We start from the raw sequence: 72,089 nt of genomic DNA on the forward strand, positions 1-72,089 counted from the left end.
ATTTATGTCACCTACAGTTTTTGTTTATATATGCAGCTTAAAGTATAACACCAGATTTTGAATTCTCAAAAAATACAAATAAAGCAATATTTTTGCTGTTATTTAACTCGGTATAATGAATTATAACTTTCGAGAGAGTAAATCTCAAAGAAAGAAAACATTGAACTGAATGCAAATTTAACAATAAAATTTAATTGCATTTATTATTAAACGCATTTTCGTGTTTAATAACTAACATAAAAATTTTAATTTTATTTCATTTGGTCACTATAATGGATTGTGACTAATTTATATTTTATATTTAGAATTTGGGTTTTTGAATTATTTTCAGTGTCAAATAGTGTTGAATATTCTACTGATTTGCTGATGATTTTGTTGCGATTACCATTTCCTCGGAGAATAAAGTTAACACAAAAGCGAAACTAACCAAAAGCGAACTAACCGCCAGCGAATACACATTAGCTTAAAGCTTCGTGTGAACGCTATTGAAGTCCTTTTCAACCGCCATCGAACCGGCGGCGAAAATCCCTCCCCTTTCTTTTGTGAATCTACGCTTAATCGTTTGGATTTTGAAATCCTGAAATACCCTCTTTTTTGTATAGTCCTTTTAGTCCATCTGTTTTGTTCTCCCAAGGATCAAAATGGACTTAGACTCCTTCCCATAAGACTTGTCAAAAACAGTACATCAGCAGTTGACAGTTCATTCTAATCCCTTCTTTTCCAGGAAACAATGAAGCTCGTGGATCAGTGAATTAAATGCGTTTCAAAAACAGAGAATTTTTTGGAAAAGTAACGTCCTTTTTCAAAAACTAGCTCTATCTATAAAGTATTAAAGAATAAAATACAAATTTGTCTCTTCCCATAAGACTAATAAAATAAAGACTGTTAAAAATAAAATACAATTTTACTTTTTGTATTTATTATTCAATTTTATATTCGCCCATTTTATATTAATCGATTATCAATTAACGATTCATAATAAATACCTTAATACCATAATAATTAATAATTCGATATTTATGTGAATAGGCATTTTTTTTTAAATCAATATTTTTAAATGATTTTTATTTGTGAAGATGGAATTTTAGAAATGAGTGGTAATTCATTTCTTAATGCATTAAAGTTGGAATTTAGTATATTTGTGTGCTTTAGTCAACATTTCAAAATTTTCTTAATTTAATAATCGTTCAATTACTTTGTAATTTTGTAATATCTAGCTATGAAGGCGATCAGGTAATGAATTTGAGAAAAATCTCTCCCCTTCCCCGAAAAAAAGGAGTTGGGACTTAAACAGATTCAAAGAATTTGAGAAATTTCAAAATGATTTAAGAAATTTATTCATAAAAAAGTATTAGTATTAGTAAAAAGTATTTAAGTCACATGATAAGCCATTTAGAAAAGTCAATCATTAATTTGACATAAAAGAGTAAAGGTCATTAACAGCATGGAGAGATACTGTGTTCCTAGATTTTATATTAATTCCTATAATATAATAAATTATTCCAAATATATTAGGAAAACATATATATTTTTTTATTATTTTTACATTCATTTCATTAAAAGAGTTTTTTTTTTTTTTTTTTTTTTTTTTTTTTAATGAATAGTCTTACAAAACTATTTAGTTTGCTTTTTGTAATTATATAAATTTAAAAAAAAAATTAATGTAAAAGACGTATATTAAAAAAGTATTTCTATTCTTTTATTTTACCTGCCATTATAAACAACATGAAATATGTCGAGGCGTCTTTTTTGTGTTTGATCTACATGAGTTGATCTTTTCGGTCATGATTGCATTATGCATTGCCCTAACCAGGATAATATATTTTTGTCGACTAAGTATACCACCTGAAATTACAATAAATTATTGAAATTACATTTATCTGAAACCTTTAATTAAAATTACAAATTTACTTTTTTTCACCCAGCTCACCTTCAAATTAAAGCTTGAAAATAAATATCTAGAATTATTTGCTCTTAATGTGCTTTGAAATGTTTCTATCAAAACATGCTTTAATTACGCCTGAAACATTCATATCAAAAATGTTAATTTTTTAATACTGTTTGAAATTATGCTCCAAGAAAACGAATTTCACTGAGCAAAACTGATAATGATTATAAAAAAATCTACAGACTATTAATTTTATTTGTTTTTGAGAGTAAACAGCAAGATAGAAAGGTCTCTTCATTCTCATTCATTCTATAAAAAATGGAACTCAGATGAAATTATGATATATTCTGTGAAAAAAAATGATTAATTTTCTAAAATAAAAAGTGTCAAAATTTAGTTCAATTAGAATTTTCAATTTTTTTTTTTTTTTTTTTTTTTTTTTTGCAGTAAGGATTCTAAATGAGGCTGAAAATTTTAAGATTTGAAAGGAAAATAGTGAAATATAGATTTTTATATTTGATAATTCTTAGGTTTTTAGTTTAAAATATTCATTATTCCGTATGCATATGGAACAATATCATCAATTTTTTTGTGATGTAAAAAATAGTACTTAAATCACTAATTAAATCATTGCGAAATAAAGAAAAGTTATCGATTTCATAAAAGCAAATTTATTTATTTGTTTTTATGTCCTCATATACATTGTTCGTTCCTTAGCCATGTATTTCTCAAAGCAGTTGTTATAAATTCGGAAGCATGAACCAATATGAATTGAATTTGTTATCATACAGGGTGAGAGATCAAAATATTAGGAACATATTTCTAAGCAGTACTTATCATTTCGAACCTCCTCAGTATTCAATGGTAGCAGACATTTAATGGTAGCAGATTTACAATGAATTAACAAGCTGATAAAACAGTCAGGGAGGATAATTATCCCATTCTAATAAGAGTTTTGATATTGAAGCCTTCGATGTGTATAAATACTTAGACTTTTCAGATGGTAGAATAAAAACCATCAGATATAACTGAAGATCTAACATATAAAAAATACAACACAAAGTAAAATATATGGAAATGTAGATATATTTAATTCCCCTTTCGTAACATTTCCCTTTTCTTATGGGATTTTTTAATGATCAGAGAGTTCATACCAAATGCATGCAAAAATCCTAAGAATTTCTTTTTTGTCAAGAAGCAAAAAATTATTATTAGAAGTTTAAATCATGCGACTTAATATTTATTGGTAGGTCCATTTAATTGAGAAATTGTAATAAGTATGGAACTAAAAACTTAATGATGTACATCAAAAAAGAGAAAAGCATTTATAGCTTGATGCAATTATGAAATTTCAAAGAATATGTAAGACGTAAAAGTACGTATGTCTGCTAAACATTCAATTAGTAAATTCAATTAAATAATTCAAAATGATTCAATTAGTAAAATCAAAGCCATCCTTTTAATGTCTGTAATACCCAAATCCTTTTTATTAATCCATTTATTAATATTGCATTTACTAAGTAAAAATTTATACTTTTGATATTTTAATGAAGATTAAAATCAAAATTCCAGTTAAAAAAATTCAAAATTTTAATAGATTTTCATTGCGTTCAAATTTACAAGTCATTTTCTAATAATATTGCAACTCTTAGTATCTGTCACGAATTTGGATCTGATTTCAAATGTTTTGACCATTCTTTTGATAAAAAGTTTTAAACGACTTTAGAAACAGCACGATAATTTTTATTAACTATACCATAGAAAAACTGAGTTATATGAATTAAACTTTCGTTGCTGTCGAATAGGACATTATTATCAGGTAAATTTGCCCTCTCATAGCTCAAAATATTTTCTAAATGATTTCTAAATTTTAATAAATTTATATTATTATATCTGTAACTGATACTTTTATAAAAAGCTTCTCTTAATTAAGATTATTGATATTTCATATTATTATATATCTATATTTTGAAGTAGCTAAATACAAAGTTTTTTTTCCAGAGTTTGATTGATATGTAGAGTTGGAGAATTTTGATTTTAATTAAGAATATTCGTTACATACTGTCAAGTCGTTTGATTGCTTTACAGTGATAATTTTGTCCCAGACAGTGATTCTGCAAAGAAAGATCTTCTATATTTACTATTTAAGAAAAAAACTTAAAAAAGAACTCTAATTAGACTAATTAACCTGTCAAGATTGAACATTAAATCTTAATATTTATGAAATACTAGAGCATATTAAAATCGGACAAAAAATTATGAAATGAAATTAATATTTATCAAAATATTTAAATAGGAATGGAATTTAGTTTTTTTTATATGAATCATTTAATAAGACACAAATACTTTCTTTGAAATCACTATCGATTTAGATATGGGCTGCCAGAACTAGATTGTCTGCATTAGACTTATGGAAAATCTTTTCAAATTTAAGAATTAATTTATAAGGAAATTATAGAAAATAACATACAAATTTTTATATGGAAATTCTAAATAATAACTTCATTTAAAGACGTCCATGGACAACATTTATTGCAAGTCCATGTGATTTTCTTTTCAGTATAACGCAATGTTATAATTTTTAACCATAATGTGCAGGTTTTTTTTTTTATATAATTATGGGACCCTATAAAAATCAAAGACTTTAAAAAGAGACGTATTGGAGATAAAGATGATTCAATTTTGCTACAAATTTGAGAGATTTATTTTTTAGAAATGAATTATCTCTTTTTGAAATTTGATTAAACTAGTCCCTTCACAATATTTTTCTTCACGAACGTGTTTATTATTATGTAAAAATAAATCATTCTAAAAGTATATGCAAAATAAAATGTATAATAAAATATTCAATTTTGTATCTTTCATTTACTTTTTAATTATTCTGAACTAATTACAAGTTCAAAAATATGAGTCTTTCTATAGTTCAAAGATTTTGGCAAGAATTTTAAGCAACAAGTTTAATATTAAATTTCAGCATTTAAGCCAAAAATTGCCTTAAATGATTACGAAAGTAAATGATTTATAATTACTATCATACGCATGAAGAGCGAAATCTTCTTTCTCAACTGAAACCCAACTTAATTCATGGGTTTCATCCGCTAGCGGATAAATAATATCAACAGGTACTTCTAAAAGTTTGTTATACAGCGCAAATCGATAAGTAGAAGGGATCGGTGAACAAATGCAGGGAGAATGTACTTGCGTTAGTTGAAATAGTCCCAAAAGATTGGTTTAACTTTCAAACAATTAGTGAAGCATTTAAAATGCCAAAGCCACACAGTTACAAAAGTGGTAAGCATAATTAATTTATCATAAGTACCAAAATCGAAAACAAATGAGGACTAGAAATACCACCAAGAGAAATCTGGGAAAAATATTGATTTAACGGATTCTCAGAATTTATACCTGCAGCTGCTTTCGAAAGCGCAGCTTCTCTCTCCCCCCCCCCTTTTCCCGGGAGCTGTTGATCACAAAATCGATAGCAACTAGTGTCACTGTGTCTCAGGCACGTGTCTGAGGGTACTGCCACGTGCTGAGATTACTGCCGTAGCCACGTGTCGAGATTATACTATATGGCAAAAACATTTTCGCGGATCAAATTAGCAGAATTTGCGTGAGAAGAGTTCTTAGCGAAGTATTTTTTTCTATGGTTTTTTTTATCTGAATTGATTTCAATTTAATTTCTATCCCTTCTCTGTTCTAAATCCCCCCCCCCCCCACGTTCTCTTGAAATCAACCAAAGAGAGCAACTGAAAATCTCTAGCCCTAGCGGCCTCCGCATCTAAAAATATGTTTTGATCTCCGTTGGCCAGCCAATCAGAAACGAGGAGCAACCCGTCCCACGCTTTCCTGGAAATGATAGAGGAGGAAGAATCAAAGCAAATCCGCCATTTCAAATCGTTTTCGAAATAATATATTTCAGTATTAGAATAAGAAATGTCGCCATTTTGAATAATTTTCCAAGTAATATATTTCAATATTAGAATTTATTATAAAAATGTAATTTATAGCTAATGGACCATAACTTAAAAAGACATTTTTGTAAAAATATCAACTATTACTGAAAATCATTCCGTCTTAATATACAATTGAGATAGTGTTTTGATCTAATAAAAGAACTATAAAATAGTATTCAAAATTTATTCTTCAAAGAATATCAGGATGTTTTGAAATGAGAAAAATATTGATATTCTACAATTCCTGAAAATCCCCCAGATGACGATTTTAAACCTATCTTTTGTAAAACCTGACTCTTCGGAGATTCTTTTAATTAATTAAACCTTTCATTAATGCTGTATCTCAACAACAATCATTGTAAGGAAAGAGAGCCATTTGAATGCCTTTACCGACAATAATTGATACATGAAAGAATGTAATGGAAACTATTGGATTTTATGAAATTTAACTATCAGCAATTCTAATTTTGTTACTTTTTATTGATTTATATTAATTTACTAAAGTTTTATTATTTGCTATAATAATGACAATGGTAATATAAGATTAAGAATTATCTCAAGAAATAGTTAATATATTATATATAAATTTGTTAGGTATCAATCCACTCAAAATAATGATAATTTTGATATTGATTATTTTTTTTTATTCCTTCATATATTAATAATCTACGACAATTTTTTTGATTAAAATTTTATAATTTTAGAAATTATCTTTCAATAACGCTCGTTTTTTTCTTTCTTAAGTTTAGAAATCGTCAATTTAGATATTTTTATCCTTAAATAGATATTATTTTTGCTCATGGATTAAATGTTTAAATCTGCATTTCAGAATCTAAAAAATTCTGACGAGGATACATAAATTTAAATTTCTGAAAAGCCTTTAATTTTTGGCTTCAGAAATTATTTTAATAAAGCAAAAGATCAAAACATTTCCTAAATAAATAGTTTTTCTCTATTTTTATTTTCATCTAATTAGTTTTATGCTCAAAGAATGTTTAATTTAAGCAATCCTTAATGTGTTAATGTGATTCCGTAGTCGCCTTCATCTATGTGGATTTATTAATTTTTAAAATTAAAACCAAATAATATCTCAAATATTTCCAATAAAAAATATATAGCAGCAAATAATTTGTTTATTTGTTAGCAAATTCACTCTTGCCATTTCTGGCATTTTCACTTGGATCCAACAGCTTTTATTTTTAAGAATTATTCCACAAATCTAAAAACAAGCTTAATATATTAAACTTGTCGAAAATATATTAAGGTTAAATTAATTGCAAGTGAAATCTAGATTATTCTTATTCATTTTAATACTTAATTTTGCAATTAGATTGCTCTGAACTTGAAAGAAACATTTTAATAAAAAAAAATCATTACGATATAATTAAGCAAATATGCGGCATAATCGTTTTTCTTCAAATAATTTTTATTCCTCTAAGAATATTTTAGACACAAAAATGTAACATTATTTACTAATTATATTTCGTTTCCGAATCGACTAGCTGATATGAATTCTTGTAATATAAATTTACTATATTCGATAACTAATGAAACTGATAATTATAAATGAATAATGTGTTGTGTCATAATGAAAGAAAGAACCCCACAAAACTAAAATTTTTATTTTAAAAGTTTTATTGCACAAAATATAAAATGTTGGAATTTAAAATCTTAATTCTTACAAAATTTAGCGATTAATTTTTAAAGCATTTGAAGATTATTCTGTAGTCTTTAATTGGGTGTAATGATGCAACCCATTTTTCAAATTAATGAAAGTAAAACACATTGCAAACACTGCTTTAAAAAGTAAGAGTGAAAGTAGGCAGTATTCAAATCTTTGAAAATCCCCTCTAAGACAAATAATCAAAAATGATACACAATATTCGATGGAAAATGTATTATGAAATTTAAAAACAGAGGATAATGCACATTTTTAGTAGCGAATTAAATTTGCATCAACTGTTACCTTTTAAATTTTCAATATATTAAATATTTTTTTTTAATTAAACGACAAAATCAAACAAGACCAAAAGAATAAAAGAACAAGGAAAGAGGCAGAAAAAAGGTAGAAAAGAAAAATAAATAACAAAGAAGTCATAAGAAACGATAAACAAAGATTTTGAATAATGTTTAATAAAGAACGATTCATATTTGTTCTTTATAATAAAAACAAATTATACTAATGGATTAGAAAACGTTTAATCCAAGAATATTCTAGAATGAAATATCTCAAATAATGAGATATAGAATATAAACGATGGTTATAGTCTATTAAGCTGTGAAAGGTTTGCAAATAATATTAGTGTTTCATATATGTTTTCTGCAGAATTGAACCCAGTTTCGGATATCCAGAAACATTATGTGGAATAATTAATTGAAATGAAGCCTCTGAAGGCAATCAGAATACTTTCATCTTCTTTCTGTATCCCAAGGTCAATCAACCACATTTTTTATCCGAGATGATTCTTTATCCAAATCTATTTTGATTTGTCCAAATAAATTTAATTCCAAGATTATTAAATATAACAGGTGTTGATTTAGACTAATGAAGATGAGATTTTGAGTGCTTAAGCATATTTTCTGTAACACTTTACTATTTTTTGATGTTTCGCACCATAAGAATTCGTATTCATTTTAAAGATCATTTTTTGGATGGAAGACAGAGGAAATTTTATATAATTTGAAATGTTTTATTCTAGGAGTGGATAATCTTTTAACTTTAAGCCAGTAATTCTGGTATTTAGAATATAAATTCATTTATTTCGTGTATCTTGGAAACGGCTCTAACTATTGGGATCAAACTTTACATTTCGATAAGGTTTGGCTTTTATCTATATTGGTGTCTTTCCTGGAAAAAAAAAAAAAAAAACAAGATTTTACACACACACACACACACACACACAAACCCATTTTTTTTCATAGCTAACTGTTAGAGCCTTTTTCTATCTCCTCTCATGCTGACAATGTCTCTCGAACCCATTATTATTTTTTTACTTATGTATTCGTATTTACTATTTTTTCTTTTTAAGTTTATCCATACAGGATTCCTCAAAAAGCGCGATTTTGTACAAAAAAAAAAAAAAACAAAAAAAAAAACCCCCCTTTTTTTTTTATAACTGACTATTAGAGCATTTTCCTATTTAATCTCATGTTGATAATGTCATAAAGCGCCATCTCGGAGCCGATTTCATTATTATTTATTCATTATTAATTTTATCATTATTTCATTATTATTCCTTATTACTTATGTATTCGTATTTAATATTTTTTTTCTTTTTAAGTTTATATATATAGGTGTCTTTCCTCAAGAAACACGATTTTGTACAAAAAAAAAAGTAATTATAGCTTACTATTAGAGCATTTCCCTACCTGCTCTCATAATGACAATGTCAAATAGCGCCATCTCGGAGCCGATTTCACCATTATTTATTATTCTACTTATGTATTTATATTTAATATTTTTACTTTTTAAGTTTATCTATATAGGTTCCTTCCTGAAAAAACGCGGTTTTACACACACACCCAAACATAAAATACTTTTTTATAACTAACTATTAGAGCCTTTTTCTATCTGCTCTTATACTGACAATGTCATCTCTGACCCGATTTCACCATTGTAAAACTGAGTATAAGTTCAAAAATATAAAGAAAGATAAATTGTCAAATGAATACTGTAATAAAGCAGACTGTTTCAAATAACATGTTAAACTAAGTGCATTCATGACTTTTTTTATTCATATGATCAGTTCATATGTAGGGAAGTTTGAAAAATATTGATATGTAATCAGTATGTGATTCGTATTTAAATATTTTCTGCGAAGAAACACAATTAAAAAAAAGCTTCCAAGGGAAGTTTGGTCTTTCAGATATTTCTCTAATAATATCAGATACAGTCAATAACTTCTAAATGCAGTGTGACTAAAAACAGTTTGTTTATCCTTTAGAGATTCAAGAAGTACTTTTCCCCGTGTTAATTAATTTTGTCGTAAGCAGTCTTGTGTGATTAAGAAATGGAAGCTAAATGATTTTGTGCAATAAAAAAATAATAAAATAATGTAAATTGTAAATTATACTACTAAAAATTAACTAACTTTGCACTCGGAAAGGTAATCCAATGCATAAATATTCACCTAGTACAAAGACTTGTTTAATGCTCTTATATATATATATAGTTGAATCTCGCCGAAAAACTAATCTATCTCTTCTTATTGTAGGTATTTTTAACAATCAAAATTAAATAATAATAATAAATAAATGAATAAAGCATCAAAATTATGCATCGCCTCGAATGGTGCTTGAAAGGAGACATCCGAGTGCAAAGATTTAAAATAATGTAAATTATTCCGTTAAAAATAATTAAAATAATTCTTGATAATGGTAGTAAAAAATCTTCAACGATCGAGATTTCACTGAATGCTTCGAAAATATTAAGGATTAGATACTTTAAATTAAAATTATATAGATAGAAAAGAATTAAAAACTATATAGATAGAAAAGAATTAAAAACTATATAGATAGAAAAATTGTCTATTAATGAAACTGTTTGATCATTCGAAAGTCTTTAGTCAAGCAAATTTAAAGGTTAGATCTTGCATAAAGAGGCTTTCGCAATAGAGTATATGGTGTGAGGGGCAAAGATCAATAGGAAAGGGATTTATTTGCAAATGAATGAAAGAAATGGATATATCTGATAATTTGGGCAACACCTTTATAAGAGCTTTTGAATCACCTGTAGATTTTATGTTTGATATATGCAGTATTTATTGTTATTTTATGAAGATTTTATGGAAAGGAATACGTTGATTTACAACATATTTATCTTAGCATACATCCTTACAACATATTTATCCATAGTTTTAAAAAAGAAGGATGGAAAAGAAAAGAGAGAACCTACATCCCATGGTTATTATCAAGGAGGATCCACAAACACCACGCACCTAAACTCCTTCCGAACACTATTTCTTCGTAAAATATGATCCATAACTAATAAATTTCACACTATTTTAAATTTAAAAAAAAATGCATTTTTCAAGAAAAAATAAAAGCATCGAGTTTAAATGCTGGGACATTTTTTTCATCCACACCATCGTATCTCACAAGTTTGGACTAATCTACCATTACTTTTTTTTTTTTTTTTTAGAATTCTGTTTTATTTTAATACATATGCTTTCTCCTGTTTTTCATTTGTTTCAAAGTAGTGCTTTAGTAATGTCTAAAAGCAGATAAATGCTAATTGCTTGGGCTTAGGTAAGAAAAGCAGAGGTTCATCGATAGAAAATGATGATAAGGTAGCCAGTGTAGTCTTTTTTTACATCATCATAAGTCATTTAGTCTAATTTACATCATCATAAAATTAAAAATGTTTCATTTTCAACGATACTAATTTCATTTTTGTGCAATTTTTTTTTCATTTGTTATTAATTCTGCCAAAAAATAAATGCAGACGATTTTGAAACAAGGAAATTTGTAATTATGGGCATCCTTAAGACAATTCAATTACTCCACCACTATTTTTTAATTTTTATTTTATTTCAATAAATACGATTTGAAAAAAGGCTTCGCATATTAAAATATTGTTTGTTGTTTGTTTCTTATGGCACTTGCCACTGACAAGTCCGCTGTTACGAAGACAGCGATTTAAGCCTGAGGGGGACGTCTCTTATTTTTTATAGCAGCGCCAACTAGGGCCAAGAGTACGACTTTGCCACTCACGCATCATTCATTCGCTTGCACAACCCCTTTTTACAGGAGGGCACATTCACACATCTCACAGATAGAACAACAGAAGAACAACCATGCCCAAACCGGGACTCGAACCCGGGACGCCCAGATCACGGGGAAGACGCGCTACCCCTATGCTAGGACGCCGGCATATTAAAATATTTTATACCAAAGTGGTTCTTGCGTTAAAAATGCATGAGTGAAGGGGTTTTAATCTCAAAAATCAACAGGTATATCAAATTAATTCTGCTTAGACACTTCATACCTAATTATTTAGTACTGTGTTAGGTACTCCTTACTTTTCATTTCAATTTATTTCACATCAATTCCAATTGATCAATTCGAGTTTTTAGATTACTGATTGCATTTTTTGCTGACTAATAACAATTTTTGAAGAATAAATGCATTAAATTCTTGATGATCTGGCATGATTAAGAAATGATTTTTCATACTAAGATGGAGATAAATTTATTGCCTATTACAATTAAATAAATTTATAACTTTTCTCTCTTTCATGTCAGATCAGCATTTGCTCTTTAGAGTCATTATTTATTAATTAAAAGTAAAATAAATGTAAAGGACTTTTGAAAGAATTAAGCTTATGTTTTGCATAATTTTTTTAAAAATTTATTTTGAAGGTTATACATTTTTACTTTACAGTTTTCATGATTTTATGTTTCCTGTAATTATATTGGACAGTATAAGATTTATCTTAAAGTGTGAACAATAATTTTATACTTGGACTCTTGTGATTCATTATTTTTTCATAAGTTGTGTTTCTAAGCTGTGCATCAACTATAGTTTGTAATATTCATAACTATATTTTCAAAAAAAAAAAAAAAACGGTTGTGATTCTGAGTTGTACTGTTAACTTACTTTAAAAACTATTTTTTTTTCAGAGCTAAATATCATAGTTTTATAGAGAAATGTTATAAGGTAAAATACCTACTTGTGCTATTGTTAGAAATCGAAAAGTAAAATAATTTATCTTCACATATTTCCGAAAGATAATGATATCGGAAAATTTTAATGATCGGAAAATTTGGATTTGTAAAAGCAAAAGAAAGATTTCGACATTGTAGAAACTCAAATTTTTACTCAAAATTATACCGAGTGCGATTATAATCGTGAGTTAAAATCTACATTTCTTATTTATTCTTCAAAAAATTAGCGCTGTGATAAAAAAAAAAACTTTAATTAAAATTAACACAACCTTAATAAACATGGAATATCATATTATGTAAAAATTAGCTACCTTTGGCGACCAACTTGTTCATCTAGATTGCTGACTTTTTAATCTGTAATAGAATTTATTTAAAAAAAATTCATATTGTTATTTGATACGAACTGAAAAACATGAATTCATTTGAATTAATTAAAAATAAAAAGTGTATATATTAGGAAATAAAAGCGAAAGTCAAAATTCTATTACGGAGTTAATGATTGATAAAATCGCGCGATTGAATGTCTTGATGCACGAGTTTGAATACCAACATAACATTTGAAAACCATGATCAAATTGAATTAAACAATATTGTTAAAATTAAGAGATAATAATTATACTATTTAATGAAATCGATTTCATTTCCGTAATTTTTTTAATCTTAAAATGATACAAAGACAATTTTTGTGAGACAAATGTTTTGGAAGTTATTAATGTCACTTTCCATAAGGAAGTCAGCGATCTGGTGACGGTTAAGCCTACTTTTGAGCTCTGTTTGAAACTTATTTCTTGACTACTTTCATCTAACTAAACTGGCTATTTTGTTGATACGCTTCCTTTCCAAAACATTTAATAATATTTTGCAGTTCCACCAGCGAAGTGCTCGATTTAATGCAGCTGTAAATATATTCAACGAAGCAGTCTAAAATTCATACAAAATTTTGTTTACATTTGACCGTTGCCACTCTATAATAAGTAATAAGGATGATTTCTGCGCCACGTAGGTTTGTGTTAATATACATATATTCTGTTTATATTTGCGATTGTGTGCCAGAAAGTACACCTTAAGGGAATGACATATGTATGTATTATACAAGAAGGTGAAAAATTACTTTTCCTCTTTAAAATTTAGAGGCATTTGGCCACAACTAGAGTCAGAATTTTTGGTTGCATAAAATTTCAATTGAAACTGATGTAGGTAACTTAGTCTTAATGTCTTCCTCAACAAGGTATTTTTAAATTTGAAATTTTAATAAAGATACAACTCTTAATATTTTAGAACCCTTATAGTATGCTTATTGTACTGAACGCATCCCTTGTTTTTTTATAATCTAAATTAAAATATGATTATTAATTTTGGTAAGGACTTTATTAAATGTCATCCATTCCAGTAACCTGTTTACTAGGTCAAAACGCATTCGTAAAATATATAAAAACAGGAAGAAAAATAATTTAGTATTGAAGTTTTGAGTGCATTAGGAAAAAATTCAGAGATTCTGTTTTTATACAATCTTACTATCCTATCATACTTTGTAAAATACTACCAGTTTAAGCAGAAAAACCCTCCTTCTTCTGGAATCGAAATTAACCATATTAGGAAATCTAATATTTCATTATATTAGAGCAATAAATGCCCCGGTTGGGAAACTGATCCCATTTTATGTATGATTATCCTTAGAAAAACCATTAAAATGGCCTAAAATCGAAACTGGGATATTCATAGCTTCATAACTCGAACAGTCTTGATTGTAAAAGAAATCAACCCTTTTTTTAAATACTCATTAATCAAAAATATTTTAATAAACATGACTAATATTGCAGGATGATTGTAGAGCAATTTCGATTTTGTAATTTTTTAGTATTGTAGTATTCAGTATAATTGAGCAACAGTAAATATAGTTTTTAGTTTTTACGTCATTTAAAGCATTTTCCAATTAGAACTATAAATTTAGAAATTAGCCATTAGGCCACAATTAGAGGGTTATCCTATAACATTAAATTATCATAGTTATTCTTTAAAAGTATAAAAAAAATTCATTCATCTACAGCAACATAAATAAATGAGTGTATTATATTCATTCATCTTGAGCAGCATAAATAAATGAGTGTATTATATTCATTCATCTTGACCAACATAAATAAATGAGTGTATTATATTAATTCATCTTGAGCAACATAAATAAATGAGTGTATCACATTCATTCATCTTGAGCAATATAAATAAATGAGTATATTATAAGATATGAGAAATTTAAATCAGTCAATAATTTTTTTGCCATAGTTTATTATGTATGAAAAATTGTATTTGAAATAAAAGAGACAAAAACTATAAAAATTGAGTTTATATTTACAGGAAAGTGTTCTATTTGGATGTTTAATTAGGTATCTACAGTAAATGTGTAAAAATTGCAGCTTTCTCTTCTTTTTGTTAAAGAATTTAAAAAAATTGTTTTTACATTAATAGCTAGTATCAATATAATATATCGTCGACCCTCTGTTATTGCAATTACTAATCAATATTAAATTAAATAACTTATGCATCTTAGAAATATCATTTTTTCTTTAATAATTATATGGAAAGGTGAGCTTGAAGGCAAATTAAATACTGATATTATAATCATGACCATAACGTCGAAATCGTTGAAAATTTTGTTAGTATCGAAAAATCAATTTATCTGTTAGATTTATATTTAGAGATATTTTCAAATATCTATTCAGCAATAGAAATTCTTACAATTTCATTAAACCGGAACTCAGTTTTACAGGTTGATCCCTATTTAGAATTTTTTTTCAAATACAATTTCTGGTTTTCCTCGAATTTTTTTATATTGTTTATTTTATTAATTCTTTTATGTCCTTTTAGTTTCAGCGATTTTTTTTAAATTTTTAATGCATTTTTTGGAAGTGCATTGCATTAAAACTAATTTAATAGATTTTTAATATTACCAAAAATGTAAATAACAACTTGTCTTTAACATTAAATAATTTAGTACGAGCAATTATTTTGTAGACCTGTTAGACGAAACCCTATATCTGAATCCTGCTTCTGAAAAATAATTTTGGTTTTTATTCATTTCAAATTATTATACCATTTGGAGTTTTTGTACTGTCAATTTGTCCAAAATTAATTTACTAAAATCTAGGATGACTCATTTTTGTCTTATTTTTTAAATAAAAGCAATGTGTTTTCTAGGTTCCGTTTAAGCACGTGTTATTGCAACTTTTAATATTTGTAGTTCATGTATTTTTCTTTAAATATTTAAGTACTTTCTAAGTTTGTATTCTTACGCGCTTTTTATGGCTTATATACAATTTTTTGATTTATGCATTTTGTTTTTTCAAGTACACAGAGCGGAGTTCTTCAGAAAATATAGTGATATATTCAAAGCGGAACTTGTCTTGAAATAAAGAATCTAATAATAACGAACAGAGAAGTGAAAAAATAAATAAATAGAGAGAGAGAGAGTCACTTAATAGTTCTGGTTTAATCTAATCTTTTTTTTTTTTTTTGCAAAATATGATTGCTTAAAAAGACATGGAAAGCTGCAAAGAAACCTTATGTAATAGATACATTTCTTAGCTGAGGTATATCTGTTTCTTGGGATGTAAAATGATTGGGGGTTAGAATGAAAAAAAAAATTAATAAACCAAAATTAAGAGCCCTTAACGCTTATAGAAATTATTAATATGACTTAAAGAAAAAAAAAAAACTGAAGTTTAAGGATTATCAGTTAATTCAAACGATGGGAAACGCATTAATATTAAAATCCCTAAATGACTTTACTGATAAAATAATGGTGGAAAAGTGGTGCTTTTTTATTATTCATTAAAAGAACTAAAATTTCTCTTTCATTTATAAATTTTTAAAGGTTTCCACAATATTTTATGAATTACTTCTGCTTGATTACCTTTTTATACATAAATAATATAAAAATTAGAACGCGTTCATTAAAAAAGTTTTAATTTTATGATGGTTTAAGAAATATAAATTTTTAAAAATTTGAAAAAAATAGGATTATTTTTTTTAATTCAGAGAATTTGTATTTTTATAAATCTTTAAATCAAGATAATTTACTTCGTTGCTATTATTTTTTATTTTCCTTTCTTAGTAAATAACAATGTATAAATCAAATAGCTTTAATGATTCTTACTGATATTGCATAAAAAATTCATATTGGCATTATATAAGATTTTATCAAGATTCTTGATAAAATAAATGTACGTTTTTTTTTTACTTTTTCACTTTTCTTTAGTTAGCGAAATTTTTTGACCAAGTTTTGAGAGCAGATTTGTGAATTGTGATTTTGTATTTTGTGTTTTTGTATTTTGATGTTTCCATTATGAGTATGGCATTTTTGTTTTAGAAACAATTCTAGCATTTTTATACCTTTTAATGTTGTCTTATCATCTTTTATATCAGAAATTCTGACAAGATTTTGAACGGAGTTATTTGTTTTATGGTGAGCCATGTAACTGATGTTAAATATTATGTGATTTTATCAGTCAATTTGAGAAAAATAGTGAGATTATAATTATTCTTTTGATTCCCTGAATTTTGTAATTTCATAGCCACTTCAACTATATTGAAAGGTTTTGTTCTGCTGCATTGACGCCCCATTTCGAAGTTGCATCAGGACAATTTCGGGGCATAGCTTGAAATTTTGAACCAAGTTGAACGAGAAAGAAATGTAATCTGACATCCTCTTTCAAATCTTCTGGGAAACACCCTTCGAAAGTCTTTTGTCCTATAACATTAAGATTAATGAACTCCAGACTCACATATATGGTGATTTTCTCGTGAAATCTGGTCTCAAACCCACAATCTTCAGGGTTCAAAGTCGAAACTCTGTCTCGAAGTCACCGTGGTCCCGAATAATTGCAAAAATAGAAGTCATATTTAACAGATCATTTGCAATTATAGATTAATTTATAAAAATCAAATCCATTTTTGTAAAATATTAATGTAAATTCGGACAAAATGAAAATCTCATTTCCAAATTTTAAAAAAGGGAAATAAACGAAAAAATGTATTTAATTTTATAAACTTCAAACCCACCTTCCTAAAAGTGAACAGTGAATTTATTTTTTATAATAGAGTAGAATGTAAAACCAATACAAGTATTGGTGTATATATATAAATTTGCGTGTATATATATAAATTTGCTTGACTCCTTAAATAAATGTCAAGGAAATGGAAAATTTCGAAATAAGGAAATTAACATTTAATACCACACATAAGATTTAATATTGCAATCTTTCCCATATTCATCTTTTTATTCTTACTCTAGCTCAGGAAAAAGGGATTAGCAATTATTTGTTAGATAGAAGTTACTTCAACCTAATACAATTACAGATTTCCTTTAATGAAATGATCTACTTAAGAATAAATACTTGAATACTGTTTCAGCAAATTTAGCATTTTAATGAATTCATATTTTGATACAGCAAATAAATTTAGGCACAAAATGCGAAGTTTCAATGAAAATTTTCTTTTATATCTTGCTTTTCTTGTGTAATCTAATGGCTGATGCATGATGTAAATATTATATTGTTTCACAGACAAGAAGAATTGAAATAATAGAAAAATCTTATGAAGTATTTTAATTTGAAAACTTATTCCGAAAACTGTATACAATAATGAGAAGACAGAATGAAAATTAAATAATGAATGAGCTTCTTCGGTGTCTTGTGGCTAAAAACCATGTAATGAGAGTCTAAAAATGAATGAGATATCAGACAGTTATAGAAACTTTATTTAGAACATCAATACATTTTCGATATTTCACAAGAGTTAATTTACTACATTTTCTTTTCTTTTCTAATTCTAATATTTAATTTCAATTGTGTTTTTTAATCCATATTATGTTTTGAAAAACAATTATTGAAAAGGCTTCGTTAAGAAAGAGGACTATATGCTAGATGCTGGATGCTAGATGCTAGATGCTTTTCTACTAATGAGGAATAAGAATAAGAAATGTCTCTTCAGCATACATTTCTAAGTGGGTTTTTCATCTTCCATCCCATCGATTTTACGCTGTATTTTTCGTATCCACCTGAAATTAGAAAAAAATATGTATTAAAAAATTGCGAATTTGCATATTTTTTACAGAGCTCCTTTTCAATTAAAATTTGAAAATTGTTACCCACAGTTAGGGGAGACCGGGGTTGTTGTTACACTTTTTTTAAAAGGATTTCGTTTAAAAAATCTATTACAAATGATTTTAGAAAACACTCTCTTAAACTAATTATTAAAGATCATTAATATGTTTTTTAAAAATAGTTAGAAAGGAATAATTCTGAAGTATTAATAATTTTATATCCATATGTATATCATAATAACTTGCTCTACCGTGAGACATTTTGTTACACTATATGAGGCTATTTGTTACTTATACGTTGATAGTTATAAAAACGAAAATAATTTCCTTATGATTCATTATTTTTAAGTTTATAGAGCAACTATTGGTCTGTGACCTCTATTCAAAATGCATTTTTTTCAATAGTTATTATGATGAATGACCGTTATGATTAATTACAGTTTTTACAAATACGCAATTTGTGAAATTAGCTCTATGGTCATTAGCCCATTCCATTCCATTAAAGCTAATCTATATTTCAGAATAGATCATAAAAGTCTAATCAATGACAGCGGTCTTATACATCCAAAGATGGCCGTTAAAGAACCCTTTTACTAGGGGATGGGTTTATTTGTCTAGATTGGTGCTGTTTTTCTTTCAGCTCTTGTTAGTTTTCTCTTTTATAGTTTGTCATTTTGGAACTTCGGTTTGCAAAACATTTTTTTACCGACGAATGCTTTAAAGTAATTACTGTTGAGAAAAAATTGATATCTCTTGGCTCATCTCAATGACTCATCTTAATAATGATTGATATTGATTTTAATTTAACAAATCAATTAAATTTGTCTTTTCTAAATATATCAAATGCTACTGAAAGTGACTATATGATTCATTGCAATTGAAAGGATGGATTAACTTTAAGGTGAGAGTGTTGAGTAGGCTATCAACGAAGATAAGTGAGCAGTAACTAGAAACTTTGGATAAATAGGATTTTGAAAAGCACTAGGATCATAGTTCAGTACAAGGATTGTTTTCTTTTTTTTAAATTCAGCTATAACTAAATGATTTTATAATGTGTTTTTATATATATAAAAATATATACAAATATATATATAAATAAAAGATATCATTTACTATCTTAATATAAACCTGAAATTTATTGTATTAAAACGTATCTCTTACTTGTTAATGTTGAGAATTGTATATGGAAATCCATTGTGTGGACAGATGGGTGTTAGTAATCCATCGGATAGACTTCCAGGACAATCTTGTATAGCACTTCTGTCAGAAATATCAACTACATCCTGTCTTTCTCCGGTGTCAAGAATGTGATCTGGAAATCCAGTGGATTGACAGATGGGTGTTGGTGATCCACCGGATAGACCTCGAGGACAATCTTGCATAACACTTCTATCAGAAATATCAACTACATCCTGTTTTTTTCGGATCTCAAGAATGTGATTTGGAAATCCAGTGGATGGACAGATGGGTGTTGGTGATCCACCGAATAGACCTCGAGGACAATCTTGTATAACACTTCTGTCAGAAATATCTCGACTTTTTTTAATATGCATTTCCTCCAAGGGGGAAGAGGAAACCCGTTTTAACGGCACTCGTGCTGGAAAGAAATCGATTGCATTTTACATAATAAATAGAATATTTCATAATATACATAATAAGAATATTACATAATAAATAGAATATGCTGAATATGAGATCATTTCGATTTATCTTCATTGAAATTTGGAGTTTATACCGTGAAAAAAATAACAAATCATTCTGACAAAATTCAAAGGACAAAAAAATTAACTTTTTGGTGGATAATTTAAGGCCCTTCAAAGAAGAATATCTATGCATGAATGCTTTGGTATTTTTATTTCAACAAATTGGATTTTAGAACTAAGAAATCTAATTTATGAAAAAATTTCTAATTTAAAAATTAAATTAAGAAAGGATGGCATTAAGAAGTACACAACTTCTGAATAAATGACTGACTTCGACTTCATGTTTAATTTCTACTTCTTTTCTTACGTCATAGTTTTGAAACTTTATTTTTTGCATTTCTTCGAACAGACTCTTATATTTTGTTGCATTTAATTTAAATATGTATTAAACAATATTCAAATTAGCTGAACTATTTTTTAAATAATTTTCAATACCTTCATCATTCTGCATGAAACTAGATGTTATCCCAGTGCTTGTAGAAGCACCATATTGGAAAATAGTAATCCCACCTGTGTATTCCAACATCCTTGATCCTGGTGGTGGTGACGTGCATATAGCTTTATGCCTGTAATTTTTTTATAAAGAATAAGACAGAACAATAGACAATTGAAAATATATTACACTATACACAATAAAAAATTTATTATACAATAGACAATAGAAATACAATAGAAAATATATTACACAATTTTCTAAAACTTTCTTAGAAATATATGAATTCATAACGCTTCTAAATCTCACTTTTTTTTCTTATTTAAAAGATACCTGGGTAAAAGATAAGTCAAAATAACTTCTGGCTCATCTATTCCAACGGAAAACTGAGAAGTTTTGTTTTTGGACTCCAAGAGTAACAAAGAATGTAATAATGCATGATGGTGCAAACAGCATTTAGTAAATGAAGGGTGAGAAAATACTTATACAAGCTGCTGTCGAATGCTGAATGCTTACGATGTCAAACATAAAAGCACCCATGAAGCAAAGAAAGTGCTGCGAACAATTTTAGGTAGCACCATTGTCCGGGTATATGCAAACGGCAAATTAAATAAAAAAATTCTATTTTCACGATTTGAAGCTTATTTTAGTATATTCAGGCAGAATGCAATGTAAATTTAATTCAGCAAATACCCCAATGATTATATCTGTAAAAGTACCAGAACCATATTACCTTTAAAATGTCCATTGACAACATGTGGAGATGAACCATTCTAACTAGAAATGCATTTTAATGAGAACTTATGTAGCTCACGTATGCCTAAAATGGAATATGCAGCTCTACAAATGCCTGATAATTCCCGGTTTAATATGCTAGAGCAGTTCGACATAAAATTGGTGTTACGTATATGTCTTTGAATAATGTTCTGAAGATAACTATCTTTCCCAACATCACATATACTATTTTCAATTAGTTACCATGGTTTGTATTTTGATGAGGTAAAAGGCACATTTGTAGTCGAGGAAAAATCTTCACAAAATTGTCCCCTGGATTTCACAGAAAATTTACAATAACAGTAGGTAGGCTGGATTTTTTTGTAATTATTTCTGGCTCTCATATTTATTGTTCGAAGCTTTATTGGAGTTACTTACCTTGTTTCTCTGCAGTACTTCCTTCTGGAATTGCCGCAGATGTATCGTCCACAGATAAACAAACCGTGTGTGCGTTTATACATCATGAAGTTCCAGGCCATTTTTCTCATGACATGCACAATACAAAGCTCATGCACAAACAAAAAGCAAACAAACAAAAGAAAAAAAAATAATTAAAAATAACTAAATGTTACAAACGCCTAAAACTCAAAAAGAATAATTTTGGAATAAAAATTACACCCGCCTTAATCACTAACAAGTTCTACAGCAATCAAAATCAGAAATAAAAATTCATCATAAATAATAAAATCTTAAGTAATAAATTCTTAGTTGTCCTGAAGCAGAAGCATGCAATGCAAATCCTGCCACAGGTTTAATTGTCATTTGCAATTAAAAAAATGTACTGTTGTTGTACCAATCTTTTTAAATTTGCCAGAAACTTTATTTAATTGATTGGGAATCATTACGATTCTGGGGCCAATTAAAGCTGTTTTTTTAGGTGATATTCAATTGTGTGAACACAATAAAAATTGTGACGATCTATTTTCCTGTTTGAGTTATAAATGCATAAGACACGAAAATTTTTTAAACGATACAAATGCGAATAGAAAAATACATATTAGATATAACGCTATAAACTAATGCTATAAACATTTTTCAACATTTTGTATTGATATGGCTGCTAAATGATAGCGGATTTTGTCGATAAAGGATTTAGAATCTTTTTTCGTTTCGTCAACATATTTAAAACCTCTAACCTATTGTGTTTTCTATCATTTGGATCTCCTTTTATTAGTAAAAAATTGTATGTGTTATCTATCAAGTTTCTTTTTTATTCCGATTTAAAAATGAATGACTAAAAACGCATTTCAAACATATTTTATTGTATTATTTCCGAAAAGGCAAGAACGCATCCCAAGCATACAAAGAAGTTATGTGCCATAAACGGGAATTAAGTCTTGAAGGCGGTGTCAAAATTGGTTTTACAAATTTCGTTCTGGTCGGTTTAGTTACTCAAAAATGCACAATGATCGAGCCGTTCCTTTAAAATTTATGAGGACCATATCAAGGCTATTATCGATTCAAATCGTCATAACACACAACACGTAAGATTGCAGAAAAGCTCAGTTGTTGCATACATGCATTTAAAAATTTAAACAATTGGCCATTTTGAGAAACTTGATTTTGGGGTCCCTCTTCAGTTTAAAGAATTTTATTTGACACAATTCATTAGAAGCAACAATTCGCTTCTGAATGAAACGAAATTTATCCACTTCAGAAACGACTAATTAGTGGCAACGAAAAATGAATAATTTATAACAATGATAAGCTAAAAAGTTTTGTGTGAAACAGGATGGACTAGCCCAGACAGCATCAAAAGCTGAGATTCATCAAAAAAAGATTATGCTGCCAGTTCGGGAGAATTATGAAGGAATTTTGCACTTTGAACTTAAATTAAACGATTCATTCAAACGATTACGTTTCACAACTCACCAAACTGTGTGATGCAGTTCAAGAAAAGTGTTCAGTATTAGCAGACATTTAGGGTATTGTTTTCCAACAAGTCTCAGTCATTTTTGAATTTCCGCCAAAAATTATTGGATCTAAGCTAGAGATGTATTGTCCCAGCTACCATATAGCCCTGATCTTGAGCCTTCAGATTTCCACTTTTTTGTTTCATACAGAACTCTCCAAATGGTAACATTTTTAAATACATTTATGATTTAAAATCTCATTTAAGTCAGCGGACAATATTTTTTCTTCTCGCATTTATTTGCTATTATGATTTTGCACGCGTTTTTTCTTCCATTGCCTTTCTTAGTGCAAGTTTTGCTTGGAAACATTTAGCTCTCAAATCGCAGTTGATGATGATTTATTAGTAAACAATTGAGAAGGAAATAGCTCTGTACTGAAATTTATCGGCATATTTGTCCCTATATATACATTTCAGCAGCTCAATTTTGCGACAAATAAATATTTTTAAAAAAATTGAGCAAAAGAAATTAACAATACTTACAGTCCAAAGTAATCCTTTGGACTTGGTTGTCTAGCCCTTTTCACACCACGGCGACCATCCTAAAAGAAAAAAACGTTAAAGAAATACATGCTCAAACTCAAGAGGCAGGAAAAATGAGAAGTTATTTGTTTATAAAAAGTTTAAGGACTTCTGAGTTGGAAGAAAAAAATGAATGCGCCATCAGATATAACTTGAAATATTTTAAACTTTTCCTGTTTAGAATTTCTCACCTTTTTTCCCTCCTAAAATATTTATGTTTCATGTATTTGATCTCGTACAAATTTTCTACCATTGCATATTAATTTTTCAATATTCATCTTTTATATTTTTTTCCTTCTTGTATCAAGCAATAACGAAAACATCAAGGTGCGTATATCTTTTTAAGTACAAGGTGCTATTCGAATTCACGTGCTTGTTTAGTTTTTAAAGCAATCATTACATTTATAAAAAAAATGCACTATACGGTGTAGTACTAAAAATGTTTAATTTCTTTTTAATTTCATGATCTTGAAATTTTGGCTTCGACAGAAATAGCAGCAATAAATTCAAAAAACAAACAAAAAAAAAAACGCTAATAAAGAATCGAATAGGCATAAATGCCTCAAATATATTGTACATATATTAACAGATGCTGCAATAGATCAAAAGGAAATTTTTCCAAACTACTTTTTTGTTATAAAAATGTCTGACAACTCTAAAAATAATAATCATTGGTTACTCATAACGCTTAGACTTTTTTGTGACATATTTGTCAGTAGTAAAAATGTCTTAAGCGGCGTTCCTAGCAGAAAAGGCACACTTTCCCCTCTTTCCCCTTTCTTGTGGTTTTCCTGGGTTCTTAGATGTGTATTCCAGTTTACAGACAATTTGTCTGTCCGCTGCAGACGGACAGTTCATAAGAATGCATCTTAAGTCGGACTAAGATAAGACAAATCACGTATAGAGGAGGCGACTACATCATCCACAAAAGCTGGATTCAGAAATCGGGAATCATAGTATGAATATAAATGTAGAATATAATTTCTTCAAATATGACAAATAGTGTATCAGATTCGAATGAAAAATGATCATTAATAAACTTAAGAATCATTAAATAGCGCTATTTGCAATAACTGTGCTTCTTTAAAAGATTTACAGAAAACCAAAAATATAATAATTATAATTAATGTAGTCAACATTAAATGAGAGTTAATTTTGTAATCAAATATTCGTTTGGGAACAGATTGATGTATCGACAAGCTTAAAACTAGAAATAAGTTAAATGTTCCAATACATTGAAGTTGAACATACAGGTTTCATACAATTCAATTCTTCAATAAAGTAGTAAGTAGTTCAATAAAGTAGAAAGCCAAAATGAATTTTCAAAAACTCGTAGAAAAATTTAACAACAAATCAGTCAAATCACAGGACATGCATTTCTTTTCAAGAAGAAAATGTTAAATATCATTTAAATCCCTTCAATCTAAAAATTATTGTCTCTTTTAATAATGTAATTTGAAACTAAGCATACGATGATAATTTCAAACTAGATATTACCTCAGGCATATCCATTTCAGCACATCTATCAGATGTGCAGCCATCAGATGTGTAGAATGCTGCACAGGGTTTAGATGTGCAGACATCTTCTACACAGGGTTCAGGTTTGCATGTGTCTGCTGTACAGGGTTCTGGTTTGCATGCTTCTGCTATACAGGGTTCAGATGTGCAGCCCTCTGCGAAGCTCGGCCCAACTGCGCCATTCTCCTCTTCTACTTCCATAGGGTCACTCTCGTACATCATATAACAAGATGGATACAACCTTTCGAAAATAAATTAAATATTTCAATTCCAGAAAATCTCAATATTTAATAAGAATAAATAGAAAAGCATATAAGATTAATTATTTTCTAATTTTTATCATGTTAACGCAAAGAATCAGTTCCATTTATTAAATTTTATTAAAAACTATTTTTACAGATTTTTACCCGTATAAGTATAAAAGAAAATTGATACAAATACTCAACAAACTTTGAGAGTTATAATATTATATTTAAAATAATATAGTTATAATATAGTTAATTATATTTTAAAACTTTTTAAGAGAATCTAACAAAGGCAGATACTTATTTATTCTAAAAGGTTTAAAATAAAACATTAGACATCCATTTTTTATAATTGATGTAATTTTGGAATTATTTTCTATGAATTCATAAAAGTTGCAATGAATTCTTCCGAAATTATAGGTTTCAATGAAATGCACACCAAGAAAGTAAATTAATATCTTCATAATTATTTCATTTGTATAAAAGAAATCTTTTATGTTTCCCTCGTTAGTCACTGGTTTAGTGAACATTTATATCTTTCTAATCGGATCATTTTTCCTGACAGTATTCCCAAGAACGTGAGGAATATAGTTCCGATTATAATTTATTTTTGGTAAGTGAAAGATGAAATTAACTTTCCTGTTTTTTTTCATTTAAATAGATAAACTTATTTTAACTAATTAACAATTCTTTTTCTTTTTCCTGGAATTTGCTTCCTTATCTAAGGAAGAAAAATAAAATTAAAACGCTGGTGATAAATTAATTCGATAGGTTTTAATTTTAAAACCTTTTATTCTTTTTCACAACGGCGCTTTTACTATCCCACACTTGTCAAATAATAAAAAAATGCCATTCATTTTGTACTTCATAGACTTTCAAATAATAAATCTAATGTACAGAAATTTCAGCCATAAACAACCAAGAAACATACCAAAAGTCAATTACTGATACATGCAATCACGCGCGCGAAAATCTTATAACTGCCTAAGTCATCTTAACTAATCAAACGGTAACTTTCCTGAACTGGTGAAAGATAACATCAGCAACTCCTGCTAGCAAGTTGCTTTATTGTGGTAGCAACAGGTATTCCGGAAGATTACCTGTTGCTAGAGATAGTCCCGAAGAAGTTCCCCTTCACAACAGATCAATGAAGAAGGATCGATCAGAATAATAATATGGGACGGGGGAAACTGAGGAATGTTTTCAACGGACCCGCGAGTGAAGAGTTTTCAATCATTCAAAAAGTATGGGATTAGAAATGGATCAGATAAAATTTACATATCAAAATCGGACTAAATGAAGGAAATGAAATCAGGAGCATACTTACTAAGTTGTATGTCCAAAGAATGTCCCAAATGATTCTGGATGTTTTCTGATTTCACAGCAGTTTCGTAAGAACAACAACCCTCTCTTCCCATTGGTCCAAAAAATCAATAGTATCTGATGTATCAGAAGTGCTGTTCATTCCCACGCATTTTCTCCAAGTGACCAATCAGAGACAAGGAACGTCCCATCTTCATGAACACGAATAATATGCAGCGTTTTTTCTTATACGCTAAAGATGGCTGTCAATCTAAGAAAATACAATATATTTTTTAAAGAGATGTATTTTAATACTAGAATTTATTATTAAATTTAATTAGCAGCTAATGGATTTCATCTACTAAAACTCGATTAATTGAAAAGATAGATCTCTTAAAAAACAGATTTGTTGACACTCACTCCATACTATTTAAATTTAATATTAAGTACATAAATAACAAAAGGTCTAGAGAAGAATTTAAAAAAAATATAGAAAATCAAGAATTGCTGAGGGAGTAAGCTACAATTCGCGATTCTATCTCTATCGCTTCCTGGGTTAGATTAAACTTTGTAAAGGTCCTCACCTAGGGGTCTCGATTTACTCCTCTATTCAAAATAAACTAATTTTTATGGATTTAATTTAATCTCTAAATAAGCAGCTTTAGGTAGCAAATTTTCTCAAAACAAAATTAAAAAGTTATTATATATTAAAAAATGATATAATTATATATTAAAAAATTATATAATAGATGATCATTTTTATGATAGTTAATTTCGAGATTTCAGGTACATAATAACAATAATAATAATTCGAAAATCAAGTTTAAAAGCAATATTAAATTAAACTGTCTTAAGAAAAGTATAAACACTAATCATTGATAGCATTAGACATTTTATAAATTATAAAGCATTTTCTTTCTTATAACTGTAAAACAGTGTAATAAAAAATTTGCGATAGGTAATTAATTATAATGTTACATGAATAATGTTTTACAATTAAAAAAAATATCCTTGATTTTAGGTTGAAAGAACTGGAATGCACAGCTTTTGTAATTTAATAAACGGAAAAATTTAAATTTCCTTGAAAATATTTTTTTTTTTTAAATGGAGACTCGAGGACCTCGAAAATTGGAGAGTCCCTAAGCAATAGCTTACTTTGCGTATTTGTCAATCAGACCTAGATCCCTTATGAAACCTCAACTCCGAGAATTATGCAGCTGTTTGATTAAACTATCTGTAAATGTTGTTTTACAACAATGGACATATTATTCAAAGGAAGCCTCTTGCATGTGTGACGCAAATTAGCATATCGATAAAACAACGGAAATTATTGGATATTCTGAAATGTAACGTCTAGTTTCTAATGTTTCTTAGTTTTACTAATTAAATTATTCGTTTATATTATTCGTATTATTTCGCATACATAATTCGCTATTTATCAAGCGATGATGGCAGCTTAAAATATTTGCATAATTGCATGAAAAAAATTGATAATGAAATATTAATATTTTTATCATGACAGTTGTTGAATCATTTCATTTTTATCGCACTTACGGGCCATACAGATAACACTACAAAATAAAGTTGCCCGCAAAATTAATAATATGCCATTATTTATTTTAAAAAAGCGATATACAAAGGTAAGCGTAGATTCCCATAAAAATATCACAAAGATAATACTTTGAAAAAATCGGGCAATAACGAAATAAAACTCTTAAGGAAATTATGATACCAATTATATGAAGAACATAATAGGGCCCAGAATATTTATTGTTGATTAGCTCTCTCATGGCCAGGTGCTACGCCGTACTAACAAGACAGAACAAAAACAATGAAAATCAATGAAAGAAAAAAAAATCAAAACATTAAAATAATTTTATTTATTTTTATTTTATTATCTTTTTCTTTCTACATATGCATTAATTCAAGCTTTGCCAAATTTTATGATGGATTTAAAGAGTAAAATAATCTTCTAAGTAACTCTAGGGGTCGATGTCCGGGAGTGCAGAATCATTGAGTTCAAGCATTTCAGTAACCACTGCTAACAGTGAAACATAAGATTGTAAATTATATGAAGACACACACACACACACACACACACACACACACACACACACACACACACACACACACACACACACACACACACACACACACACACACACACACACACACACACACACACACACACACACAATTGAATGTCTGTTTGAATTTCATGCAATTCCTCTTCCCTCAGAAAAATTGAAAAAAATTTAGAACATATATTCCTTAGTACCTATATGAACTAAATGTGCTATTAAAAATTTCCATGGGAAGTTCTAAACAGTGCTGAAGAAATTATTCAATAGGCCATAGAAGCGGGGTAGAATGATTTTTTTTTTTTTTTTTTGTTTTTCTGCTCTAACTTTGAAATATATTATTACACAAAAAATATTTTCCCGCAATATATGATTTTAAAAATTAGCTTTTTATTGACATAGGTTTCATTTTAATTTTGAAATTGATTTTTTTCCTGCATTAGTAAAGATATGTTACACTTTTTAATTAAAATTTTATCATTTAACGAATGCTTTTTAAGTATATTTTGCTCTTTTATTTCTTAAGCTCAGAAATCATCAGTTTAGAAATTTTGATCAATAAATATAGATTGTCTTTGATCATTGTTTAAATATTCAAGTCTGCTTTAATATATAAACACAAAAACTGTGATAAAAATATGCGATTTTAAAATAATGCAAAGTATTTTCTTCTAGACTTCATCAGTTATTCTATTGGAGTATCGTGCTAGAAAAATACCTTATAGAGATAATTTTCGTTAGTTTTATTTTCAACTGATTATATTTATACTCAAAGTGTGTTTAATTCAAGAAATCCTTTATGGGTAAATGCATGCTATTTTGAATTTGGATTTCTACTGTGCATTATTCATTTCTAAAATTAAAACTAAATAAATACTGCAAACATTTGATAGGAAAAATTATATATGAAAAACAAATTATTTCTTTACGAAAAAATTCACACTTGTCTGTGCTAGTTTTTCTTCCTGAATAATAATATATCCAGGCACTTTTATTCTCTTTGAATACAGATTCATGCAGATACATGCATAATGACTGATGTTTAAATTCAGTTGCAATCCACTTCAAGATTATTCCTATTCATTTAAACATTTGATTTTTGATTAATGTTGCTTAATACAAGTCAGGGAAATTTTGAGAAAAATTCTAAATAATAATAAAATTTCACAAAAATGCAACATATTTGCTCCCTAAAATCATTTTTTTTTATCCTTAAGAGTGGTTTAGGGTTATTAACTCAGTACTATTGGATTTCTTTCTGGAGTACTGGAGTGATTTTTGTTCCAGGAACATGTACTTATTATAGTCGGTTCTTGTTGTTGTTTCTTATGGCACTTGCCACGGACAAGCTCGCTGTTCGAAGACAGCCGATTTAAGCCTAAGGGGGAGCGCCTCTTGTTTTTATCGTAGAGCCAACTAGGGCCAAGAGTACGATTTAACTACGCACACGTCACAACCCTTTTTACGGGGCGGACTTCATTCACTCATCCACAGATCGTAATTTAAACCTGAATCAGAGAACGATCACCCCTGATCCAGTGCCCCCAGTTGTAATACTCTCGACATGGAGGACTTTGTGGCCACGACAGATTTATACGCGCATCAGCCACCAAACGCGCGGGGGTCTTTGGCCGGTATTATAGTCGGTAATAAGTAAAATAGATAAGAATCTGAAATCTATGAACGATATCATGACCAGAGAACTAACTCATAATGTCATAAGGAGAAAAATAATTCTATCAAAATATTAATTTTCCTTCTACATGAAAATATTTATTACATAGAATATAAAATTCTGGCATTTAAAACTTAATTCCATCCAAATACTGCAATTAATTTAAAAAGATTTTAAAGTTTATTCTGTAATCTTTAACTAGGAGTAGTTATATATTGTGTTCTTCAAAATGATCTAAGAAACGAAATTATATTATACGATTTAAAAAAGAAAAATAATAATAAGCTATATAGCAATCTGTCGAAATTACCTTTAAGGTGAATAGCCAAAATGATGTTCACTATGTGATGGAAAATGCTTTACGGCATTTAAATAAGAGAATATCTCATTGTCATAATGACAACTTAAATGAACATCAAATGTTACCTTTTAAATTTCCAATAAATTAAAGATTATTTTAATTGTCAAAAGCAAATAAGACAAAAAGTAAAAAGAAACAGCAGAACAGAAAAAAAGAGAAAAATGAAAAATAAATTACAAGCAGATCATACGAAATTATAAACAAAGACATTGAATGAATTTTCAGGTTAGCTTATTCTTCTGAAGGCCGTCTTACTTAGTTAATATCTAAAACCATAATTTTTAGGTATTTGGAAATTATTTCTTAAAAAAAGTGTCTTTCTGCTATTGAAAATTATTCTTGATAGAAATATTTCCTCCAAAAGGCACTAATTACTCTTTTGTGGATGAGTTATTGAATTTGGTTTATGGAAATTGTTAATTCTTAGACAGCATTTAGAGAGCGGGAATTTTGGCTCAAATTCTATTTACCAATTAAAAACCATATCAATATAAATCGCCTGTATATAAAATTGTGTAATGGGTGAATCATAAACCCTTAGAGGAGCTCGAAAAGTAAATCAGGTGCATCTAGAAACAACTCATTTTTATTTCGATAGAATCACAAACGGGATGAGCAATTTCTACAGGGTTCCTTGTGCCTGCAGTCAATTAAATAATAAAAATTAATTAATTAATTAATTTACTTAATTAAAATTTGATTTAATTAATTTAAAAAATCAATGCCAATTAATTATTAAAAAGTATAAACTAGATAAAGGGAATATAATATCAATTGACAATAGCACATATACGTGTGTATAAACCACGTATGGTTTCGAATGACAAGTCCTTTAAACTTTATCGAAACTGCTCCAAAAGTTTATTGATGATACTGCGTTCTACTTGTAAATCTGTCTTACTGCGTATGATAAGTGTTATTGCCATTTATGCAAGAAAGTTTTTGTGCTTTTGTGAATTTGTATTCCAAGAAAACTTTATTTGATATATCATTATATTTTACTTAGTTCACTGACAAACAGTCCTTTAAAGCGGTCGACCTTTGAGTTTGGGAAAATATTTTATTCTGAAAAAATATCCGTAATTTCAAAAAATAAACAAAGAAAGAAAAAGAAGACCAAGAAAGGCTTGTAAAGAATGTGGAAAGATAGTTGGGTAGCTGTTAATAGGACTAACCACAGTTTTTGCCAATGCTGTCATGACATTCCGGTCATTCAATTTTAACCGCGTATTTCAGAACGCATCGGAGTAGTCGATTGTGGTTACTTGGAGACCAGCATAACTGGAAGAAAAGAGACCATAAACCAAGACTTAGAGCATTTAAATAATAGATACGATTCAGTTACGCGAACAACTGAAAATCTATCATTTAATTCAAGAAACGGAAACGTACATTCACTAAATATCATAAACAGTGGTAATTATAAAATAGTCTCTTTTTTTCACAACGCAATAAAGAAAGTTTAATCAATTTCCTTTCTCAAATTTAGGAGACTTCTTACAGTAGCTTATAATTTATTTTTACTTGATTTTTGACTTTCATACAGTAATGAGGAACTGAGCATTTGAATTTTGTTCTAAATATTCTTCTATTTTTAAGCTTATGTAAATAAAATAAATTTCTAAAAATAAGAAAAAAAAGTTTAGAAAAAAAAAGACATTCTAGAAATAATACCTAGAACATCTTTTCTTCAATTTAAATAATTGCAAGTTTCCTAATCAAGGAATCTTATTTTTTCTTATTCATATGCTTCTTATTCCCTTTTTCTTGTTATGAATACATAAATCTAATAACTTCCATAAATGGTATTGAATTTAAGTGCATCCTTAAAATACTTATCAAAATTCTTGAGAGAATTCATTTGTTTTCACTTTTATAACTTTTTCTTTGACTTATGGAAACTGCTCTCCGAACTCTGTTTTCTACTGTTTGCTACTTATATCTGTTTCTTACTTTACTACTCAATTTTAAAAGTTTTGGTTTACGAAGGGTAATTCTATTTTATTCATCTATTTGCAGTTGTCACTTTTTTGTCTTCTGAAAAATGTTGGAGCTTTAATACTGCATAATATCCTTCCTTTGTGTTTTAAGTTACACCCTAGCTAGTTTATCGATGCAATTGATGCTTTTCTGTTACCTTCAGTAATGATATATTTAAGATTTTGCATTTTTGCCTGTCTGTGGGAGGGAAAACATCGAAGCGCCGAAGATCCTTTAGATTATAAGAATTTTATAATTTCCTTTATTACTTTGATTTCAATGAAATTTTTTTAGTACAATTAGTACAATTGAAATATTATAACGCTACATCAAGGTTATTTAGGGACAGGGCCATTAGTTTTGACTCGCTTTTAGATAATGAGGAGAATATCTGAGTTCCTCTTTCTCCCAAATCCCTCTTCAGTAGAAAGTCGCTCAATCGAAAGCCGTTTGTATATGTGGCGGATGTTGTGAGGAATTGGTTTCGTATTCTTGTAAGAATGTTGATATTTTTGTCCGGATGCTACCACGCCCCGTGCTTCATAAGAAGAGGGGTGTGGTTAATGTCTCTAAACGAGAGCTTTCATTGGCTCATTAGATATAATTATGACCAATGCAACAAAATGGCTGTGGACATAATTATGAGTAATACGATAAAAAGAATGCATGGGTGGTGTATTCAGGTATTTTCATATAAAGAAACTTGTGGTAGAGCAATGTTGACTGGAAGTATATGTGTCTTACTTTGGATTCCTTAATTAATATTTTCATCACTTTGAACAATTGAGAAATCAGTCATTTCATTTTGAGAATTTTCAGTTCATGAATTTAATAAAGAGCTAGTAATGATATTGTGAAAACCAGAAAAAATGTGGACTTCTTTTTATTTTAGGCAAGATAATTACACTGGTTTTTTTTTTCTTTTAAAAATACTAATTAATACTTTAAAATTTTTTTTTAAAGTTACTTATAGGCGGGGTACAAATTTTCAAGGTGACAAGGTTATAATGAATTTTCTAAAGGATGCTAGTATAATTATATATATTGAATCCTCCTGAATTGAAATTAAATTAATAAAACAAGCAAGACTATAATCACCGTGAAATTAAAAACCCTTTTCTGCTAAAAGAAAACATCTTCAATTTCCACTGCGAAGCATCACGGTTTATCTCAGAAACATCAGAATTCTCTAAATTCTTTCCACTTATTCTTATTTCAGAAATTCTTACATTTCATTCTATGTTAAATTGTTTGTTGCATTGCAATTCTATATGCTATCCTATACGCAACAAAATAATTTATCTTGCTAATTTTCAGCGAAAAGTAATGTACTCTTTTAAAATTTCGATACCCGATGATGTTTCCTTTCCGATTAAATTAAGAACGGTTAAACGTTAAATACAGCGAAAATTAGTCTTCTCCCAACACTGCAATAGAGGTAAAGTTATTTTTATTTATCCCCGAGGTTCGTGCAGAAGTTACCTTTGTCGGGTCAGACTGATAACTCAGTAAAAATCGACATCAACCCCACCTGTTCGCTGTTCCCTCTCTATGTCTGGTGGGTCTTCTGAATAAAAGAACCCCATTTGAATAACTTTCCCTCTATAGCCCCTTTTCAACTCTCGTCACTTTTTTTTCATATTGGTTGTAGTATATAGGTTGTAGCGACAGCGTCAATCATTATTTTTACTAGAGTTTTTATCTTACCTCAAGGTCAAATAAAGTTTGTTGGGATTTTTGAAGCTGATTTTTTTAGGAGCTTTCTAAAATCATCTCTACATTTCGACTTGTCAGCTGCTACATATTACAATACTATAATTTTGTTTTATGTTAATTGTTATAATTATCTTTTTACAAACAATAATTGTTATTTTAGTTAGTTTTCAAAGAGCTTAAATAATTATCGTTGATAATTTAGATGCTTTGGATTAAAAAGTTTTATTTTTATATTCTAAAGACATTTGTATAAGAAAAAATGAAAAAAAGCTAAGGATTTCGAAAGAAATTATCTTATAGCGCTGATTTTTTTAGAGGCTTTCTAAAATCATCTTTACATTCCGACTTGCCAGCAATTACATTTTACAGTACTATAATTTTGATTTATTTTAATTGTTATAATTATCATTTTACAAATAATAATTGCTATTTTAGTTAGTTTTTAAAACATTTAAATAATTATCGTTGATAATTAAGATGCTTTGAATTAAAAAGTTTCATTTTTATATTCTAAAGACATTTGTTTAAATATTAATGAAAAATGATGATTGATTAATTACTAATGATTTCGAAAGAAATTACTTTCGTAACTAAATAACTTGGGTCGCTTGAGATATTTTGTGCACCCATACCGAATTTTCCTTTAATCCACTCCTATTCTTCCCTCGTTTTGCTTCACCCTCTCAGTGTAGTGCCCCGGGGGTAAGAGGGATATAGAAACCTACCGTAGACCTTGGAGATAAAGTATTAGTGCTATTATGCCACTTTTTAAAATCATTTATGACAAAAGAGAAAAAAAGACTATGCCCCGGGAGTCCTTTCCTTGTTAAAGCAGCGGCGATGATTGGGAGCGAAATATCCATATTATTTCCCCAGCTCCGAGCACTCTTGCTATGTCTCTGCGCCCTCCAGACATGAAAAACTCCAAGCTCATCCTTTGTACATTTTTTTTAAATATATTTTTGCCTAAAAAAACATCTCAGATCTTAAAGTAATGAGATTATGTACTTTCCAACCACTTATTCAATTTATAAAACAAGATAAAATAAGTTAATCTCATATTTATAATTCGGTCCCAATATCTACTCTGAAGACTTTATCAGTCTTTTAGTTTAAGCATTTCGAGAGAGATTTGTATTGCGCAAGAATCTTGAACAATTTGAATCATTTTTTTAACAGTATATCTTATATTCAAACAACGTTAACAGACAGTTTCAATCGGATAACGCTGTTATGATTATGTGATATGTTAAAATATGTAATCATATAGATTAATATGTGAATCTTTAATCTTTTCATACCTTCCGTTATACTAAAACGATGAAATTCAAACACTATATCTTCTATTCAGAATCCGCATAAATCGATATTTTCAAACCACAAACTATTAATAAATTAAAAAAATATTCAATAATTATATGAACTTGATAACTTTTTATTTCCACCTTTAATGTAATCAATTTTTGAAACTTTTAACTTGAACAGTATACTTGGGGATATCCGTGGTTGTAACACCTAAAAAATTTAAATCATAGATAAAAAAAAAAAAAGGTATTTAAACACATTTTTTAGAACTGAAAAAAATCTAAAAGTTTCTAAGCACAGAAATTTACATTTTAGTAAATCAATTTGCATGTAAGCCCAATAAAGTAAATAAAAATTGTCTTAAATTCTTTCCATATTGATTTGTGTTTCCTTTCAGCTCTTTTGAAAATTAACAGCTGTATTAGCTTGTCTTAAAAGTTTTTATTTTTTGTAAAATTTTGAACTCCCAAACATTATTTATTTTTGCGACCATATTCCAATATCACTCGATGAATTACTTTGTGTATGGCTATTTACTCAAAAGGACTTTTAATCATTTATTATTACATGAACCACGTTGTTGTAAAAACTGGTAACATTATTACAATCATTAAAAATGTAAACTACAGAATATTGACTTAGTTTTAAAGGAAGCTAAACTCGCACAAATTTTCATGATGACTGAGTGTTATGTTATGTAAATGACATGTAGATTTAATTCATGTTACAACTATTCATGAGTGGACAAAGTCTTTGATGTGTGTAATTGATTTTGTTCTGTAATATTGGAGATTGAGGCATTCTGAATTTTTTTATCTTAATGCAACTTAAATTTTTTCTAACTGAACGTGAGATGGGATCTGAAAAAGTCACATTTTCTAAGATTTTTAAAAAAATATATTTACATTAGAATGGAGTAATTAATGAAGACCCATTTACAGTAGGTTTTTCGTGTATTCTCTTCCAATGTTTTATTGACAGAAAGGATTTTTGACATTCCTTTCGTGTATTTACTACAAATAACACATTTCAGTATGCTTAACACATTTTATTAAAAACATTAACCAAATACTTTACTTCTTCATAATATAAAATGATACAAATAATTTTATTTAGTGATAATTCTATTTAAGATGATACAAATAATTCTAAATTAGCTCCAAATTTCAAACAGCAGAATTTAACAAATAACATTGATATTTTCCAGTATTTTCTTCAGCAATTATGATTTTCTGAACTGAGGGGTAGCATTTATTTGATTTTAAGATTCAAGTAATAGTATTTTCACTTTGTTATATTTTGTTTAAAATACTGCATTACTTTGAAAGCTGGCGTTTTTCTCTTTATTTGATCGACTATTGAAGAAGTGCACATTTCAGATAATGTTGAGGAAAATTTTCATTGAAAATACCACATTCCACTTTTATTCACTATAAATATGTGTATTATATACCACATTCCACTTTTAAATACCACATTACACTTTTATTCAAATACCACATTCCACTTTTATTCACTATAAGTATGTGTATATCCATCACCAAACCTTAAACCCTTCATAAATAGGAATTTCCGTCATAAGCCCAACGTATTTCTGATAGTTATATATGGATAAGTAACGTGTTATATAATATACGATCACTATTATAATACTGATTTCTTTTTCGATCAAGAAGCGAATGTTCATCAGATGATACATTCATCGGGAATTATAAATGGAAATCGAAATTTTGTATGCTATGTTATCGTCATCAGTCGAATCCTCATCTGTATCTTCAGCCTTCTTCACAATTTGATCGCCTTTATTTGTCTCTTCATCTTTGTTTTCCTTTTTTTTCCTTTGTAATTTTCCTTTTTTCATTTTTCCTTTTTTATCAGTCGTGGAATCAATAATAGTGGTATCACTTTCCATTTCTTTACCGAAACCATTTTCGTGCTTCTGTGGTCTATTTACAGATTCTGACCTTCTGTTGTTCCTAATTATAAATGAGATAAAAAAATTATTACCCAATGAAACACTTTGATAAAAATTATACAACAACTTTGCACAAGTAAATAATTAAAAAAAATCATTAGCAACATATTATTATTAATGGACATTACTAACTGCATGGTTTCAATTATTATCTATACATACAGAAGTCATGTCCCATTCTGTCTACTTTAAATTCCAAAGTACATACGGGCAAACAGAAAATGGATTTATATTATAGAACTCAAACATGCAACTATAAAAAATGTTAGAAGCGATATAAAATATTTAAGAAAAATTCTATTATTTATATTAAATTAGTAAATAAGTTATCACTAGAGAAAGAGATCATAACATTTCATATATTTTTGAACTGAACAAGGAGACGATTTCAAGATGGAAAAAAGTATCAAAAAGAATCAAGTGTCTTCCAGAAGCCATTAATAGTAATGATTAGATGTTATTCATCATTAAAAGACAATGATGCATTTCAAGAACAAACTCGTAGATCAAGGATTGCATAAAGCCTACAATGAATATTTCTGATGTTCATCAAACTCAGTAGTATGTAACTAGCTTTTGAAAAAAAATGTCGTATTTTTATATTTTAAGTTTGTAATTATACATCATTATAAGTAATGAGATACATTAACTTACAATAAAGAGAAAAGACACTATGCCAACAACAAACCGAAGATATTTTAAGTTTTATTAAGGAAAATTTGTTTGAAGAATTTAAATCCTTGGAGGAAAAATTTACTTCATTTTCTTCAATCATCTTCATAGATATAGAATCAGTATCTAGTCATATACAGATGACAGATTCAAAGAAATTTGGAAAGGAAGGCAAAATTATGTGAAGTCGGGATGTCTGAATGTTACAAATAATTCCCAGACTAGTTTGAAAATACTGGTAAGTGAAAATACTTCTGTTTTTGAAATATCTCATAGGTATGAGCAATAATTTTCTCTTATAAAGAGGAATAACAGATAGATCTATAATTACTAAGCTTTGTTTAAATTTTGAAAGTAATCACTGTGAACTTATGTAGCAGAGAAGAGTTTGCTAGAAGTCAGGAAGAAATTATTAATTCTATCGTTGCATTTGTTCTTATTCATACTTTATAGTTTTTGAAATAAACTTATTGTTCACTATTTCTATAAAAAATTAACTTCTTTCGCAATTTACCTGAGTTTGGTTCATTTGCCTAACCATAATTCTGAGTTTAATACCCCTTGTATAAGATAATTAATGACAGTAATATTCAGAAGAGATTTATTTAAAAAAATGGTAAATTTTATTACAGTATTTTGGTATTTTGAATTTGAATCAGTTAAGAACTATGTAATGATGCTTTACATTCTATATTGCCTCGATTTATAATAAGTTATTAATCTTGATTCAATTTTAAAAATATTGCGAGATAAATTTGATTTACAAGCAAATATTAAATGCATGGAATTGTCTAATTCAAATATAATTCAGTTCAGTTTTCAATTAAATTCAACTTAATTTTTCTTTTATACATTTAAATAGATAAAAAATGAGATTTGAGCTAAACTGTTGTTCTTTAAGCTATTTAATGCAACACAAATGCTTTATATTCAGTCATGATATGTATTCAGTCATTATATTTAGTCATGCGTCAAATGAAGGAAAGCTATGGAAATTATTATTCATATATCGCAAGTCCATGTAAGAAAGTATATTTTATGATAACTTAATTTAGTGCTATTTTATATTTATTTTCATTTTAAAAAGTAAACTATTTTTGAAAAAAAAATATAAAAAACAATTTCGTTTGTTTGAAATAATTCATTAACTAAAACTTATATTATCTTTTTTATTATTATTATTTTAATATATTTATCAGTATACATGTTAAACAAACTGTAGTATAACAAGTCAGTTCCAGTTATGATTTTTTTTTTTTTCATTTTGAAAGCTACGAAAAATTTGAAAATGATGTCTTTTAACCTTTTGAAAGTCATAAGTAAAACTTTTATTTTTCACAGTAAATCTTAAAATACTTCTGTTGAAAGAAACGACAAGAATCCGATCATTAGTAGCCATTCGTGAGTCACATTCATTGGAGCTAAAGACGCGTGTTCTGCATTACACGCAGTACTAAAAGACTGGTGTTCTATAACGGCAACATACCCCATGCAATCAGCCCTCCTTCAAAAGGTTTTCATCCAAACGACCTGTTTACCCTGAAAGGCGATCATTAATGCAGTCTCCCCTCATGTATTGGGGTTAAATCATGCATTTAATTCTGATGATATCTAGTTATCCAGGATTCTTTTGACGACAAAAGATGCCATACTAATCTTTAGCGCGATTCTTGGAAGCGTGGGTTTGATTCAATATATCAAACGTCCATAAATCAAAGGTTTGGTGAAAGCAGGGGAATAGATAGATGATTAGTTGTACTTAATGAAGCTTTAGAAAAAAATTCGAATAGCGGAAGAAAAAAAAAAAACGAACTTAAGGGGGGAAAAAAGATGAATAAAAAAAAAAAAAGAATGAAACGAAAAAAAAAAAAAAAAAAAAGAAGGGGGAGGGGCTCTAGAAAAAGCCTGGACTTTTATTCGTATTTTAAATTTAGTTATTTATTAAAAATTATTATTTATGTAATTTGTTGCATTTAATTAAGCTTTATAAAAAATGTTGAAAGCGAAACAAAATATGAAGAAAATAAAAAAAATATTAATTAAAAAAAGAATGAAAAGGAAAAATAAGAGTCGTTGTATAGTAATAATACATGCATAAAAATTGAGTTTTTATCAAAAATTGATATTTTCAAAAATTTTCATTATATATATATATATATGTGTGTGTGTGTGTGTGTGTGTAAAGAATAATTAAATTGTTTCTAAAAATTTAATTCAGCAACGCAATGTAAATTATTTGCTCATCATGAATAGCAAATATTTTAAAATATGCATAAAAGATTTAGGTGGTTGTCATACATTAAACGGAAGGTTAAAATAATTAGTTTATATTAATATTTTAAAGGGAGCGTTACCAAGACAACTAATAACTATTTACTGAAACGTTGATTCTTTAATTGGCTGGTGAATTACTTGGGGTCTTCCCGAAACTTTCTCGCATTTCCTATAATTAATCTATTCATGTATTATTAACCGTATGCCATTGGCAAACATTGGCTAAGAAACAGCTTATTAGCTGACAAATTTCGGCAATTTTTTTAGTGATGAATCGATGCAATGCGTTTAATACGAAAGTACAAGATAATCACATGTATAATCTTTAAGCAATTAAAACCAACATTTGACGAAGTACTACAATTACAGTAATCGTGTTTACATACTTGTGAAGGTATAGACTAACAGCCGGTCAAGCCATTGAAGGATGTAATTTGAAATTTGATACGTATCTACAGATTAGAAATTAAATCTGTGTTCCAAATTTTATCCATCTAGCTCTCTTTTGTAGATATCGTGATAACTTATATTCGGACAGCCGGATAGATAGACTGGATGAATTTCATTTAAAATTTGAGAGAAATCTAACATTTTGGGGAGAATTAATAGAACATATACCAAGTTATCTCTATTATAGCTCGAGATATTTGTGAGTAATGGAGCTCACACACAGACAGACATAATTCCAAAATTGTGTTTTTTTGATTCTTGGAAATATGGAACATGGATATTAAACAAATTCTCAGAGTTCGAATAATTTGACAATTATAATGGTTTCTCTTTCTACATGAGAAAGTGAGAAAAAAAAAAAGGAATTTTAAAATATGATCGATAAAGTGTTAATCTTCTTTCATTCACTTGATACTGTTAAGCAATGGAAAATGAAGAAAATGAAGAGTTAAATATTTTACAGCCAATCACGGCCATTTCTTTAGAATTTTTTTTTTTTTTTCGAATTCCTCTAGAGTATTTGGTTTTTCTAACGTTATAGATTACTAATTTTATTTCTTTTTTTATTCAAAAGTAATAAAATTTCATATGCTTTAAATTTGTTAGTTATATGTTCAATATAGCAATGAATATTGATAAAAAGCTGCTAATTGCGTGTGTGTTAATCAGATCAGTTTTGAATAAATTTAGCAACCGCTTTTTAAACTGTTAATAATGACACTCAGCATTTTACAGTTTGCCATTCAAAAAATCCTTTGTCACATGAATGTATTTAGTCAATATTTATAAGGACACTTAAAAAGTAATGATAGATGAACAAAGGTTATATTATTAATAAATATACATGCAAAGAAATAATAATAACTTTGATAAAGCTTCCTGTAAATGAATAAAAAGAAAGAGTGTGTTTTGCTTTAGAATGTTGCATCAGTGAATATAGCATATTAAACTCACCTATTAGCACCTCCACTTTGACCAACAGGCTCATTACTACAAAAGAAAAGATCAACAAGTTGTATGAATACGATTCAATTAATGTGTAAGATTATTTACATAGCCACAATATTTTCATAGTCAAAAATTACAGTGAATACTAACTAGCAGAAAATTTCATTCTTTTGTTCCTTAAATTTTAGAAAACCAGGAAAAGAGACAAATGTATTTGTGAAATAAATCAACTTCCAACTGATTTCAAATAAACAAAATAACTTATATTTGTGAGTAATAATAATTCTTTTTTATAAAATTAATTATCTATATTTTTAATGCATTCTTTCAATCACTCTATGAATATGAATAAATAAAATTTGAGGCTATTTTTAAATGATAGAGTTTTATTTTCCTGCATATATTGAAATTATAAATGCACAAGTTATTCTGAATTCCACATTTATTCTGTTATTATTCTGAATTCTGTAATTATTCTGTTATTAAAGTTACTCTGAATTCCACAAGTTATAAAAACATTTCTCAAGAATTATCTGATTTGATTGAACATATAATAAATTTCTAGTTAGCTGTCTCATTTTTAAATATAGTACAAAAAAATGACACATAAAAGAACTAATAAAAATTGAAATACACATTCTTCATTTCTGTTGTTTTTATCTTTTTGCGTGAAAATATTGGTTTGGCTTAACTACCAAATTTGGTCGTCATTTTAAGTAGATAACGAATCCAATGAACTGGCAATATTTAATTTTTTCGATGAGTTATAGAAAGTTTTCTAGAAAACAATAAAATTAGAATGTTTTCATGTATATGGGATAGAATTTTTAATGCATAGATTAATTAATTAATTAATGTATAGATTAGAATTTTTAATGTTTAAGTAATTTATTACTCTTGCAATAATTACTAAATAAGTTCTAGATTCATCCCTTATATATTTCAGAAATTGTGTATTTCTATCAAAATTCATCAAACGCTTTCAAATGATGAAAGAGTTTTGCACTTCAATCTTCAGAAAATAAAATTAATTAAGGCGATAAGAGAAATGGCAAAAATACCTAATTGGGTTAAATCCATATGCTCCTGGATCAGGCCCAACTCTAAAAAAAAGGTGAAGGTAATTATATCATTTTTTTTTTTGTTTATAAAGGAAGAAGCAAAATATTTCTAATGAAAAGAAATTAAGGGATACTGAGATTTTACAAAAACTTGTGTTTTATATAGTGATAGTAAGGAGAAAAATATCAATTAAATTTTACACTCTTTATTTATATTACTATGAATAATTCGTCAATCAAGAAAAATAAAACTTTGACACTACATTATCAGCATTTTTCTTTTTTACGTTAGCGGAAGTTAAAGTGAGCGCCATTATGTATTTATAATACTTTTCAAAAGTGGTTTTAGTACTATTTCAGACGTTAACCAATCTCATGTTAAATGCGTAAAAAGGTTTCAGATGTTGTTTTAACAGCATCTGAAAAGATGTCATATAAGTTTCATATCATACAAGCTGCTAATTTTCGGGTGATACAAAATAGCATGAATGTATGTTTAAACAAAAATGTCCAGACAGAGTTTTTCAAATGCAAAATTCGATTTCAGTGTGGGCATATGTGAAAAGTACTTTACAGTAACAATCGATTTGCATGTGTAAATTTGGTGAAAAATTTTAATGCCGGAGAAAAAACGCATTTGGAGTAACTCCTTCAGTAAACTGTACGATATTTTCTTAATTAATTTTATATTGTTAGATCAATGCCTTTTTAATTGAAAATTTTTATACTTTTCTGGTTAAATTATTGTCATTGATCAAATATACAATCTTTAGAAAAAGATCAATAAAAACTATTTGTTTAAATTACAGAGAACAAACAAAACTGATTTTGTGCTTTATATTTCGTCTAAAACTCATTTTCCTCGTAAATATATTAGGCAAGCGTTTGTAAGTGCAATTTAAATTAAAAATACGAACCCTAACATCAGCATGCACTATGTTTAATTAGAATTGCTATTAAAATCTATACAAACAAACAAATAGAAAATGCGAAACTTTAAATATTTAACGAAACTATATAGCTTATTATACTTACGGGCTGATTTTTCTATATGGCTGAAATGCAGAACCAATCTGATATCTATAAAAAGTATGAACGCACTTAATAAAAACATATCATTTTTTTTCTGTGGAGCATTACCAATGAATAAGCTTTTTAATAAAAAGAACACATTTTTAATCAAAGGGTTTCCACACTTTTCTAGATCTATTTTAAAAATTATCAAACTAACAAAGCAGAAGTATTTACATTAAAAAGTATCTTATTATTACATTTATTTGAAGGAAAAAAATTCTGATTCTTTAAAGTTTTTTTTTTTAATTTTTAGCTCCCGTTCCTAAAACGAATCATTTACAAGATCTAGGCCACTAAGTATTAATCAAATCAGAATATGAAAACTTTAATATAAAGATATAGATAGGAACATCAGCATTTAGAATGCAATTCACATCTATTTAAATATCTGTGTAATGAAATAAAATAATTTTTAAAGTATTTAATTAGAAGATACAGAGTAATTAATATACTCACGGGATAGGATATCTAACCGTCGGATAAGCAATACCTGGTGCATATCTGAAAAGGAAGATAAAAAAAAATTTGACATGTATATTTTTTTAATGAAAAAGTCATGATAATAGTAAGGGAGTTTGTTTTTAAATTAAATATTTTTATATATTTCTAGATAAATTTTAGAAAATATAACTTATATGCAAAATTTATTCATGAGAAAAAATTTCATTCATTAATTGATGTTATGCCGATGCTTTTGGACAAATGCAAAACAAGAAACCTTTTTATTATGTAACTTGATAATTTTTCTTCCACAATTTAATTACAGTTTGAACGTGAATTCTTACTTTTATAGTTATTAATGCATAAAATATAATTTGTTATATAGTACTCAAATAATAAATTTCCTTTTCTTTCCATAATTGACATTCTGCTAACTTGTCTCAGTGAGCACTCTTCCTTAGTCACAACAAATGTATCCCTCAATTTGGCTCTCTCAGATTTGTTTCCACAAAAATCAATAAAATTCCAAAATTTCATATAATTTAAAATGTCGGAAGCATACGGAAAGAGAAAACTATGAGTGATTTCATCATTTTTTATGTACCTCAGAAGTAAAATATAGTTTCAGAAGAACTGTTCTATTAAGATGAAAACATACATAAGTAGATATCACATTAATTAAATGGCTATAAAATGGTTTCAATTTCCTGAGAATTACCTCGGATCAATCAAATATCTTCTAAACGTTATTATTCTATTTACGAAATAGGGAAATATACACAAACTTAAAATGTTTTTTTTCTTCTATTTATTGCACTAACAGAAGTTGAAAGCAATAAAGAAATGCAGCTAAATCTATTAACTTCAAACTTAATATTTCTTTCAGATTAATTTTCTAAGTAACAACGGTCTAGTCATCTACAAAAAAAGTATTGAACTAATTAAATGTACAAAAATTCAGATTTCAAAAAATAACCCTAACTCAGCAATGCAGCTGTTTTATTTATTTGCTTATGAAGAAAAAAGAACCTAAACAAATGATCATATAAGAGAATTAACGTTAAAAACAGGATAAAACATTGTGGAATATTATATATGATATATAATTTATTATTAATATTATATAAACGATAAAAACAGGGTAAAACAATGTGGAATATTATATATGATATATAATTTATTATTAATATTATATTAACGTTAAAAACCGGGTAAAACAATGTGGAATATTATATATGATATATAATTTATTATTAATATTATATTTTATTCACCTTCCACTGTTATACATTAAGTTCAGATTTTCTTGCGTCCCTTGGCTATAAAGAAAAATATAAAAAAAGAGTGAGCATTTCTTTGAAATAGTACCCATAAATACTGAAAAGGAAAATGAATAGTTTTTTGAATTGTTGAAGAAATTCAAATACTCTTGATTGCATATTGAAAAAAGCGTGTATTAATGTAACTAGTATAATGTGTAACTGGGTAATAATGTAACAAGTATAATAAGTAAACGTTTATTAATGTATCATGCATAAAGTGTAAACGTGTATTAATGATCTTCAAGAAGTAGTTATTATATTTATAGTTTTTTTTATTGTTGTATAAAAAGCAAAATTTACTGTATTGTAGTAACAGATTTGATGGGAATTTTATATTACGCATTTATATTGACACTGCCTATCAACAATTCCAAAAAGCAAAATTTTTGGAAAGGAATGTCAAAATGCATTGCATAAATCCCTTCATTTCTCACAAATGAAAAGTAAAAAAAAAAAATCAGCTATTTCTTTAAAACATTATTGATAAATGAGCAATTACTAAAGGAAGAAGGATTGATTTTATTTGAAAGGATGAAATTTTGGAAAATTGTTCGATATATATTACAGAAATTCATTGAAATTTCTTCTTAGATATTTGTTATTAGCTTATTCTTTCAGCTAATAAGGATTAGTACAGTTTTAAAAAAAATTTGTGCTGTTTATATGGCATAATTTTTTATGTGATTTCTTCCATTTCATATCTAATAACATTGATAATTTTATCGCTAACAGGGTTTTAAAATAAATAATAATAAATTAAAAAAATAACTTAATGTTATAATTTAGTTATTTTATCAGATAATATTAACAAGAAGCATAAAACTTTAAAATGTATTTTGTTTATACACTCTTGCTTTGAGTTGCATTATCCAAATGCAGTTGTTTAACATAATCCTGGCATATACAAATGATTATATTCAGCTCTTCTTTTTTAATATATAAAAAAGTATTTCAAAATATAATCACATATGATTAATTTCACAATTTCAGACAATTTTAAACTTTAATACATTTTAAAAGTGAAACTACGTTATTAAAATTTTCCCGTTTCTTAAATCATGAAATTATTTAGAAAGCATGTTATATATAGAAAAATTGAATGAAATTATTTGAAAAATATTTTTCATTTGGCTTCTAAGTGAATCTTGTGGTTTTAATTTTGGTTAAATACTGGAATATATACATATGATTAGAAGGAATAATATAATTTTTTAATCTCTTTATTTATATTTTTATATTATTTTTATGTCTTTGTAAATTATTTCAGAATAAGCTTCTAAACAATAGAATTTAAGATTTAAGTAGGTATGTTCTGAAAAACGGCTTAGGTTACTGCTTTTAGTCCTGGATTAGAATCTTGTTTCAGCAAGTGCAAAAATCTCGTGATACATGAAAATATCTGTTGGCTAGAAAACTACTTTTGTGTTCATGTTACTGCTAGGAATTTTAAATCAGAATTCTAAATCAGTTCGAAAGATTTCAAAATACTAGATTAAATTTAATATTCATTTGAAGCACTGATTTTTTTGCATAAATGCAATCAGAAAAAGTTTATCAAGACATATAAAAATAGAAATAGAAATACTTAAAAATTAAAAAAAAAGCATTCGTTCAACAGAAACTGAAATTAATAAAATTGTAGATATTTAAGACTATTACTTTATGGTAAAATGACATAAATTATTAAATACAAAACGAAATAAGCAAATTAAGAAAAAAAGTTATAGCAGTGGATTCCCCTCACCGCCATTGATTAGCAAAGATGCTAAATCCGCTTGGTCCTGGCTGTGGTGATTCCCTAGAAATGAAAGAAAAATTTTGTTAATGCTTTCTTAAGAGATAAGATAAATGAATTATTAGAGATACAATACTTGGTGAATTTTTATAAAGAAATTTGAGGTATGTATTAATGATATTTGGCAAGGTATGATAATCAGTAAATTACTATAAAATTCTGATTTTGAGATTTTAATTCTTCACCATGAGTATTTGCAGATTTAAACTCTTTGAATATTATTTACTCAATGAAGTCTCGGAAGCTTATAGTTATTAGCTTTGTAATTTCTGTTTTTGGACAAAGAGTGTTATTATATACAAAATTAAACATGGTCAGACCATCCTTACTATAAAAGAAGAAAGAAATATTATCTTATTTAAAAATTATTGATGTTTCATTAGTTGATATAAGCAAGATCCAGAATTTTTGTCAACTACACATGTTACTATTTCGAAATATCAATAAATAATAGAATGTGTGTTATATTGCTTGCAAATCCTAAATATTACGCATTCAAAAATTAATTAAGAGAAAACATGTTCTCGAAATATCACACTTCGATTTGACAGAAATAAACTTTAAGAATCAGTGCAAATTACTTTTGTATAACTTTTGAAAGAGGATAAAATTCCATCTTAAAGAGATTCTTTAAAATAAGAATAACGAACAAAGAAATTTATGGATTAAATTAAGACATTGGAATAGCAGTATAAATATTGGACTATGTGCAAGATTATGGAATATATTAATAAATTTGAGATATAATTTATTAAAGCATTTTACTTAAAACATGTTAAAAGCAAATAAAGTGATAAATGGGTTTTTACTTTTTATATTTAACAAATATTTTAAGAGTTAAATTTAAGCCCTAGTTATATCGCTGTAAATCTATAGAAATGTATTAAAGTAGAGTTTGCCATACAAGCATCAGTGTGCAAGAAATTATAAAATATTTTCCAAAAAAAAATCTGCATAAAAATAATTATTCAAATATATTTTTCATTGGTGGTTAGTAGAAACTGTATTCGAATTTTAGAGTTCTAATTTGCCAGAACTGCAGTGAAAAATTTTATCTCCAAAGAAAGATTTAAAAATACTAATTCATATTCCTCATTAAATTTATACAAAATCATATTCCTCATATATCTCATCATATTCCTCATTAAGAGAAAGTTGCTTGTGTTTGATCTAGGAAGCTTGCAGTTTTGGTAGATAAACTTTAGAGAAAAAGAAATTACACTTTATTGAGATATATTTTTCATTGGCTTTATTTGTTTCGAGGATTTAAATTTAATAATCATTGGCATTAGTATTTGAACTTTGACTAAGGAAATTATAATCACTTCATAGTAATTTATTATAAGCTGAAATTGACTTTAAGAAGTAGCATCTTACATTATATTAATTATTAAAGAAATTGGAATTTTACTCGAATCTAATAAGAAAACATTTACAGGAATGTTTAAAATTAATGATAAACGTATGAGCTTAAATAATTAGAATACATGTATAGTTAAAAAATTCTTTATAATGAAAAACATGTATATTACTTGAAAATCCTTATTAGATAGTCTGATATACAATACTCACGTCTTTATTTTTTCAGTTCTTCCATATAGGGCATTAGTACCACCAGGTTCATTTCTTCAAATAAAAGATTAATAAGACATTTTAGTGTAAGCACTGATAATATTTCTGGTGGGCATAAAAAAATTAGCAAATTTTCTTATTCTTATTCAACTAAAATCGTCACCTTTTGGAATAATGGAAAATTTATGACCGATAAAATAAAGCACTAACTAATATGGAATATTTATAGGTAAATTGAAAGAAAATTTACATATATAACTATGCTGCAAGGAAGAAAGTTACTTGTAAAATATTATTATCTTTTTTGATTCTGTCGTACTGCAAATTGCTCGAGATTAGAAGTAGATAAAATGATTTTTGTTTGCCACAATTGTTTTTTTTTATTTTTAAAAATATGTTATTTACCGAATGAAATTCCTGTAAGTTATAATTATTAACAACTCTGATATTTCAGGTTTGGAAGAAAAATATTTATTATATTTAGATGTATTACATGTCAGGTAATACTTGCTGTGTAAGAATCAGAAAATTCACGGTTATGGATAAATTGTAAATATCTGTAATGGTTGGATAAGAATACAGAAAATGTGTTTACAAACGAAATATGTCTAAGAAAACTATCACTACAGAATATTTTAAAATATTACAAACAGGCAAATATAGTTGCTAAATAATTTTTAAGTTTTTGTTCTTATAAACTTTATTATTTATTATCTTCTTATAAACTTAATTTTATTTAAGCGGAAATATATTCTTAAGATCTGATTATTGGATTGGACAAACAGCCTTCCAACATAAATAGAATGAGTCAAAAATTTATAAAAATAAGTATGTAATGATTTTAGCTTATCTTTAAATCCTGTTAAATGATACTGAAAGTGGCATGAATGATGTATTTATATGTATGGAAATATTATATCTAAGGAATAATTTCAGAAAATTATAATTCAATAAAATATTGCGTTAGAAACATATTGAAAGAAAATAAGATGAACATTTACCTTTTGTGTTTATATTTATTCATCGTGAAAAATTAATTTTTTACATTATATTTATCATTAGATATCTGTAAATATGCATGAACGTAGTCATTTAAGTCTTTTTTTAAAAATAAATTCTTTTAATAAAAGTCTGTAAAATGAAGAATCATAGGCATGGTATTTTTAAATTACTGAAAATACCAGCATCTTACAAAAATTGCATATAAATACTGGGATGCACAATCTGATTTTTTTTATAAAAATAGCTTAATAAGATATGTTTGGTTTTAAGTAGAAAATGGAATAGAATGGATATAATTCCATGCAATTAAGCCCAAAGAGTTTTAGAATACGACTGCATTGCAATAATAATTACGTTATGATTTAATAATTTTAAGGAATGTATGCATATTTAAAATTAATTTCAAATATTTACGTTGCTTATCTTTATCAAATTTTTGAATCCGACTACATTACAAAAATTATCTTACTGTCAAATTTTTGATATTTTTCATTAAATTAAAAAGCCTAAAATGTAAGAAAAATTCAAAACTTTTACTATCGTTATTCTCTGTGTGATACTACTAATTCGACGAAACTAAAAAACCAGACTCAGCCCAAACCGTTATCATTTGTAATTGTTTATAAGCGATTCATTTTAAACACAAGAATAATGATTTTTGTTTTAACAATAAACTTCAGACATTTTTAAATAATAACACTAAGAATTGCAAAATTCTTTAAAAAGATATTTTAAATACTTATTATCATCATTTCTCTCTTTTTTCTAGTATTTATTGCCCGAAATCGAATAATATAAAAATTGTATCGTCCATCTTAAAAATGTTTCAGTAGAAACTCTTTACATATAATTTATTTAGTACTCTCTAGGGTTTTAATTATTACTTTGAAATTTAAAATTTAGGTCCATTTTGAGGAAAGGGATTACATACACTACGCAGTTGTTCTTTCTCAATTTCACTTTTTTTTTAGAAAACAAGAAAAAATGTTATTTGAAAGCAGTATTGATATATCTATGAATAATTCAAACCCTAGTCAAATAATCCGTCATTTATAAACATAGGAGCAGAATTTTTCAGAATATCAAAAATAAAATATTCAGAATATCTATCAAATTATTATACAGACAATAAACTTTTAACAAAGCAAGCAATATATTTTTGAACTTTACTTATTGAACTTGAAGCACATTCTTTCTAAATAGGCAACCTTTAAAAAGTGTTTAAAATCACTATAATATGTATTCAATCTATCTTTGAGTTTCCATAAATGATAAAAACTACAGTATGAATTGTGTTTTCACATGCATGGTTAGAGAATGTCTTCAGAAATGCTTAATGCAATTTAATAAAAACAATATTTGCTGTTGAGTAATTGAAAGAAAACTTAATGTTTTATTGCCATTTCAAAACTCCTTTTAGTTATTACTAATCATTGATGATATATAAGGACACTTTAAATGAATTTTGAAAATACTGGAACACGATCATCAAGGTACAGGGTGAATTTAAAACTTAAAAAAAAATAGTTATATATAATCATTAATGAATTTAAAAACGATTTTACATTTTGGACCGTAAAATACAGCATACTATACTCACGGGTTGTCAATACCTGCTCTCAGAGTTCCAATACTGGGCTTAAACCTACAGTGGGATATATATTTTTAAATAAACTGAAAAAGGGAAATAAGCAATATATTCGTAATTAAAATCAATTTATTGTTATTTAAAATCTATACGAGGTGAGAAATTTTATATTTTCTATAATATATCTCCCAATTTTAAATGCATAAGGGAAGATAATAAAATTTTCAAGAATAATCAGTAATAAATAAGAGCAAATAAAAAAATATTTTAAATATTTGGACATAAAATGCAGATTAATATACTCAGGGCTAGTATTCCTTGATCCACTCCTGAATTCAAACCTACAATGGAAGATAAAGAAAAAAAAATCTTAACTGAAAAATGGCGGATATTCGGAAATATTCGGAATGAAAAGAAATTTACTTTTATTCAAAATATATACAAGAGATTTTAAAATGTATATATAAATCTTCAAATTTTAAATGCATAAGGAATGATACTAAATTTTTTTTTGAATAAACAGATTAACAAGTAGAAATAAAAAAAAATTGTATAACATTTTTGACCAAAAAATGCTTGTCATGTACTTACGGGCTGCCATTCTTTGCTCCACTTTTAAATCCAAATCTACAGTGGGAGACAAAGAAAAACAATATATTAACTGAAAAATGGCAGCAAATAAAAAATTCGGAATGAAAAGAAATTTACTATTATTCAAAATTATTAGATTTTTTTACCACAAAATGCAATTTATTGCACTTACGGGGTGGCATTCCTTGATCCCAAAGTTCCAGTATTGGATTCAAACCTGCAGTGGGAAATAAAAAAAAAACAATATATTAATTGAAAAATAGCAGCAAACAAAATATTCTTAATGAAAAGGAATTTCATATTATTCAAAATCTATGTTAAGTAAAATTTCGGCATTTTCTATATCAGATCTATCTTCAGATTTTAAAATTTCATCAATAATCAATTATAAAAAAGTACAAATAAAAAAGGATTATATATTTTTGACCATAAAATGCAACTTATTTTACTCACGGGCCTTTTTTCTTTGCTCTGAATGCCTTGCTTTTGGATCTAAACCTACACATGGAAATAAAAAAACTAAAAAAATTATTAGATAAAAAATTACAGCAAACAAAATATTCATAATTTAAAAAAAAATCTGTGTAATGTAAGAAATTTTGCGTTTCTATGAAACTTCCTCACATTTTAAATACATAAGGGAAAATAATAAAACTTTCAAGAATAATCAGTAATGAATAAGCACAATTAATAAATAACTTTGAATTATTAACTATAAAATATAGTTTATTATACTAACGAGCTGCTTTTCCTTGCTTCCAGAGTTCCAGTATTGGGTTCAATCCTATTGCTGGAGATAAAAATGTTATATATTAATTGAAAAATAGAGGAAATATATTATTCGCAATGTAAAGTAAATTACCATTACTCAAAATCTATTCAAAGTAAACAATCATACGTTTTCTATGAAATTTCTTGAAATTTTAAATGTGTATAGTAAGATAATAATTTTTTTTAATAATTAGTAATAAACAAGCACAAATCAGAAATGATTTTAAATTTTTGACCATATAATAAGAAAAAGATATAAAAAGGTAAAAAAAAGGTATAAAAAGAAAAATAGAGGAAATATATTATTCGCAATGTAAAGTAAATTACCATTATTCAAAATCTATGCAAAGTAAACAATCATACGTTTTCTATGAAATTTCTTGAAATTTTAAACGTGTATAGTAAGATAATAATTTTTTTTGAATAATCAGTAATAAACAAGCACAAATCAGAAATGATTTAAAATTTTTGACCATATAATGCATTTAACTTACGGGCTGGTATTCCTTGTTGCTGGAGCACCGGTACTGGGATTGTACCTATAATTGGGAAAAGAAACATATATATATATATATATATGTGTGTGTGTGTGTGTGTGTGTGTGTGTGTGTGTGTGTGTGTGTGTGTGTGTGAGTGTTTTGCTATTGAAAAATTGCCGTAAATATTCTATCCGTAATAAAAATAAATTTACTGTTATTTAAAATCTGAGCATGGAATTTTATGCTTTTCTTGAAAATGTCTTGGAGTTTTAAAAATATAGAGAAAATAAAAGTAAAATCTAAGCAGATTGAACTAATAAATCACTTCTTTCTGATGTTGTAGTAAAACTGCAATAAAACGAAAAATCACCTATTTTTAAAATAATTTATTGTAAGAAATATATTTAAATTTTATACCAACTTTTTTTCAGAGTTGTGACGAAAAATTTACTTTTTGGTTCAATACGCATTGAGAATAAATGAATTTACTTTGCTTAGTTAGCACATGTTTTCAGTAAAAATTACTAAAATATAAAAAATTGATAATCTGGTAAGTCCAAATGGCATTCAAGGAGTAATATTTAAAAATCACATAATTTGTGAAATTATATTGGTTTAAGAGAAAACTTTTCCTCTTAGCTCTAAAGTGTACAAGATTAGAAATCGTTCCATGGAAATTAGTACAAAATATTTTGAGTTATTGAATGGATTTTTCTGATTGGATGGCAACTTATCTCAGTTAGCGATATGTGTAAAAATTTCAAATTTCAATGATTTGCATCATTAGCAAGTTAGAAAAAAAACTAAATACAAATTTAATATTTAAAAAAATAATTAAGGAAAAAAATGTCAAAAATCAGGCATACTTCACATTTAAATTAATAAAGTAAATAAGCAAATAAACCTCATTATTGGTAGATCAAGATACAGCCAAGCATTAAAAGCTGATCTAATTACTTTATTAAATTTAATTTACCTTATTAAGCAAGAAAAAGAAGAAAATAAATTAATGAATAATCTTATAGGAAAGAAAAAATAATTGTTTTAACCCATATTTTCTCATTGACTTAAAAACAAGAGAGCAAACATAAATTCCTTTTATATAAATTCTTTTGAATTTTTTAATTCAAATTAAAGTGGGTTAATTAATTAATTGACGATTAATGAGATATATAGAAGAAAATAGTTATATTATATAAATATTTTACGAATAATATTAAAAGAAAATAATTATATATTATTTCAAAATTTGCGATTGTGACAAAATTTAAATATGTTTTAAAGATTTATTTAGATAATTATAGACTACAAGCAAAATAATAAAATGCTGGCTTTTTTAGTCCTAAGAATGGATCCAGTTTCTTTGAGTAATAATTTTAATCGACCTAATCTTTAAAAAACCTTGAAAGTGATAAAAATTAAAATATTTCAGTACTCTTTAATCAGTTATTGCTTCAAGAAATAAGCCCCAGTTCTATTTATTCATAACTATCTTAACCACAACTATACTATTCTTTGATTATTAAGTTATTATAATCATTTTCTTTATCAAACAGAAATAAAAGCATAGAAAAAAAATTAGACTTATAAAATTAGCTCAAATAAAGCGCAGAATTTTACTCACTCCTGCAATTCCTTGGCCGGAGGAGATGGGAGTTCATCCGCTGTTTTGATAAAGACGTTGGGGACTGATTGCGACCTTGCGCTAGTCGGAAGAAAGAAAAAAAGAAGTGTGAATACTTTCTGGAGAAAAGAGCTGGAAAAAGAATTGTTGGTTTTGAAAAAAATATGAACAATGATAATGAAACATTTGTAATTAATTAAAAAATTATAGCACAAGTGTTTATTATCGTTAAAATATGCAGCTTATTACATTCGATTCTTCAAATATTCTAAAATATTAGGATAATAAAAACGTATAATAAAAATAAGCTGGTTATTGTAGAATATTTTTCACAGTTTAAAATTTTTAGTGGAAAAATCTTATTATCATATAATGGGTGTACAGCTTTCAAAACTTGTAACTTAACTGAACTGATTGACAAAAGGAAATACGTTTAATAGTTACTCTTTTAATTAAACTAAAGCAATTGTCTTATAATAAAAAAAATCTGTTTTTAATCCTTATGAGGAAACAGAATTTAGATTTTTCCCATAAAGTTTTAATAATAAACTATTAATTGGGGAGAAAAAATTATTCAAATAACGCAATTCATTTAAAGCTAAAAGAAATTTTACATTCACTCTTTATGCTATAGTCTAATTTTTTTAATTAAATTGAAGTCATCATGGGCTTGTAAGAATACTTCAAAACAAAGAATTAAAGGGATTCTTCAAAACATATCATTAGGGATTGCAATACCGGTATACCGGGATACCGAATAACGGTATTTTGAGCCATTTGTACAATTTTGTAATACCGGTATTCACAAGTTTAAATACTGGTTTTTCGGTATTTACTAAAAATTTTTTAAATTGTCTCCACTATATGTTCAGGGATCGCCAACATAGCAAAATAGCATACGTTTTTGTTTTTATGTCACCCTAACGGGCAAAATTAATTAACTAATTAATGGCTTAATTAATTACTTAAATCTAAATTAGCGAAACATGGATTATCCCTGAAAGAAGAAATTGTATCCATAATGACTGATGGAGCAACAGTTATGAAAAAAGTTGGAAAGTTGTTTGGTGCAAATCAGCAATTGTGCTATGCTCATGGAATTCAGTTAGGAGTAATAGGTGTATTATAACAAAAAAATAAAGAACAGAAGAATCCAAATACTGTGGATATAGAAACTTCGGATTCCAACTTTGAAGAGAGTGAGAGTGATATTGACAATGAATATAATGACAATGTAATTGTTGAAGAAGTTGTTGCTAATGAGGATGAAATATTAACCCATCAAGAATTGCTTCCTATAATTTATAAAGTTCGAAAAATTGTTAAGGTATTTAAAAGTTCCCCGATAAAAGATGACATATTACTAAAATACATACTAACTGAAAATAAAACAGAATATATGTTAATATTAGATTTTAAAACATGTTGTAACCGTTTACTCCTAACAGCACACATCACACTAAAACAACACACATCACTATCTGAAGATTAAATATTACATTGAAAAATCGCACAAAAGAAAGGCATATCGAAATAGAAAATGTCTTATGGTATTTACATAATTATAATGATTTTAAAAATGAAAATGAAAAAGAAGAAAAGAAAATAACCATTTCAAGTCTGATTAAGTTTATAGTAAATTTTCTTAAATTTTTTTTACCCACTAACCTATCCACATTCAAAAGAATTCGGTTCAGTTATCGACGATTATGATGACACTAATGTCGATAGTGACAAGGAATTGTCTCTTGATCAAAAATTAGAATTAACGATAAATAAAAAAAGATTCAACGAACCAAAATACAATACAGAAATCAGCTATATCCAAAACCATCCGATAAGAAATCGATTTATTTAAAGATGAGGGATTTAGAGGCAAATATTTGGAAAAAGTATATCGCGCATTGCTAACAGTACCACTGACTATCGTAGGTGCCGAAAGAGCGTTTTCGACAGCTAGTATTTTTTGCACAAAATTACTTTTCAGGCTTAATGACAGTACAATTGATGAATTATGTTTTTAAGATCACATTTCAAGAATTTGTATTAGTACCACAGACTGAATAGTGAGTGATATTTACAATTTTTTGTGATTTAAATAAATAAGTTGTTCCTTTACTTTTTTTGTGATTCTTTATATGCTGTTATAATTTATAAGTTACAAATTATTTTTTGTGATATTTACCCTTTCCAATAAAACTGTCAAATAAAACAAAAAAACACTTGTGTTTTCTTTATTTTTCAAAAATTTATAATACCGGTATTAAAACCGGTATCCCGGTATTAAGATCTAAAAAATACCGAATACCGGTATTGAAATTTTGGTCCGGTATTGCAATCCCTACATATCATATTATTAAAAAAAAATTAACTGAAATTTCTAAAGATTTCACAAAATTAAACAAATATAAGTTAAGAATAGAAAATACATTGCGCTTTTTTAATTATTTAACCCTTTCTAGGGTAGTGGGAAGTATGCTTCCCACCAAATGTATCAATCTTTGTAAGAATTTATGTAGATTGGCATAAGTTATGACAAATTGTTTTAGAAAGACAGAAACTTAGATGCTTTAGTTCACACAAAATGATGTATCTTGATTTGTTACTTAATTATTAATTAACCAAATAAATTAATTAATCAAATTAAATTTATCTAATAAGCTAAATGAATCCCTTTTCTTATTCTAATTTCAAGCCTAAAAATATTTTAACATAATATGACTGGAAAAAATGGCCCTTTAAAGGGTTAAATTTGTCTTGCAATGCATTTTACAAACCAATTCATTCTTACTCTTCGATTTAACTGAAACACCTGCCAACAAATGGAAATTTTCAAAAAAAAAAAGTTTCTGTTCGGGGGAATAAGTAAATTATTTCTGACGGAAATGGAATTTATTTATTTAAATAATAAATTTCAAATTGTACCTGCTATTTTTTAAACGTTGCAATATTTAAATGGCATTTAAGAGAAAAAATTTCTATAAATTTTATCACCATTCCTGTGTTTTGTGTTATCTAATTTTGAACAATGGCGATATTCTAAGTAATAATTTTTCAATAAAATACATTTTCTGTGTCATTTTCATCTGTGGTCATTTGATTTTCATAAATTTGAAATAAAAGAAAGTATATTTTTATTACGATTCTGTAATTAATTTCGAAATTAAGTACTTAAAATTTCAAAAATAATATATTTGATTCATGTCTTCTTTTATGCATTTAAGTAACAATCTCCTAATCGTAAAATAATAAACTGATCCATCAAAATGTATACTAAACTAATAAGTTGTAAATTCAATTATATATGAAATTAATTGTATTATTCGTTTTATTTTATAAAATCAGGATTTTTAAGTAAAAAAAAAAAATATATTTCAAATTGATGATACACATGCAGAATTAAATATTAAGAAATTTGTATTATTTTTTTTTTTTGAACTATTAAAATTTTAACACAGAAGCTCTAATTTTATTCACATAAAAAAGTTTTTTATTTGCATATTTTACTTACACATGCGATTCATAGGTTCCTCCAGCTGAGTTAGAAACTTGTGGCCTAGCGCTGATTAAAATAAATAAATAACAGTGTTAAGGTTTTTCGTTGAATAATTTTGGTCCACAAATTCTTGAAATTCGAAACATATGAAGTTTCTGTTTTGCTTAAGAATTTCAATATATTTTATGAAATAAATAACATGAATAGAATAAAATATTTTAATTTTAGAATTAATACTTTAAAAATATTTTATTTATTAATATATATAATTATTGTCAATTAAAATATATAAAACAAACAAAAATCAAGATATTTAAAAAATGCCAGATATTTATCTTGAGAAAATAAATGAATTTTCAAATGAAAAAAAGCAGTTATAACAATATGCAACAATAGCAACGAAATGAATGAACGAATGAGCAGAAATAAAAAGATAAGTTTTGATTAAAAAATATAGTTAATGCAATGCAATCAACTTACCTGTCTTCATTAGCATTGCCTTGTTGAACACAATTGCAAAGATTTGCCACATTGAAAGACATAAATAATTACAACGATTATTTCTTCAGAATAAAATCGATGAGTGATTGTTTAATAAAAAGAAAAGATAAAAATGTATTTTTTTTTCTAAATTAAATCTTTTCTTTTTATAATTTCAAAAATTTCAAGACTGAAATTAACGGAAATAAAGAAATTATCTCATTAATAAAAAGATTATTTCACTAATAAAGAAATTATCTCATTAATAAAGAAATTATTTTGCTAATAAAGAAATTATTTCATTAATAAAATTTCATTAATAAATTGAAATCGCATCCAATTTTAATGTATTTTCAAAAAAAAAAAAAGAAAAAAAAGAAATAGATGCAAAAATGTCACTACTAAAATTTATTTTTAAAATTTTGTATTTATTCTGTTAAATGACTCATGAAATTAAAGTCAATGAATATTTTTAAGAATTTTCCTGATATCATGAATAAAAGAGAATTTCCATAGTCAGGAAATAAAATTATCTTGGAAACGAATACTCTCATTTAAAAAAAATTTCACTATTTATTGGTTTAATATGGTTCAGAAAAAGTATTTTAAATTAATAAACATGCACTAAAGGAAAAAAAATTCTTGCTATAATTTTGGCTAATATTGCAGTGTATTTTACTCACGAGCTTGATCTTATTGGACTTCTTTCTCTAAATCTCCGCCTGCAAAGGAAAGTATCAAAACTTAATTTAAGTTTCTTTACAATAAAACATAAAAAAGGCGGCGCATTTCATTTACTGATCAGTAGAAATTAGTTTTTTTCTATTCTTTACTTGCAAATTAATATTCTATATGAATGGTTTTGCTTGCAAAAGAATTATTAATGAAGATGCATATATAGGATTAAGCGCTTAATGTTTTATATGAATGCTTTTCCTTCTAAAAGAGTTTTTATTGAAGACACATATATAGGATATATGGTTTAATGTTCATTATGAATGCTTTTTACTTGCGAAAGAGTTATTAATGAAATCACTTATATAGGATATATATGTGTGTTTGCATGTTACAAATACAAAAGATAAATCTCAAGATATTACTATAAATATTCATTTGTTTACTATGCATATCTTCAATTTCCGTTATTATGCTATTTTACTACATAGTTAAGATACTGATTCATTGCTTTTTTGTTGCTGCTAATATTTATAGATTTTGAAAACAGGTATAGTAAGAGGAATGTTTATAATACTTATAATTATAACAATAATTATCATGTATCTAATTGTGAGAATAATTATTCCATAGGTTGAATTTAAGATGCAATTATCTTGATAATTTAAAATTTTTATTAAAATATTTTTGACTCAGCACAACAAAATGAATTCGATTAAATCAGCATGGAAAAAACTGCACATTTATCAACCAAATTTATTAAATGTAGTTATAAAATTAATAAATAAGAGTTTAAAATGTATTTCTTCAAAAACAACAAAATTATGCCTAAGAATACCTAGATTAAATATGTATTTAATTTTTGCTTTCATTCTTAAAAGTGAAAAATTCTTTTTCAAACAATGTAAGAACAGCGATTTAATTAGTAATCGAATTATTTGATAAACAATGACTGTTCATTTAACTAAGATCAAATAAAAATTATCCACAAATATTTTAAAAGTCATTTGTATTTTCTTGTCTTCTTTATACGCAACAAATATTTTTTTTTAAGTAATGATTTAAAAATGAATTTCCCTCGAAATTTGGTATTATTTTGGATTAAAATGCTTCTGCTGATTTCTATAGAAATTTTAAAAAAATTTTTTTTCCAAGCATTTTATTCAACTAGACATTCAAATGTGTATATAATCTGAAAATATAATTTAAAAATTTTATTTGTTTCGTTTCTCACTTTCGTTTAAACCTAAAATTTAAAAATAGGTAATCTTATACTGGAAAAAAATGGTGGTAATCTGAATTATTCATCAATACTTCTTGAATCATTATAATTATTTGAAATTCTTCGTTTACATATGTATATGAAATAGATGCAAAATAAATTTTTAATTCAAAAAATTAACATTAGATGTGTAATCTAATAATGTTTTCATTTATGAATTTAATTTTGCTCATTATTATATACAGTGATATAATAATTTCATTTATGTCAACTTTTATGAAATTTGAGACCTTAGTAAGAAATCTTGAGCAGATGAAACAAACATGAATAAATTTAAACATACAGAAATTTCATTTTTCTTATTATAAAATATGTTCTTTATGGATGTATTTATATACTATTTACAGTTATTAACTTGCAATAATAAAAAAGAAACAATGAGTTAATAAATAGAATAATTATTAGAACACATTATTTACTTACATGCCTTCATTGCCATTTCTTCCACGTCCATTATTGCCTTGATTCTCCACACTAAAAAGAGCAAAAAATATTCCATCAATTATTTCCTTAGAATTTTATTAATACACGAGTGATCAAAACTGGAAAATAATGTGTTATTCTAATTATCATTTTTTTTTTTTTTTTTTTTTTTTTTTTTTTGCATTTTGGAAAAATCTTGATAGGTAAAAAAAAGATTAGGATTAAAGAGATTATCGAAAGAAAATTACCTGCTTTTCTTTAAACTAGCACAAGTGAATTATTTTCGACTGATCCGAAAAATATCTGATAGATAAAATCTTTTCCACATAATTTAAACGGTCTTTTCATCTTTTTAGATACGTAATTTGGAAATATTATCGAAATTCTAATTTTTGCCAGTATTATTTTAGAAATAATATTTAAAATACGCAAAAAGTTGGTAATTAAAGTTGATCATTTTAACAATGCATTTTATTTTTTGTTAAGATTGCAAATATTTCATATAATTGTAATCTGCAAACATTTGTCGGGTTGCTACAAGTTTTGTTTAATTCAATTCATTAACCTGTCTTGAAAGGCAATCTTAAGGCTATTCTAGAACAGATCACGTAATTTTGAACCCTGGTCAGATGGTAAGGATGACACCTGAGCTGACGTCTCCTTTCCAAGGTTCCAATCACACCAGTGATGTGGTCCCCATTGGATTTAGCATGTTCCAGACCAGCTACAAAGCGGCTCTTCTGTAGAGTAAGAACATAGAACCTTCCAATTGCGAAACCAATTAGACCGGGACAATTAAAATTCCTCCAAAATTACAAATAAAACTTTAAAATACTCAAATGCAAATAAATGAAATTTAAAACTCTTCCCTAATTTACCAGATTAGTTCGCTTCAAAATGAAAATTTTAAATAAATAAATAAAAAGATTGTTAAATTCTACTATATTTTACTTACGAGTTTGGTCTTCTTCCTCTTCTATTTTGTGCAGATCTCACTCTGTAAAGGGAAGATTAATGAAATAGCATTAATATTTATGAGTGCATAAATAAGCTATATTTTCAAAAAAATAATTGTTTATTTGTTTCATTGGTGGACTTTCAATTTTTTGAACAAATTTTAAATGATTTGAATATCTAAATCGGACGATTGTAAGCAAAATTCCAGAAAACCTTTATTATGGTATAGTTTTATTGCTATTATTAAAGCACAAATTAAACGATGAAAAATTTTTACTGCAAATAACTGATTTTTTTTAAAAATCGAAACTAGTTTTCCATTTTCTGTTACATCATGCTTTCATTTTTAAAAAATTTAACCTTGATACTTCAAACTTCTTTATTACTTGTTTTAAGAATAAAATGAAATTTTTAATGCTATGTTTAGATGAAGAAATTTACTTTTTTTATAATTACTTATTTTTTATGGAATTCTTCTCTAAAAATAAATTCAAAACTATTTGATGTATATATTCCAAACTATTTGATGCTTGCCTTTTTTCCCTCATAATTTGCAAACAGTTCCTCAGATTTAAGGCACAAAATTTGTTCCTCTAAATATTATGAAAATTTTGTCAAATATGTATGATATTCATAATATGTATGATAATTACAGTCATATAATAAATCTTTCAGAGGAAAACATGCTCTTTAAATTTCAGTTTTTAAATACATATCGCATTTAGAAAATTTTATAAAACTTTTCCAATTTAAAGACTATATAATTTCGTAAAGATAAATAAACTCTGTTTTATATGGCTAAATTTTACCTTTGAAATTGATTAAAAACTCTGCATATCAATAAAAATGGTGAAAGTTTAGTTTATACTGTGAATGTCTTAAATATATTTTTAAAAATCCCTTTTATAACAATGAATTACAAGATTCCTGATAAGACAAATTGAACATCTTTTTTCTTCTGTTTGAATTTCTTCTCTGGTTTTGAATTTGTTTCTTGCCCCAATGTAGTTAACACAAATTTGTTAAAATATTTGTAAGTAACAAAGTAAATGAATTTAGATTCGTGAGATGGAGAATTAGTTCAAAAATGATATGCCAGCTTGATATATGCCAATTAAAAAAAAAGACTATACTCTTTTAAATTTTTTTTGTATACAGTTACGAAGACCAAATAATTAGATAAATAAATAAATAAAAAATAACAAGAAGAAAAAAAAAAAAAACAACGAGAACATGATTTTCAAAATATTCATGATGTATTACAGTTTACTTACATGTTTCCATTTACATCTGTTTCATCTGTATTATAAGCTTTATTTCCCATACTAGAAAGGAATAATAAGAAAATTACATTGATTATTTCATTGGATAATTATTAATAAATCTGCTTTTATGAATAAAAGTATTTTCATTTTTTTAATAATTCATTAAAATTTTTATTATGTTTTGCCAAAACTTAAAATTGATAAATAATGGTATTAATTAAAAAGATATCAATCAGTAATTACTATCAGTACTGATCTTCTGCTTTCTTAAATATTTAGATTAAAGTAAGAAATTGTTGGAATTACTTAGGAAGTTAGATATGTGATTCATTAGATTTTCTCGTAGTTTTAATCCATATAATAATCTTTGATTCGAATATTCGATGTTAAATGTAGTAAAATAATTTACTTAATAATTATTTACTTTAAACTAATTTTCATTCAAAATAATTTAGATGATTTTCGATTTGAGCAAAAAATCCTGCAAAGTAGATGGAATTTATTTATGCTTGCTTATGTAAATTAAAAAAATAGACTGGATAACATAAAGTTATTGTAAATAAATAAACATATTATTGTAATAAAATTATAAACATACTATTGTAATAAAATAAACATATGGTTATTGTATTGTGATTTAAGATATTTAATAAGGTCAATATAATTTATTCGAAATAATATGGTTTCTAAACTTCAACATTCAATTAAATATTCAGAATTTAAGAACGAATGCCAATGCTAATTTATGAATTTAAATAAATCAATGATTTTGTAAAATTGCCCCTTAATTAGATTCAATTTTTCTGATAACAGAAAAAATAAATGCATATGCATTTGATTAGGTAGTATTACAAAAAATAATTTTTTCAAATTTCCTATTAATATTTTTTAAAAAGACTAGAAGCAATATTTTTTTAATTATTTATTTTCAGTTTTTTTTTTTTTTTTTTTTTTTGCTTGTTCTTTAGTATTTTTGGTGAAGGTTAAAAAAAATGTGATTGAAAGAAGCGATTGGAATGCAGTGCAATATCATCTCCCTCTAAAGAAACATAAGGAAATTGTTAAACAGATTTATTAAATTTAAGTTTTTTGATTCATAATATTTAAAACTATAAAACAAAAGTGGCAGTTTTGTGAATTTGTTTATGTCTGCATCGATATGAAAAATCAGGACATTTGTGATAAATGAAAAGAATTAAAAGAAAAGCACAGTATATTTCTTTTTAAAAATGACTCCATAGTACATTATTTTATTTACTTACTCGTTAGAAGACATGAATTTCAAGAATCCCCCGGTGCCTATAATACAAAATGGTGTGAAATTATCATTAATATAGGCGATAAAGAGAACATAATCCAAAAGGTCAAGAATACTTTGTTATTAACAAATTAGAAATCTGTTTCAAAATACAATATATTCATATTTTACTGAAGAGGAAACTAATATTGACTTTTTTTTCTTCTTTTTACTCATAAGAAATCTAACATTTTTGAACATAACAAATCTAAAATTTTCTAACATTTTTGAATTTCAGTAATCAAAAGTCGGAAGGAAGGAGAATCTAAATAAGTGAATCAATTTTTACAAGGAGCAGTTGTTTTATTTTTTATTTTTCTTGAATTGCTTTATCATTTAATTTTGCTGTGTAGGTTAGAAGCAAGGTGAAGAAAATATATAATCATTGATGAGTTTTCGGGAATATTTGAAGCTGAAAATGTCTTACTGTATGTCTATGACACACCTTGACTAGAATTAATTCATTACCCTATGGAAGATTTGATGTAAGACATTAGAGATAAAAAAAAGATTGTGTTTTCTGAAGAGAAAAATGTAAGCACTTTAATTTTCAAATTTTTAAATCAGAAATCTACAAAAATTTACCTCATATTATTATATCATCTCCAATTATCTTTTTTTTAAATATCAAGGTTGTTTAGTGCTTATTGTGAAAAGAACCATATTTAAATTTTTCTTTCATTTTACAAAAGATGCTACATAAAAATATATGACCAAATTCAGATATTATTTTAAAATAAATAACAACATTCGAACACTCACCTTCATTATAGGGAATAATATAATAATTTAACAATGATATTATGTTAGTTATATTTGTATGATAACTTAATTCAAAAAATTTATCTCAAACAATTATTAATTTCTAAATTGCTTTTACTGAAATGGCTGTCATTAAAAATTTAATAGAATGTAATCATAAAAAACTCTAACCAATTACTAAGCCATCCAAATAAACATCACCAAATAGCACAGCTGGTGAGAAACCAGTGAAATAGAACACAACAACCTGTTACTTACCATAAGTCCACTCATAAGCGTTATACCTCGCCTTCATGTATAATTCACCTTGCAAATTAATTAATAACATCATTTACATGCAGCAAGACCAAAAGAAAATCCACTTACTTCTTTGATGAATCCTCTTCCTTTTTCTGGAACTGAAACCTCCTCCACGCGACTAAAACTATTCTACAAGTTTTATTTGACTTTAAAGATTTTAAATACAACAAACGAACAAAAAGCTTCATACATTTCTTTCAAAATATCTTTAAATGGTTCATCGTACTTTGAAACAAGAATTATATATTTCATATCTGTAATTAGAAAAAAAAAAAAAACGATACTAAGTACAAAAAACAAAACTGCATTTAGATACAGTTCGTTTACTATAACTATTCAATTTTGAAGAAATGAGAAAGCTTATTTTGTTAGACTTCGGAATTCTACGAATTCTGCTAGCGATGATTCATTGAGGACAAAGATGATTCATAAGGCAGCTACGTAATATCTTTCGAAATTCCACATTTCATTAACGAGAGCATGCTTAATCCCTATTGATTCAACATTCCGCTCCTGGCCTGCGTAGTCCTGGTTACTGATTCTTACGACCTTGATGCTTGAGTGTGATTGACAGATTCTGAATAACGCCGAGATAGACAGGAAAGAGAATATGAAAATATAGATTGAAATGTGTCTGATTCGAAACCATTTCCATTAAATATTAGCAGAATGAACGAGTTAGGTTTGTTAAATTTAGCTGTAAGGGAGTTTAGAAAGGGAGAGTTGTCCTGGTCTGATTATTGCTCACAACTATGAGGTCCTCTCCAAAAATTATAGTACCATCTCGTTTTAGCTTCAAAACCTAAAGAAACTATAACAAAACATATTTTAAGTAGTATTAGGGAGTTTAATTGATTGAGGTTTCTATTATTAATAGATTGAATTTTTCTTAATAGGGAAAGAGTGTGAGTCTTAATTTTGAAAACTTGGATAAGTTAAGTTTTTATTCCATATCTAATAACTCCATTCCCTATTCTTCATTAAGCAATATACATAACAACAGATCTTACACTAAATGAGAATAATTTATTACTCCTTTTTCAATTTAAAAACTTAAACTTTAAAATAGATAACATTGTTAGATAGAGACCAACATTTTTGCAATAAAAAGTCATTAAATATTTATAGACCTTGAAATATTCCAAGTTCTGAAATATATGATGAGACGTTGCATATATCTTATATTAAAAAATATTTATCGATATTAAATAGAAGGAAAAGTTTATGTTTATGTTTTTTATTACCTAATTAATCTAGTTTATGTTTATTATCTATTTAATCCAATGTGAAGCATCTTTTATGCATTATTATCTCCTGTCTCTTATGCATGGGAAGCATCATTTTTGCATCTCTTATGCATCATAGTTCTATAATGACAAGAGTATGAAAAAAAAATTAAATTGGACCATCTATTTTACGAATTTATCAATTTCTACTGAGTTAAGGCAAGATATGACTAAGGAATGTAAATCAGAGGGAGAAAATTATAAATCCTGTCCTCTGACTGCTCTATTAACCATCAATATTGATGATCTACAAAGTGGGCCAGTTCCCCATACATTCTCTGGGAATATTATCAATCCCCATATATCGAAGATCAATCATATTTTTCTATTAAGCAATAAAAATGTGATCAAAAGAAGCGTAGATCAAATGATATGACACTTCTGCAATATAATGAGTCATTGGCTCAAGATCGTTATTAATTATACTAAAACAAATAAATCCACGTATTTATCATGCGAGTGATAAATTATATGTTAAAAATATTTCTAACAATTGATTTTTTTAGTTCTTTCTGCGAAAGTAAATTTTTCTGTTAATGGAGTCATAAATAAGGAAGCGATATCTTACCATTTTTGAAATCTTTAAACATGCCAATATGCATGCAAGAGAGGACAAATGCTGACTGAGTTTATCTCTCTTCTCTCTTTGAGTACGATGGAGTAGCTCTATCATGCTCTATTAGAGAGTAAATGAAATTATTTTTTCAAACTTATAGCTCCATCATCTTATATGTGTATAAAACAGTTTATCTCTTTATGTCGGTGAACTGAACTACAACTACATTTAGAAAGATTTCTATAAGATGTTAACGAAATATGTAATTTCAAATAACATCCATGAAATCTGTAATTCGGTGAAAACGCACTTTCCATAAACATTATTAGGACCCTCTGAATAATATCATAATTTTTAATATAGTAAAAAATTAACACATTTAACACAATAATCCTATAAATAATATTTTTCCGAGTAATTTATCACAGCATTTACAAAGTATTTATTGAGTTGTAAATTTACAATATTTAATTGCAAGTACGATTCAAACAAAACGGTAGAAAATTTAAATGCTGAAAAAATCGTTGTTTGTTTTCCGTATGCGCATATAATTGCATCGCTAATGTAGATAGCTTTCTTTTCTTAAAACACGACTCACGGTAAAACGACATTTACAGATGCAAATTAAATCCGTTTTTCATCTACTAATATATGAAAAAATGTTTCCCCGTAGTAATGACACCTTTTAAATCATGCACAAAACTTAAAAGCATTTTCAACAGAATATTTGTTGTTATATTTAGTTAGTCCACGGTTATTAGATTTTGCTTCAGACTTTATATTGATAATTCTAGTTATCCTGACGAAATTAATTCGATATACAAATAACGAAATTTCGTTGAATGTAAAACAAAATCTACTAGACGATTAACAATTTTTTGAATGATTAACAAAGGCTTCTCAATACAGTTTTTATTTTTTGTATTTGAAATGACACGTATAAAGTTACCTTAAATCTATCATTCCTTTAATTTGCAGTGATAACATATTATGTTTTTAAAACTAAACTTTTAACAGAAATGTCTCAGGATTTTGATTTGAGTATATATACCCCAATATAAACGAATGTAACTCAACACGCTTACAAAAAGTTAGAAGTTCCTCATTCATCATTAGATAATGTTTCTGCCTGTTTTAAATTTATGAAAAAGTCTCCAAGAAATTAATCACTTTTCTCTTTAAGTAGAGCTTTTTAGCATCTAAAATATTAATTGTTAGTGATTATAGTTAAATTCCATTTATTTAAATTAATTATTTTTAGATACACAAGAATTATAGTTAGTATTATTTAACTCAGCTCACTAAAACGCTGTGTTCTTTTCTCTGAGATTCAACTTGCTCGGAAGATGCAAACTTCTTGCAGCAGTTCCTTCATAATTATTAAATTGATAATCAAATTATTCATTTAATTTATGCTTATTGCTTTCCATTTCTGTAAATCTGAATTAACAAAGAAACTTTTGTTGGAACAATTGGGCTTCGTTTATACCATACACAAACAAACAAACAAAAAATTAAAAAATTAAAATTAATATACATTTAAGCAGGCCAATAAAAGCTAAAGTTTTCTTCTTCTTGCAGTTCTTTAGAAAATTTGATAAGAAACGGCGAAAAAAAAAAGTATTTAGAATGAAAATATTTCATGAATATTTCCTACAAAAACTTTTTTAAACAATTAAAAATGTTTCATTTTTCTTTCTTTCCTCTGAATGATTTTATTATTTTTTTTACATATCTCCATTACGAATTTTCTTCGGCCCGAAATGAGTTCGCAAGCAGGAAAGATTTAAGACAGAAGTCGGTTCATTTTGAAGAAAAAGATAAGACTCTCATAGTAATATATATCTTGGAGAATATCAATTAACTGCCAGTGTAATGCGAAAGGGACAAATAATATAACAACTACAACCTTTATAAATGTCATTAAAGCGATATTAAAAATGTCCAAAGACATTAAATACTCTTTGAAAAATTTTCCTTTACGAAATACAAAGTATATGACCTAATTTCTATCAAATGAAATAACTTTCAAAGAACACGTACCGGACATCCAGGATGTCGAAATAAAGTTGACAATTCTTGAAATCCGAGTGAAGAAGAAAAATAACAGGTATTAAAAAAAACTATTATATTAGAATATTGCTACCTTACGACAAAAAAGTACATAAATTTTGTAGAGGAGCTTATAGATCACGTTTAAATAGTTTGCCACATATACTAAGTGCATGTAGCGACGTTACATTTTTGTACACTACAAGAATATCAAATGCATGTACGTAATTTGTTAACTTATTAGAGGTTCCAAGTAAACAGTTTTGTGTAAATGACTGAAGTCTATAAAAACCAAATCAAGAGATTTAGGAACAAATTGCAACAATCCGTGGAAACAGGCCATCTCTCTATAAGCTTTTATTTTTACCGAAAGTTTCACTTTTGCAATTTTGTGAGCTGGAGTTACATTCACTTGGAAGTTACAAAATGAATCACCGTAAATTAGGTTTATCCATAAAAACAAGAAATCAATCAAAATAAAATTCTGGTTAAAATCATTCGCTTATCATTCGCTTACTTAGTACTAACTTGTATGACAGAAAAATATGGGAAGCAACAAAGCGGTATTGAAAAGATTTGGTTTAAGAATCAATATTGCGTAAGACGAAATAATTTGTGTTCCTTATTTAATCGATTAGTGCATACGGCAGTAGATATGGAATTCCATATGCTAAATGACATTTTTTAAGGATGAGGAATTTTTATCTCATTAATTTAGAGTAAAATAACAGAACGTTAGATAAATGTTTTTCCACCAATTTCTTTAGATTCACAGGAAATTTTCTGGAACCAAATCTCTGATAAATGAAATTGAATGATGGAAAAGGATAATGTTTGCACACACATATATTTTTGTATTGGATTATTTAAAAATTATCTCCAAATGCTTTAGCTTTTAATTTCGGAAATTTTCCTGATCATTTTCATGAAATTTATTGCATGTAGACGGTTTAAATAAATTTAAAATTTGAGTTCCTTTAGAAATTATAGTTTTAATCGATTTCATAAAATACAGCAAATTTATTAATGAAATTCTACAACGTGACATATTTGTCTTCGATCAGCATGAAATGAATTATAGACGGTTTCATTTTTGTTCCAACTACATTTCAAATTTGTCACATTCTCTCATTTCAGTATGAATAATTGTAATGTAAATATCGCTTACAGTAGAGAATAAAAGTTATTTTGGTTCACATTTTATTATTCACTGTGTTTGAAAGTGATATTCAAAAAAGATAGTGCGGTGAAGATTAATGAGAGCTGCGTAATAAGAAATTGGGAGCTGAAAAACGAAGTAAAAGTGCCAGCGGAGGTAATTGGGACAATTTATAAAAAAAATTAATTTCAAGGATGTTAAAATACGTTCTCAATCTTTACCTCTAAAGGGTGGTTATAAAAGCTGGAATTCTACTTCTAAAAAGTCCCATTTCTTTTTTTTTTATGAGATTTGGAAAGAAAGGGGGGAATTTCTTAATAATAGCTT

General features: G+C 26.9%; 1 protein-coding gene and 1 long non-coding RNA gene across 2 annotated transcripts; both read right to left on the minus strand.

Moving 5' to 3' along the window:
• Positions 1 to 18,317: 18,317 nt before the first annotated feature.
• Positions 18,318 to 27,062, minus strand: LOC129960705 (uncharacterized). Its single transcript, XM_056074272.1, has 6 exons — positions 27,041 to 27,062; positions 25,448 to 25,709; positions 23,912 to 23,970; positions 20,745 to 20,875; positions 19,768 to 20,203; positions 18,318 to 18,561 (listed from the first exon to the last, which is right to left on the minus strand). The coding sequence occupies exons 2-6, from the start codon at positions 25,688 to 25,690 to the stop codon at positions 18,504 to 18,506; spliced, it is 927 nt and encodes a 308-aa protein (XP_055930247.1). The 5' UTR covers positions 25,691 to 25,709; positions 27,041 to 27,062; the 3' UTR covers positions 18,318 to 18,503.
• Positions 27,063 to 38,020: 10,958 nt separating this feature from the next.
• Positions 38,021 to 43,555, minus strand: LOC129960707 (uncharacterized). Its single transcript, XR_008783675.1, has 3 exons — positions 43,514 to 43,555; positions 42,459 to 42,494; positions 38,021 to 38,109 (listed from the first exon to the last, which is right to left on the minus strand). It is a non-coding gene; the product is annotated as an uncharacterized LOC129960707 (long non-coding RNA).
• Positions 43,556 to 72,089: the final 28,534 nt, after the last annotated feature.

The sequence above is a fragment of the Argiope bruennichi genome, chromosome X2 (genome assembly GCF_947563725.1).
Source record: "Argiope bruennichi chromosome X2, qqArgBrue1.1, whole genome shotgun sequence".
Taxonomy (NCBI): Eukaryota; Metazoa; Arthropoda; class Arachnida; order Araneae; family Araneidae; genus Argiope; species Argiope bruennichi.

Coding starts and splice junctions, on each gene's coding strand:
- LOC129960705 (XM_056074272.1), bottom strand. CDS start 25,690: ATGATGTACGAGAGTGACCCTATGGAAGTAGAAGAGGAGAATGGCGCA. Junction 20,204..20,744: donor TTTCATGCAGAATGATGAAG/GTATTGAAAATT, acceptor ATTTCTTTCCAG/CACGAGTGCCGTTAAAACGG. Junction 18,562..19,767: donor ACAATTCTCAACATTAACAA/GTAAGAGATACG, acceptor TTCTAATTTCAG/GTGGATACGAAAAATACAGC.